Genomic DNA, 55,163 nt, shown 5'->3' on the forward strand with positions numbered 1-55,163 from the left:
ACAGGAGGAGTCCTCTCCTCCTCGGCTGCTCTCAGTCTCTCAGGACGCTCCAGAGTGACGGCTGGTGACGAGGCGGCGGGGATACAGAAACAGACGCCTTGTTGTCCCTTCAGAGACCTGGGAGACCGTACCCAGGGCGTCTTAACACAGGCCCATCTATACATCTATAGAACGTGTCTCATAAATATGGCCATAACCTCAAAGTGATGTGACATCCACCCTGCAGCTCTGTGAGGCAACTGTCGCGCTCCATCTTCACCACGACTCATGAGGACGGGATGGAGAACGCAAAGACACAACAGCATTGCTTCCTTTTTTGTTTCTTCTCATTAGTTCTTTTTTCACTATAATGTCTCACTGACTATGAGATGAGTGACCAGCTGAGGGACAATCAATCAATCAATCAATCACTCATCGTCTTTCATTTAAAACCCCAAAACAAGACCGGAGAGCAGTGTCATGCCTGGATGGTTCAACATGTTCTGAGTCTCTCTCTCTCTCTCTCTCTCTCTCTCTCTCTCTCTCTCCCTGTGCAAGATGGCGCCGTGCCAACGGCTGCCTGTCGCAGTAGCTGCCCATTTGCTTTTTATTTTATTGTCTTTTTCTCCACTTTTCCTCTCTTTTTCTTTTCCTTTCTTTCACGTTGGTCTAAGTTACGGTCGGACAATGGACTATAACTACTGTTTTCGCAACTTTTCCCGTAGTTTTAGTTCACTTTGTCGTTTGTATCGGAGAGCCACTACAAACAATGACGGGGACCGTGGTCTACTCGCTCAGCTGATCGCTGTGCAGGCCGCAGCTTCTGCCTGGAGACAGACCTGAGATCCCGCTGGAACTACGGAGGAGGGCTCGGGCTGCAGGGCGGGGCCAAGAGGAGGGCTAAAGCGAGGAGATACAAACCCTCGGTACCGGCGATCATAACGGGGAACGTGAGGTCTTTGGCCAATAAGACGGATGAGCTCGGCGCTGGTAATGACTGAGAGGATCTTCCGTGAGAGCAGTCTCTTGTGTTTCACTGAGACGTGGCGCTGACTATCCGGATCACAGCGCGTCTTTGCCCGGCTTCAGGACTGTTCGGGCTGACAGAGACGCTACACAGAGCGGTAAGAAGAGGGGGGGCGGGATCGCTGTTTATGTGAATGAACGGTGGTGCCATCCGGACCATGTGTGCGTGAAGGAGCGCTTCTGTAGCCCGAACATTGAACTGTTGGCCGTGGGGATGCGCCCGTACTATTTGCCGAGAGAGTTCACGTCCGCCATTGTGGTTGTCGTGTACGTGCCGCCATCAGCTGACGCTGAGGAAGCTGTGGACACCATCCACTCCACTGTGTCTGCTCTGCTGAATCATCAGCCTGGAGCATTCATGGCTATCACTGGTGACTTTAACCACACCACATTGGAAAAGCTCTGCCAACCTTCCATCAATACATAGACTGCCCAACAAGGAACAATAAAACTCTGGACTTGCTGTATGCTAATACTAAGGACGCATACAGTGCCACTGCCCTTCCCCCCCTCGGCAGGTCTGATCATGACCTGGTCCGGCTGACACCAGGTCTGTTCCTCTGGTGAAGAGGCTGTGACCACCAGGACTGTGAGGAGGTGGTCTCTGGAGGCTAACGACGCTCTACAGGACTGCTTCGATTCAACGGACTGGGATGTGTTGTGTGGACCGCACGGGGAGGACATCAACAGGATGACCGACTGCATCACGGAATACATCAAGTTCTGTGAACACACCACCATCCCATCACGGACTGTGCGCTGCTTCCCCAACAACAAGCCCTGGATCACCAGGGACCTGAAGGCGCTTCTTAACATGAAGAAAGCTGCTTTCAGGTCTGGAGACAGGGATGAGCTGAGGAGAGTCCAGCGCAACCTGAAGGTGAAGCTCAGGGAGGGCAAGGACTCCTACAGGAGGAAGCTGGAGGCCAAACTCCAGCTGAACAACACAAGGGAGGTGTGGTCTGGGATGAAGCAGATAACTTCTTAGCTTGGTGACCTCCGCTCGACCGACCACCTGCGCCCTTGACCCCGTCCCGTCTCCCATTCTCCAGGCTATTGCTCCTGATCTTCTGTCCTTTCTCACCCATCTTATTAACGGCTCCCTCTCAACTGGTTGTTTCCCCAACTCTCTGAAGGAGGCGAGAGTCAACCCTCTCCTGAAGAAACCCACGCTCGACCCGTCTGAAGTCAGCAACTACAGACCGGTCTCTCTTCTTCCTTTTCTCTCCAAAACTCTGGAGCGAGCTCTCTGGAGCCAAGTGTCCTCCTATCTCCACAGTAACAACCTTCTTGACCCTCACCAGTCTGGAGACAAGGCCACTCGACAGAGACTGGCCTCCTTGCTGAGCAGCTTCACACTGCTAGAGCAGCCTCTCTCTCCTCTGTCCTTATCCTTCACTCTGCTAGAGCATCCTCTCTCTCCTCTGTCCTTATCCTTCACACTGCTAGAGCAGCCTCTCTCTCCTCTGTCCTTATCCTTCACTCTGCTAGAGCATCCTCTCTCCTCTGTCCTTATCCTTCACTCTGCTAGAGCAGCCTCTCTCCTCTGTCCTTATCCTTCACTCTGCTAGAGCATCCTCTCTCCTCTGTCCTTATCCTTCACACTGCTAGAGCAGCCTCTCTCTCCTCTGTCCTTATCCTTCACTCTGCTAGAGCATCCTCTCTCCTCTGTCCTTATCCTTCACTCTGCTAGAGCATCCTCTCTCCTCTGTCCTTATCCTTCACTCTGCTAGAGCAGCCTCTCTCCTCTGTCCTTATCCTTCACTCTGCTAGAGCAGCCTCTCTCCTCTGTCCTTATCCTTCACTCTGCTAGAGCATCCTCTCTCTCCTCTGTCCTTATCCTTCACTCTGCTAGAGCAGCCTCTCTCCTCTGTCCTTATCCTTCACTCTGCTAGAGCAGCCTCTCTCCTCTGTCCTTATCCTTCACTCTGCTAGAGCATCCTCTCTCTCCTCTGTCCTTATCCTTCACTCTGCTAGAGCAGCCTCTCTCCTCTGTCCTTATCCTTCACTCTGCTAGAGCATCCTCTCTCCTCTGTCCTTATCCTTCACTCTGCTAGAGCAGCCTCTCTCTCCTCTGTCCTTATCCTTCACACTGCTAGAGCAGCCTCTCTCCTCTGTCCTTATCCTTCACTCTGCTAGAGCATCCTCTCTCCTCTGTCCTTATCCTTCACTCTGCTAGAGCATCCTCTCTCCTCTGTCCTTATCCTTCACTCTGCTAGAGCAGCCTCTCTCCTCTGTCCTTATCCTTCACTCTGCTAGAGCATCCTCTCTCTCCTCTGTCCTTATCCTTCACTCTGCTAGAGCAGCCTCTCTCTCCTCTGTCCTTATCCTTCACTCTGCTAGAGCATCCTCTCTCTCCTCTGTCCTTATCCTTCACTCTGCTAGAGCATCCTCTCTCTCCTCTGTCCTTATCCTTCACTCTGCTAGAGCAGCCTCTCTCTCCTCTGTCCTTATCCTTCTCGACCTTTCTGCAGCATTTGACACCGTGAACCACCAGATCCTGATCTCTTCTCTTCAGGACCTGGGATCTCAGGCACTGCACTCGCTCTTTTCTCTTCCTACCTTAAAGACCGCACCTACCGGGTAACTTGGAGAGGATCTGTGTCTGATCCTTGTCCTCTCACTATGGGGTTCCTCAAGGCTCCGTCCTGGGTCCCCTCCTCTTCCTCTCACTATGGGGTTCCTCAAGGCTCCGTCCTGGGTCCCCTCCTCTTCCTCTCACTACTGGGGTTCCTCAAGGCTCCGTCCTGGGTCCCCTCCTCTTCTCTCTGTACACAAATTCTCTCGGCTCTGTCATTCGTTCGCATGGCTTCTCCTACCATAGCTATGCCGATGACACCCAACTGATCTTCTCGTTTCCACCGGCCGAAACACGGGTGGCGGCGCGAATCTCTGCCTGTCTGACCGACATCTCAGTGGATGTCTGCTCACCATCTGAAAATCAACCCTGACAAGACCGAGCTACTATTCCTTCCAGGGAAAGGCTCCCCCACCCATGACCTGACTACCACCTTCACCAGCTCTGTGTTGGCCCCTACCCTGACTGCCAGGAACCTCGGGTGACACTAGACAGTCAACTCTCCCTGACGGCCAACATCACTGTGACGACGCGTTCCTGTCGGTACATGCTGCACAACATCAGGAGAATACGGCCTCTTCTTACTCAGAAGGCGGCACAGGTTCTGATCCAGGCTCTGGTCATCTCACGCCTAGACTACTGCAACTCCCTCCTGGCTGGTCTACCTGCTAAGGCCATCCGACCTCTGCAGCTCATCCAGAATGCAGCAGCTCGACTGGTCTTCAGTCTCCCGAAATTCACCCACACCACTCCGCTCCTTCGATCTCTTCACTGGTTACCGGTGGCTGCTCGCATCCGCTTCAAAACACTGGTTCTGGCGTACCGTGCTCTGAACGGATCGGGCCCCGTCTACATCCGGGATATGGTCACACCGTACACCCCGGCACGTTCGCTCCGCTCGGCAACAGCCAATCGACTTGTGACTCCTGCACCTCGAGCTAATCACTCGAAATCCAGACTGTTTACTGTCCTGCTCCTCAGTGGTGGAACGAGCTCCCCACTGACATCAGGACAGCAGGAAGTCTCTACATCTTCCGTCGGAGACTGAAAACACACCTTTTCCGACTATATCTGGATTAAAACACAGATTTGCACTTCAGTGGCACTTAAATAGCACTTACTTATGGTACTTTTGTAGTTCGACTATGTTGAGGAAATGTTACTTCCTGTATTCTTGTTGTTCTTAGTTTGTACTCTAGGTTGAAATGCACTTATTGTAAGTCGCTTTGGATAAAAGCATCTGCTAAATGACATGTAATGTAATAACTGGCTTCAAGGTGGGAGGGAGACAGCCAGGGGGCTCCCTGGAGAGGGCCAACCAGCTGAACTGTTTCTTCAACAGGTTCAGTTCACAGCCCTCTCCTGTCTCCTCCACACATCACACCTCCCAAACACCTCCCCCTCTGTCCCCCCTGCTGAGCTGCACATCCACCGAGCCCTCAATAACAATGGGCTCCTCCACCCTCCCCCCTCTCTCTGTGACGACTGACCAGGTGAGAAGACAGCTGGAGAAACTACTCCAGCGCAGAGCTGAAGGTCCTGATGGCATCAGCCCCAGGGTCCTAAAGACCTGCGCCACCCAGCTGTCTGGTGTCCTGCAGCACCTCTTCAACCTCAGCCTGAGGCTGGGGGAAGTCCCGGTGCTGTGGAAGACGTCGTGCCTGGTCCCTGTCCCAAAGAAGTCAGCACCATCTGGCCTCAATGACTACCGACCGGTCGCCCTCACCTCCCATGTGATGAAGGTGCTGGAGAGGCTGGTCTTGGCCCACCTCCGGCCGCAGGTGAAATCGTCGTTGGACCCTCTGCAATTTGCTTCCCAGCCTCATGTGGGAGTGGACGACGCCATCATCTACCTGCTGCAACGAGCTCAGTCGCACCTGGATGGAACCGGTGTCTCTGTGAGAGTCACTTCCTTTGACTTCTCCAGTGCATTTAACACCATCCAGCCACTGCTGCTGAGTGAGAAGCTGCGGGTGGTCGGTGTGGACGCGTCCACCATCTCCTGGATCACTGACTACCTCACAGACCACAGTTTGTCAGAATGGGGCGTGTGCTGAACGGGGGTCAGTGATGCTGGAGCCCACAGGGAACTGTTCTGTCTCCCTTCCTCTTCACCCTGTACACCAGTGACTTCCAGTACAACACGGAGTCATGCCATCTGCAGAAGTACTCTGATGATTCTGCAGTGGTCGGGTGTATTAGGGATGGACGGGAGGAGGAGTACAGGGCAGTGGTGAGCGACTTTGTAAAGTGGGCCGATGAGAACCACCTGCGGCTGAACGTGGCCAAGACCAGAGAGATGGTGGTGGACTTCAGGAGGAAGGCGACTGCTCCTACACCTCTGAGTGTCCTGGGAGTGGACGTGGACATGGTGGAGGAGGACCAGTACCTGGGCGTCTCCATCGACTGAACTGGAAGGCCAACATCAACGCTGTACAAGAAGGGGATGAGTCGACTCTTTTTCCTGAGGAAGCTTCGATCCTTCAACGTGTGCAGCAAGATGCTGGAGTTATTCTACCAGTCGGTTGTGGCCAGTGTGCTGCACTTTGCCATTGTCTGCTGGGGGAGCAGCATCGGAGCCGGTGACACCAGCCGTCTAACAGACTGGTTAGGAAGGCTGGCTCCATCATCGGCTGCCAGCTGGAGCACCTGGAACAGGTGGTGGAGAGGAGGATGTTGAAGAAACTTGTGTCCATATTGGACCACCCGGACCACCCTCTCCACCACCTCCTACAGGGACAGAGGAGTACTTTCTCCAGACGTCTCCTCACGCTCCGCTGCCACAAGGACAGATACAGGAGAACCTGCCGACGGCTATGAGGCTCTACAACAGATCACCTCTTGCCAGATCATAGTGCAATAACTACAATAATAACTTCATATCCACACTATGTTGATCTGCACTTCACACATTTCATTTATTTACACTACACACATACACACACACTTCATTTACACTACACACATACACACACATTTCATTTGCACTACACACATACACACACTTTGCATTTTGCACACTGTCTATATTTGGTGTTTTTATATTTAGTTTAATTGTCATTAGTATTGTGTATTGTGTATGCATATATGTTGTATATATACATATATATTTTATTTTATATTTTGCTTTGTATGCTTCTATATCTTTCATCCCTGTTTTTATATTTTATTTTATATTTTATTTAGTATTCTTGTGTGTTTGGTTTATTGGTGCTGCTACTGCTACGACAAATTTCCCCTTAGGGATTAATAAAGTATCTATCTATCTCTCTCTCTCTCTCTCTTTTTGTATTTGACTTGATTTGTCATTGGTGTTGTGTGTTGTGTATGCATGTGTGTTGTATATGTACATATATATTTTGTTTTGTATTTTACTTTGTATACTTCTATATATTTCATCCCTGTTTTTTATATTTTGTGTTTTGTTTTTTATTCTTGTGTGTTTGGTTTATTGGTGCTGCTACTGTCACGACAAATTTCCCCTTGGGGATTAATAAAGTATCTATCTATCTATCTATCTATCTCTCTCTCTCTCTGTCTCTCTCCTCTCTCTCTCTCTCTGTCTCTCTCTCTCTCTGTCTCTCTCTCTCTCTGTCTCATTAGGTGAGAAGAGAGGTATATCTCTCTGCCTGTCACCTCATATAGAAAACATCCTTGGAAAGAAAAGGCATTTTTTGAGGAGCTGCCCTTTGAAGAAGATACGGCGTTTCCCACCTGCGCCCTGCAGCTAAATATTGAAAATATTAAACGTATTACATTATTTATTTTCTTATATAAGGTGATATTGAGCAGAGCCATAGCGGGAGATTCAAAGTGTTGCCTAGCAACAGCAGCAAGTGCTCACTGTCTGTAAAAAAAACACTTTTGATCTGCTGGAGGTGTGATAGGAAAGGTCAGAGGATAATCAAAATCACTAGTATTTATTATCAAAGTGTCATGGTTATTAATGCCAAACGTAATAACACACAGTGATGGTAGAGTTAAAGTCGGGGGTCCCTAAATAAGCTAAGGCTCAACACTCTAAGTCACCGGCCGACTCATCCTCTGTTTTTCTGCTAAGGCTCAACACTCTAAGTCACCGGCCGACTCATCCTCTGTTCTTCTGCTAAGGCTCAACACTCTAAGTCACAGGCCGACTCATCCTCTGTTCTAATGCTAAGGCTCAACACTCTAAGTCACAGGCCGACTCATCCTCTGTTCTTCTGCTAAGGCTCAACACTCTAAGTCACCGGCCGACTCATCCTCTGTTCTTCTGCTAAGGCTCAACACTCTAAATCACAGGCCGACTCATCCTCTGTTCTTCTGCTAAGGCTCAACACTCTAAGTCACCGGCCGACTCATCCTCTGTTCTTATGCTAAGGCTCAACACTCTAAGTCACAGGCCGACTCATCCTCTGTTCTTCTGCTAAGGCTCAACACTCTAAGTCACCGGCCGACTCATCCTCTGTTCTTATGCTAAGGCTCAACACTCTAAGTCACAGGCCGACTCATCCTCTGTTCTTATGCTAAGGCTCAACACTCTAAGTCACCGGCCGACTCATCCTCTGTTCTTATGCTAAGGCTCAACACTCTAAGTCACAGGCCGACTCATCCTCTGTTCTTATGCTAAGGCTCAACACTCTAAGTCACAGGCCGACTCATCCTCTGTTCTTCTGCTAAGGCTCAACACTCTAAATCACAGGCCGACTCATCCTCTGTTCTTCTGCTAAGGCTCAACACTCTAAGTCACAGGCCGACTCATCCTCTGTTCTTCTGCTAAGGCTCAACACTCTAAGTCACAGGCCGACTCATCCTCTGTTCTTATGCTAAGGCTCGACACTCTAAGTCACAGGCCGACTCATCCTCTGTTCTTCTGATAAGGCTCGACACTCTAAGTCACCGGCCGACTCATCCTCTGTTCTTATGCTAAGGCTCAACACTCTAAGTCACCGGCCGACTCATCCTCTGTTCTTCTGATAAGGCTCAACACTCTAAGTCACCGGCCGACTCATCCTCTGTTCTTATGCTAAGGCTCAACACTCTAAGTCACAGGCCGACTCATCCTCTGGTCTTATGCTAAGGCTCAACACTCTAAGTCACAGGCCGACTCATCCTCTGTTCTTCTGCTAAGGCTCAACTCTCTAAATCACAGGCCGACTCATCCTCTGTTCTTCTGCTAAGGCTCAACACTCTAAGTCACAGGCCGACTCATCCTCTGTTCTTATGCTAAGGCTCAACACTCTAAGTCACAGGCCGACTCCATCCACCGCCTTCCCCCAGCATGAGGCTCGGCTATAAGTGAAGGTAACATGAAGTATACGACGCAATTACCTCCCTCCCAGGCGAGCTAAATACATTCTTTGCTCGGTTCGACGTGAACGGCAGCCCGCCGAAGGCAGCGCTGCCCGAGGAGACCAGCCTGCTGATCATCTCAGAGGATGACGTGCGCAGAGCCTTCAAGCGGGTGGACATCCGGAAGGCGGCAGGTCCCGACCACATCCCGGGGCGCGCCCTCAGAGCATGTGCAGACCAGTTGGCAGGAGTCTTCGCAGACATCTTCAACCTCTCCCTGTCCCAGGCTGTTGTTCCTGAGAGCTTCAAGATGTCCACCATTGTGCCTGTCCCCAAACACCCCAAGGTAACCTGCCTGAATGACTGGAGACCCGTAGCCCTCACCTCGATTGTCAGTAAATGCTTCGAGAGGTTGGTCAAGGACTTCATTTGTTCCATGTTGCCTGCCATGCTGGACCCATGGCAATTTGCATATCGTCAAAACAGATCCACCGACGACGCAATTGCCATGGCACTTCACACCGCCCTTTCCCACCTGGAGGGGAGGAACTGTTGTGTGCGAATGCTGGTTGTGGACTACAGCTCAGCGTTCAACACTATTGTTCCCGCCAAGCTCGACACCAAGCTCAGAGGTCTAGGCCTGCACTCTACCATGTGCAGCTGGATACTGGACTTCCTGTCGGGCCGCCGCCAGGTGGTGAGGATGGGCAGTACCACCTCAGAGCCGCTGACCCTCAACACGGGAGCCCCTCAGGGATGCGTGTTGAGCCCTCTCCTCTACTCCCTGTACACCCACGACTGCACGGCCATGCACAGCTCCAACGTCATCATCAAGTTTGCTGACGACACAACAGTGTTGGGGCTGATCACCGACGACGACGAGACAGCCTACAGGGAGGAGGTTGGATCACTGGTACAGTGGTGCCAGGAGAACAGCCTCGTCCTCAACGTCAAGAAGACCAAGGAGCTGATCGTGGACTACAGGAAGCGGAGAGGAGAGCACACCCCCATCTCCATAGACGGAGTTGCAGTAGAGAGGATCAGCAGCTTCAAGTTCCTCGGCGTGCACATCTCCGAGGACCTCACATGGACCACGCACACCACTCACGTGGTGAAAAGGGCCCAACAACGCCTGTATTTCCTTAGGCGACTGAGGAAATTCAACATGGCCCCGCATCCTCAGAACATTCTACTCCAGTACCATCGAGAGTGTGCTGACAGGTTGCTACACAGTCTGGTACGGCAACTGCACCGCCCTGGGCGTAGGGCACTACAGAGGGTGGTGCGGTCGGCACAGTACATCGTTGGAGGTGAGCTTCCTCCATCCTGGACATATACACCAAGCGGTGCGTGGCCAGGGCCAAACGGATGATGAAAGACAATAACCACCCCGGCCACAAACTGTTCACCCTTCTACCGTCAGGCAGGCGATACCGCAGTATCAAGTGCCGCACAAACAGACTGAGGACAGCTTCTTCAGTCAGGCCATCAGGCTGCTGAACAAGGACTGAGACCCTCATTAACACTACACACCAGAACATATTCTGTGAATATCTATGGCCATGGTGTATATTTTATTACATTGTTTATATATATATATATTGTATATATATATTGTATGTATATACATATATATATATATATTGTCTTAAAAAAGTGTATATTTTATTACATTGTTTTATATATATATATTGTCATGATGTATATTCTATTACATTGTTTTATATATATATTGTTAATACTTTCTTCTTTTTTTCTGTGTGGATATTGTATAGTTTATTCTCATTCTTATTCTTTTTTTAGTCTGCTACTGCTGTCGGGTGTTTTGCACATAAGAATTTCACTAACCGATTATACTTGTATAAAAGGGGATGTGACAATAAAAACTTGAAACTTGAAACTTGAAACAGAGGACCACAGGAGTCCTGGAATAAGACCGAGCCTCAGCAGACAACCACCAAAGCTCTGTCTCTACGCCGGATAGGATTGGATCTCAGCATGCAAAACATGCAGCCGGTCGCCATGGAGACTGACATGTATCACTGTGGCTGCCTGGGCACCCATTGGCCGACACAGTGGAGCCTCAGCGACTCAGTCGCTGGACAACATTAAAGTGGAAACCACTCGGGGGTTAATGGGGGATACCTTGAACCAGAGAGCAATACGGGCAAGAGACAGAGGGTGAACAGTGAATATATTATATACTGTTTACTGTAGAATCAGAATCACCTTCAGGGGTAATTTAGGGCAAGTTAACTAGTTCTAGAAATACTCTTGCTTGTGCCAAGATATCATAAAACTGCAGAAAATGCTGTAATTCATTATAATATAGTGTGATAAGTTACACATATGTAAAGTGTCTACAGTATGCCCAAACATTCGTTTTTGTCTTATCTTTATACAACTATATCTACTGTGTATACAAATCCTAATTTAAATTATTTTAAGAACATGTTGAAAGTTGGAGTGCAGCAAAGTGATTTGTTCAGGTGGGTCAAGGAATAAACTTCCAGGAATTGGTCTGATGCATTCTGGAGCCGCTCGTGATCCAATATGAATTCCTCCTCTTGTTTACCTCTCCAGTTCTTCTCCAAACGACTAACTCCCACAGCGTGGTCATTGCAGTAAACACATTGATGACACCATCAACTGCAGATTTCCTGACGTAGATAAACAAATGTTTTTCTTTTTCTGTCATTTAGTCACATCATAAAAACAGCTGTTTGGATCTGGGCCGCCCACCGGGGGTTACTATTGCATAATGTCTTGTGCTGGCTGACTTGTTAATCCCCAAAAGAGATGTGAACCTGAATGCTATCTTCATTTGGATTTGCCCATCTTGCCTTTATCTGAAAGCAAGATGAACCATCAGGGACAACACGTATTATGAGCCTTTTGAATGGAATACTTGAAGTCTCTGTCTCTAAATACTGAGATATTATGTGGTCTATTTTCCGTCAGGAACATTTGAGCGGTCAGACGCACGGCATTAGAAGGAGGGGTACACGTTTTCTTTTTTAAGGAATGGCTTGTTGTTCCACGGCTGGCTGCATTAGTGGTTTCACTCAGCGCTCCAGAAAGCTGCATTAGTGGTTCAGACGAGAGGCGTGAAGCCAGTGCCAGACGACTCCATCCCTGATGAGGTCTCACTCTCCTTGTACTGGACAGCTGGGAACACAACATAGGACCTGCTGTCTTCAGTCAGGAACACGTTGTGACGGAGGAGCGGGGGCGGGGTCAGCACCATAGAGCCTTGAAAACCCGTTGGGCAGACAGGAGGAAGCAGACAGGAAACGAGCCGTGCCGCCCCCGCGTCCAGACATGTGTTCTCTACCTCGCACCACTGACACGTAACTAACGGCAACGGACAGTCGTAGTCGTCGTGGTGACGACTCAGCTCCTCTCAGTTTGCTGGATGAATAACTTTACAACAGATTAACCGCCGCTGAGCGTCCAACAGAGAGCCGCTTCACGTGTCTGAACTACAAATAAAAACATGACTGATCATTTAGACATTGTGTTTTAAAATGTCATATTACAGAACAATATATGTTGTACACATTACTAAAGTTTTATTTATTCTGGTTGTTTTTAATCAATATTGTGTTTTTGGTGCTTATGGAAATTACAGATGAAAAACAGCAACTTCCAGAAACAATGCATCTGGGAGACAAAACACGTCTTTTTAATATATTCATTCAAATAAAGTTTCTCATGAGAACGGTCTAAGCTACAACGTCTGACTTCCAGTGCTGTCCTCCAACAGCCCATAATATGCTGCAGCGGGAACAGGTGCATGCACCTGGCTTCAGGTAACTCACCACTGGAAGTCTCCATGAATGTTTTCTTGGCAGAGTGTCATTCGAGTCACTGAAATGTGAGTCAAACTATTGAGAGCATCGGCCAGAAGACAGGAGTTGTTTCTGGGAGGCATGCAGTGAAGAGTCTTCTGAAACATCACCTGATAAATGAAACTGCTGCCCAAGGACATTTGTTTGGAAGAGAGATTATAATCCTGTCACCTGAACGTTTGAGCAACTCGTTTAATGGCTGAGGGATTACCAGAAGAGCAGCAATGTGTTGAGTGGCAACATAATGATTGGGATCAGTTGTTTGTGGGAACAGCTGCCACCTTTCCCCATCTAGTTGTACTTTTACTTGTTTGCCTCATTTAGCTTTTATAAATCCAGCCTATAAAAATATTGTTAAATGCTGTTTTCAGTCATATCAAATCATTTATCCAGACATCCGGCTGGTCATTTTATTTTAGAATCAGCATCAGAGAAATGGAGGTCCAACTAACGGATGTGGATATGAGGTATGTCATTGATTTAGGGTGAGCCTGTCGAGCCACTCGGTATGAACAACAATCAAAAGAGCTTTTTGGATTGACGCTGTTCATGTCAGTCATTTTAGGTTAAGACAAGTCTTGTTAAAAACATATGGACAACGAAGCACTTCAACAATAAAGAGGTTGAATGATGTTCAGAGAGAAGACGATGGGCAGACCAGCGGTTATGGTCAGTTTAAGTAGATTCTGAATGGTGAGAACACACCAGTGAGAGCAGTGCGGTCGGAAGTAAAAGTCTCTCAGAGAGTTGAATATTCTGATCAATGTTTGTATTACATAATGTCTTGAAAGCCCCGACTGTTCAAATACTTTAATAGTTTGTTATGACAGAGTTACGGAACCTTGTGTTCTCGTGATTCTTTCCCTCGCGATGGGGGTGTTACCCAGGAAATGTCTTTGAGTGTTGAGTGTGACATCAGTACCGCTCCATACATTCAGCTCTACATCCATCATACATGTGAATAAAAACACCCATTAAATAAGACACAAGTCGTTTTCATGCTTATCATCTGAAAATAATAAACAGCCTGACCTGGAAAACAAAAGGTGTTTGAGGGAACGGAGCCAGCACCAACTGGACTCCCTCCTGCTGGAGGTCACTTCAAGGTCACCAGGTCAGAATGTCACGGCGTTGCTCTTCAATGTCTCTGCAACAGGAAGTGGCAACACTTTATTCATCTGTGCAACATCATTTCAAGGAAAGATGCCAGTCATGGTTAATGTCTTTACTGCTCTACAATCACATGAATAGGACACACTAGATCATCTTTCACACTTCTGACTGCTTTTCAGCCCGCTGTGTATTCTGATCAATGCTAATCTGAAAATGGTCTTTGGTTTAAAGTGCATTCTCCGCAATGATCTCTTTATGCCTTTCAAATTGCAATGTTGCTGCTGTCTCTGTGATTAATGAGCACATCGTATCCTTTGATAAGAGCTGATAATCACAGGCTTGATGACTGAGCCACCGGTCCACCTTCCTGACTTGTCATGAACAGAGTGCAGAACATCTGATCATTGTTCTATTATACATCTCATCTTGGTAGATTAGAGATTGGAGGGTCAATAATGACATCATGGAGGGGGGATGGGTCCATCAACAGCGCTGGGTGATGGCCACATCCAGACGATGCCAAATGACGGAATTGTTTGATTTTCTGTTCTGGACTGTTCATGAGAAATCTTCACCCCTACTGCCCATAAAATATCACCTTTCCCCCAGAAAGAGAAGAGCAGGCAAAGAAGCATGACGCATCCACATGCTGCCAACATGAGCCACTGGACTGGAGCGAGTACCTGTCCTCAGAGCTCTCTTAGAAGCCCAATATGTTTACACTTTAATGTTGAGGATATAACATTAAGCTCACATTATTTAATTGGAAATGTATTGTGAATCTTATTATTGTCAATAAAGTTCCAATAAATCCTCATATGTGTTTTTCGTGCTGTTTATGATGGAAGTGTCTATAACACCAACAAAGTCTTGACTCGAAGGCAGATGTCACACACTTAATATGAAACTTTAACTGCCAGCTTAAGTGGCTGCAAATAAAGCAAAACAACATGAACTCTGCCAAAACGCAGACTGCTGTGGAGGATCTGACTCAGAGGGCGAAGAGGAGGGTGCCAAAGAGAGCCTGAAGTAGTCAGACATCATCGGAACTACAGTTTCCACACGAGAGCGAGTCAGACACCCGGAGGAGGACGAAGAGGAGGCTGAAGGCGACTCGTTGTCCTGGACTTGTAGAGACATGACTCTCCAGCCTACAAGGTATACACATTTCATTTGTTGTCTATTGGGAAATATTTCCCATTAGCATTGATGCATGAGCTCCTCTTTAACATCGAACATGTATAACTTACAGTTGTGTTGTGCTTCATAATCGTTTTGTGTGAATACCTATGTAGAGAAACCTTTTAAATGTAATGGTGGGTTCAAATGTACCCTACATCAAGATGTGTTAGGTTATAGAATACATTAAAAAACCATGAAATAAAGCAGAACTCAGCAGGAAATAAAAACCCTACCAGTATAAATATATGCTGTGGTCCATGTTAATAGTCACCTCTGGTTTTTGCAATATAAACTCTAGTTAAATCTTTTGTTTGTACGATCAGAATATTCAAAACACGATTTCTAAATGTGTTGATTGAATGGGAATCCTGTTTCAGTTGTGGCACAAGAAGATCAGAAAGCCAGATACTTACGATCCATCTTTGGTCAAATATGGGAAGTAAGCCATGAGCGTGAGCTCACAGCTCCACTGACAGCAGCAATGATGGAGACATAAACTGATGAGTTCCAGCTGCACTGATTGTTATTGATTCACAATACTTTTTTAAAAACTCTCATTTGAGTATCATTTAGAAATGTTGTTGACTTTGACTTTACGCTTCAGTACAAAACAGAAACTCGGACCAAGATGAGATCTCATGCTGTGCAGAGCAAAATGAATTATGGGGCAATTAGGAGCGAGCAGAGCCACGCATGTTGCTCCTCATTGGAACAGGTTGACCCTGTCGTACAATACTCAGCAAACAAACTGTCGGAGTCATTCATTTATGTATCCGTGCAATAGATAAGCTAATTCAGGCTGAACAGGGAAACAGAAGCTGGAGAGAACACTGATAAAAGGAGAGAGAAATTAACTCGAGACAATGAGACCAACACGTGTTCTATTTGATAGCTTACTATTTTTCAAAAAATAAATAAAATAAAAATCCTTCCCGATAGCTTTGATGTAGATTGTCTTGATTTGATGGTCATTAACCTTGGAATGCGTTTCATACGTCCTTGTGTCACGAGGTGCTCGATGTGTTCCACAGCGGCCCACAGCAGAACCAGTCCAACGGAGCGGTTTGCCCCGACCTGCTGGACTGGGAGTGGCTCCACGCCGGGCAGCCGGTGTACATCGTGCTCATCACGGTGCTGGGAGCCGTGCTCAACGTGTTTGTGCTCCTGGTCTTCTGGCTCCACAAGAAGGCCTGCACGGTGGCCGAGGTCTACCTGAGCAACCTGGCGGCCGCCGACCTCGTCCTGGTGTCGTGTTTGCCGTTCTGGGCGGTCAACATCTCCAACGGGTTCAATTGGCCGTTTGGCCTGTTCATGTGTAAAGTCGTCAACCTGGGCATTAAGATGAACACCTACTGCACCATCAACTTCCTGGTTCTGATCAGCATGGACCGCTACGTGGCGCTGGTGCACACCTTGTCCCATGGCAGAATGCGCCGGACTAAATATGCCAAGCTGGGCTGTCTGCTGATGTGGAGCTTCGGCTTTCTCCTGAGCGTCCCCACAATCGTCTTCAGGGATGTGGAATACTTCCCCGAGTACGGCGTGACTGCGTGCTTCCTGGAGTACCCCAACCTCGCCGCTGCGCTGTTCTTCGATGTGATGTTGATCGTTTTTAGCTTCATTGTCCCCATTTCCATTATCTCATTCTGCACTGTCAAGATTATTCAGGCGTTGAAGGTCCAGGTGATCGGGAGGTTCAATGCTGAGAGAACGGAGCAGAAGGCCACCCATCTGATGCTGGCGGTGCTTCTGGCGTTCCTGATCTGCTGGGTGCCGTTCCACGCGGTCACCATCCTGGACGTGCTCTCACGAGCCGACATCCTGAGAGGGTGTGCCCTCGAGTCGGTCCTAGAAATCTGCAATCAGATCTTCACCTACTTGGCCATGTTCAACAGTGTTCTCAACCCCATCGTCTACGTTATTGTAGGAAAGAACTTTCGGAAAAAGGTTTTTGAAATCTTCAAGGAGTGGAATATGAAGAAAACAGTGACATCTGAGTCCTTGCGTTCATCAAACCTGTCCTCCACACTGAAGACGTTGGCATAAGGTAGGCTCCAGAAGCTGTTCCCGTTCTCAGGCGACTCTGTAGCCTCGTGGTGGTCTGGTGTAAAGTCCTTGATGATAAGCTGATTCTTTATTAGATCTGGAGCAGATGTAATTGTATTGCAGGCCTCATGGGACCAAGTCACCCTTCCTCAAATCACTCTTTGACGACATTGATCGTCTTAAAAAGATGAACATGCTTTAATTCATTTTAAATGATGTGGTTATATGTTTACGGCCTTACAAGGCTTGATTATTTGTTCCCTTTCAAACGGTTTTACCACATGCAATAAACAACAGCTGGCCTCTTGTTTCAAACATTTGCAAACATAAATATATTAGTTGTACAGGTGGTGTGATATAAATCAGCCCAGTTGCTGTAAATTACTTATTTGAATACTGTTATATATTCTGTATTACATTGCTTATCACTTATATTGTAAAGAGTACCAGTACATGTCTTTCAAATAAAAGGTCAAATCACACAGATGTATGTTTGTTGTGGATATTGTGAATATCCTCAAAGTATTTAAATGTTCCGTCCTCCATCCTGTGGACGTCCTGTAACATGAATCTGGGTGTTTTCTGGTGTTTTTGACTCACAGTCTGCAGAGTTAAAAACAGGATTCTGTCAGAATGTTTCCAGTGGGGACATCAACATGCTCCTTCTCGTTGGCGTCTCCCCACTCTCCCTTCATGGCCAGCCCCATGTTGACGTGTGGTCTGCGGCGCAGGGTGAACTCTCATGTATCCACAATGAAGGCATGTTGTGCCAAACAGGAGATCTGTGTGAGGAGTCAGGCCGTACCACCACTGCCAGGGCTCCACATTTTTATGGATCAAAAAAGCATGCAGGCAGACAAAGTCACCTCAAAGGGTCAAACGCATGCCAACAATACACCGTTTGACCTTGATCCATGTATTTGTGTCTGCCTGTCAGGAGGACGGTTCCTATCTTGCTAAATTCCACATTCTCAGAGGAATGAAGACCATAATTATATGTGTGTGGAAGGGCGGAGGACATGTGAATGCAGTAGGATAACGTAGTGTCAGTAGTGCAGCATGGACGTGTTCCTTGTGAAGCCGGTACACAAAACATCAACAAATGAAATCAGTTGGTCTGCAGTTGTCATTGCGTGTGTGTATGATGAAAGGGTTTTGTTTTTGTAAATCTGGAATGGTTCAACGTGCTGGTTCTCTCACAGACGTGTTGCTAAGACTCCCCACTGTGACGACGGCATGCGGCTGTGTGCTCTGACTGATAAACCAACACCAGCACTCCATGAAATCAATGATCCTTCTCACCTTGGGAATCCAGACAGGATGTGAAGCTTAAGAGGCAGAGACAATACACCTGTGTTGACACAGTTAAAAGGTTCCACTGGTTTATGGATTCATTTTGAACACACCACCATTTAAAATCGCCGTTCCTCTGCCGCCGCGTTCACACCGATCCTCATGACTGATGGAGATTTCCGCAAGAGCTGAGCTCGTCTGCAACCACACCGATGTGTGGGACTGGGTCTACACCATGCAACCGGCCTACATGTCCATCATCTGCCTCCTTGGAGTGATCGGCAACTCCGGTGTGCTGTGTGTGTTCTGCCTCCAGAAGCGGCGCCGCTCCGTGGCCGACATCTACCTGAGCAACCTGGCGGCGGCCGACCTGCTCATGGTCTCCTGCCTGCCCTTCTGGGTGGAAGCCATCGTCAACAAGTTCCACTGGAGGTTTGGGGAGACCATGTGCCAGCTGATCAGCATTGTTATCGGGATCAATTATTATTGCAGTGTGCTGTTTCTGACGCTCGTGAGCGTGGACAGATACCTGGCCCTCACTCGACCTCTGACCCAGGGCAGGAGGAGACGGGCCGTCTGGGCGCGGGGGATTTGCTTCAGTATCTGGATTGCCGGGCTCCTGTTCAGCTTCCCTGCTGTCCTCTTCCGCTCCGTTCAGTTCTTCCCCGATCTGGGCATCGAGGCGTGCTACCTAGCGTACCCCCATGCCGGCTGGAGGCTGCGCTACAACATGACTGTCAGCACAGTCGGCTTCCTTATCCCGGTCCCCATCGTGTCCTTCTGTAGTTACCACATCACCAAAGCCCTCCGGAGCAGCCGGAGGATGAGAAGCGGCGTGGAGAGGAAGGCGGCGCGCCGCGTCCTCCTCGTCCTGGCCGTGTTCGTCCTCTGCTGGCTGCCCTACCAGGTCCTCATCTTTCTGGACACTTTGGATCATTATGAAGTCTTCTCTGGATGTACGTGGACTTACGTCTTGGACATTGGAAACCAGTTGACTACTTACCTCGGCTATAGCAACTGCTCATTGAATCCTTTCCTGTATGTGATTGTGGGGAAGCACTTCAAGCAGAAGGCGAGGGAAGTGTTTACCCTGGTGCTGCGCAGGAGGACGAGGCCGTGGGCGAGGCCCGTTCATTCCAACGCCAATCTCAACTCAACGAAACAAACAGAGAGCACTCAGATGTAAACCAACAACACATAGAGGAGAGTAACAGCTGTTCAAGAAATTACTTTATATAACACATGCTAAGTCACACTATACAATCTTAAGAAACGCTAGCTTTTTTAAATGATCGAACTGAAAACCCAGCCTAGAGTTGCCAACTTGTTCACAATGAAAAGAAACTAGCAGCCCTAAATTCAGACGTTGCTAAATCTGTCAGAAAGTTGCCAAGTTGCATGCCAGACGTCCATCCTTCCAAAGAGACTCTCCGGATTATCATTGTGAATGTAAAAATGTGATGTTACCAATGAACATGGCTATTGTTACTCACGGCTGTCAATCTAGCAGCTTTTGGAAGACGGCGTTTGGCCCCATCGTCCTCCTCCTTTAACCTGATAACACGCAATGCAGTAGTTTGACATTTTGGGAAATGCACTTATATGCTTTCTTAGAGTTAGATAAGAAAGTTTGTACCACTTTCATGACTGTAAGCTACCAGCATCTCTAAAGATGACTAATTAACATGTATCTTGTGTGTTTGGTAATCAACCTCCAAAACTAACATTGTTCAATATTTGCCATTATAATGTACTCCGTATTGTTTGTTAATCCTAAATTTGATGTGATTAGAATGATTGTTTTGTAACAGTGGTTTCCATTCAGGACATTTTCACTTGTGTTGTACTTGCTAAACAAAGCCATTGGCTCTCTTAATAAAGTTTCATTTGAGGGTGTGATCCGAGGGTTTGCCTTTTTGTTTCTATAGCAACGATCAGGAAGGAGTTGTTTTTCTGAGTAAACAAGGGATCCATCATGTTTGTGTGTCATCATATAATTACTAATTGTAGAGTCAAATATAACTTTTGCTTGCACAATCAATACTCAAATGGAGTCAACATTCTTTTCAAGATAATTCAACTATGAATGTGTTTTTTGTCCTGAATAAAATGTTATCTATTACTGTAAGAAGCATCGTCTTTGTTTTACAAGACAGGATTGTTGCTTCAATGACAATGAGCCTCGTTCCCTTTCAGAATCTCTTCATGAACTGAAGAATTCAAGGTGTCTGTCATCACTTTGACCATATCAGGGATTCTGCAGCTCAGAGTCATTTTTAGATAACACTACCCACTGCATACTGACCTCAAAATGTTTTCATATGTTTTGTTTGGAAAAAAATGACCGTCAGATTGAACAAATCCAACCCCATAACCTGGTTGTCGGTCTGGGGCCTCTGGGGCTGTTTGTTAGCATATTATGGCCCTTTCTGCACGTTAGGGCCCGATTGGACCCTTTGGACCCGGTTTCCGGGCCCGTAACGGCCAGCCGACCTAATTTTGACTCTTTCATAAGCAAGTTGATATATTAAACTACTTGAAGAAGGGTGTGGAAGAATACAACTATGTCCATAATCCCCCGTAACAGATCTGTCCTCTACTCAGTGAACACACAGGAGCCGTGGTCCAGACGTGTCAGTTATCATTTTGAAAACAATGGTGATAAATCTACGTTTCAAGTTAAAAAAAGACTTTGGACATATAATGACAAAGCAATGCTATCATTCTTGATGTGTTCTTAATAGTCTGGAGTTTTGCTGGGGAAGTTGAAGACCTTTAGGCACTCAAGTTTCAGCACGTTTCAAATTTGGACTCTTTCATAAACAAGTTGATATATTGCACTTCTTGGCGAAGGGTGTGGAAGAATGCAACTATATACAAAATCCCCCGGAGCAGATCTCTCCTCTAAGTTGCTGTGTACTCTTACCAGGAACTCCGTGGACACATGAGCCTGTTCCAGACGCGTCGGTGATCATTTGGACCAGAAGAGGAACATTTCCACCAGACGGACGGTAAGAACTTCTCACTTTAGTTGTTCTTCTTTTATTTGAGCGTTTAAATACGAACCAGGTGCTATTCAGAAAGAAGCTCGGTCTGGTAGTCGGGTTAAACTATGGGAAATTAATCGACTTGTTAAAGGTACTCAAATTCCTGCCTTAATATGTTCCTTAATATAGCAGCAGACCAGTATTTGATATACAGATATGTTGTATTAATGCAATTGAGAGCAGAGAATCGAGTCCCCACTCCTGAGTGAGATGCACTGAGCGTTGATGACGGAGCCCCTCCAGTCAAATGTGTATATACAGGACTGTCTCAGAAAATTAGAATATTGTGATAAAGTTCTTTATTTTCTGTAATGCAATTAAAAAACAAAAATGTCAAGCATTCTGGATTCATTACAAATCAACTGAAATATTGCAAGCCTTTTATTCTTTTAATATTGCTGATTATGGCTTACAGCTTAAGAAAACTCTAAAATCCTATCTCATAAAATTTTAATATTTCCTCAGACCAAGTAAAAAAAAGATTTATAACAGCTGAGTGTTTGTCAAGGCTCAGGAAACCCTTGCAGGTGTTTCGAGTTAATTAGACAATTCAAGTGATTTGTTTAATACCCTACTAGTATACTTTTTCATGATATTCTAATATTTAGAGATAGGATATTTGAGTTTTCTTAAGCTGTAAGCCATAATCAGCAATAAATCAGAATTAAAGGCTTGCAATATTTCAGTTGATTTGTAATGAATCCAGAATGCATGACATTTTTGTTTTATTAATTGCATTACAGAAAATAAAGAACTTCATCACAATATTCTAATTTTCTGAGACAGTCCTGTATATAGTCTCTGCACTCCGCTCATCAACGGTTAGTTTTTTAATACTTTGAATGTATCGAGAGATTTTTTAGACACTCAAAGACGCTCAAATGCAAAATATTAAAAATAATCAATAAATAGATAACGGCGTTTTGTTGTCCCCATGTTGAGGCAATCCTCCAATCATAGATATGCTTTGAATTTGTGAATAAACATGTCATCATGTTCAACCTTTATCTTTTTATATAATTGTGCGTAACATAAACGTAATATGTATTTGCTATCACTGATGCAAGAGTAAGATCTCATGTTTTTTTCCGATAACAGTCTTATACTGAGACGGTTATTTCTCACGATGTCGTTTCCTAGCCCATGGACCCGATGGCGCTGGTGTCGGTGACGCCATCGTGGGCCGATAACAGCAGTGGGTCCCGGCCGGCCGCTCCATCGGAGTTCCCGATCTCTGCAGAATGGGAACTGGTCCGGTCCATCGTTCCCCCGTACATCTTCACCGTGTCCCTGTCGGGTCTTCTCCTGAACAGCTTTGTGCTGGCCGTGTTCTTCGCTCACAAGGACCGACTGAGCGTAGCGGAGATCTACCTGAGCAGCCTGGCGCTGGCCGACTTCGTTCTCCTGTGTGGCCTCCCTTTCTGGGCCATGAACATCCTCAACGACTTTAACTGGCCTTACGGAGACGCCTTGTGCAAACTGGTCAACGCCGTCATCATCATCAACTTCTACAGCAGCATCTACACCCTGGTCATGATCAGTGTTGACCGCTACCTGGCACTCGTGAAGCCCATGAAGGCCCGGTGGCTGAGGCGGACGCTCTATGCCAAGGTCGTCTGCTGCCTCCTGTGGACGTTCGCGGTCCTCCTGAGCACGCCAACAATGGTTCACAGGAAGGTGAAGTTCATCGAGGAGTTGGAGACGATGTCCTGCATATTGGATTACAGTCACGACAGCTCCTGGAAGTTGGCTCATCAGATTCTGATGAATGTTCTGGGCTTTTTACTTCCTCTCCTGGTTATTGTTTTCAGCAGTGGAAACATCATCAATGTTTTAATTCAGAGGAGGAAGAGTGCTTCTTTTCATGAAACGAATGACACCAAGACCACAGCCCTGGTGTATGCTGTCACTCTCCTCTTCTTCCTGTGTTGGGCTCCCTTCCAGGTCTTCACCTTCCTCGACGTCCTGTGCGACGTCCGAGCGCTGGACGAGACGCTGTGGTTCCACACTCTGGATATCGGAGGCCAGGTCTCCGTGTATCTGGCCTTCCTCAACAGCGCCCTGAACCCACTGCTGTACGTCTTCTCAGGGCAGTACTTTAGGAGGAAGGTTAGCGCCATCTACACGAGGAATCGATATAATCGCAGAGGATCAGATATGACCACACACCAGCGCTCTGTTGTGTCCACTTACATGAACAGAACCGAGCAGATCAAGGCTGTGGTCATCCTCCATGCAAAGGACCAGGTGTGAATCTGTTGTGGAAAAAACAATGCAAAATACAGGATATGAGTCTCAAGTCGCTTGTTCATGAGACTTAACACAATAATAATGCTGTTATATGGTTTTAACAGCACCATCAGAGGATGTTTGCGAAATAATTGACTCAACCAATAACAATGGCTGAAATCTGTGGAAAGCAGATTTTATGTTCAGTCTCCATGAAGACAGTCTCTGTCCGTAGGGATGCATCAGAATATGTTTAATCGAACTGACTCTACAAAGTATGTTATACTATGCAAGCTAACATGAGAGAATATGTTATTGTTTTTTGTAGAATTACATTCATAATTCACTTTTTATGGTATATATTGACATTTAAACAACATATTTATTCAGCTATGACAGACACAACCAGTTCCTCTTTAAGATAAACACTCTTTACTTTCTTACTTACTTACTTTTGTGTCTTATTTATAATGAACTCGATTGAACACCTGAAACAATTAAATATACAATTAAATCTTGAATGCAAAACATGATATCTCATGTGGGCGCGGCTTCTCGTGCAGCATCAACCGCACACTCTCTGACCACATGCTACAGAAATTGGACACTGTGGAAGGACATGTACGTCTAGTATGAGCCATGATGGTATCATCTTTGTCCTGCTCGTTATTCGGTTTCTGGAAGTTTCCCCAGAACACATTTTGTTTTGCTCCGCGAGACGGCGAGCCGAGAAGTGTTCACGCGACACTAGAGACAGAGTGACATGCTGCTGGAGAGACGACCAACAACAGACGTTTAGTTGAATGAAAGAACAAAGACGTCTCTAAGAAGAGGACCTGACATCCTGCTGCTGTCATCTGGCGATAGAGAACATTACAGGGGGCGGGCAGAGATCTTTTTTTTTCAACTCAAAATTGTCTGTGAGCCATATGCCGTCAAGAAGAAGAACCGGATATGGCTCGAGCCAGAGGGTCCCGACCGCTGCTCTAGGGAAACTATTGAATTATAACCCTCACCTTTGTGGTGCTTGTCCAAGCATGTCTTTTAAGTTTCCATACTGTATTATTAGAATGTCTTAATTTACACGTTTTTTACCAATATCTCACAAAAATAATGAAGTTAAAAATTCAGCAGTATAAAGATATAAACATGAATACATCTCTGAGGTATTCGTAACTCATGATGTGTCGGCTATGTGGTCCGTTTGTTCCAAATTGACTTTAATTTCCAGAAGCCTAATTATCAAAATCTAATAACATGAACAATTACAGTGAATTACTGTGAGGCCTTGTTTTAATCTGGTTTATGCATTGTTGTAATTATCCCATTCCTAGCTTGTTATGCTTCATTCTACATTCTCTGAAACAACTCAAAAGTATATTAGTGATATATATATACGTATATGTATATACGTATATATATACATATACATGTATAGAAATATATACATATACATATATATATACATATACATGTATAGAAATATATACATATACATATATAGAAATATATACATATACATATATATATACATATACATATATATACATATATATATATAGGGAAGAATGCTCCATGTTGTGCTGCATGTGTTTTCACTCAGAAACACACAGCTCTCTCTCTCTCTGAGGTTCTCCAGGTTCTATCTGTGTTCATGTTGTGTTTTGTCAGCACAGATTCACTCTAACTGGATTGGATGGCCCATCTTACTTTTCTCGTTGGCATGACGGGGACATTTCCCTCCTTCAGACACAAAAAGAAATTAATTATATTTATAAATTATACACATTTTAAATATTTGTGATTTGGAGATACCCAGTAATATTTGTAAAATGGAATATCTGCACAAAGTATTAGTTTTTGCTGCACTTCCTGCATGTCTCGGCTGAGCTGGGGCCGAATCGTTTTGGCCCAGTAGAGACGGGTCTGAGAAGCAGTTTAGCCGATTAATGAGTGATGTACACTTCAGCCAATCAGCGTCCTAAAATAGATTCAGCTTTTGTTCACGGCCAGCGGGAGGTGAAGCGAGAGCTTCTCTTCCCAGAAGAGCCGACCCGCTAACATCCGGTGGACGGATCCAGCATGGACAGTTCTGGGAGTAAGGGACGTGAAGCAGGTCAGAACAAATGAAGAACAGGGGAGAGCAGTGGACCGCCTCGGGCCTCGCCGGCTTGACGACGAGGACACGGCAGGAGGAGTTTTCATGACGCTGCAGCTTTCCTCCACCGAACATTGGAAGTTCACCAAAAAGGTGAACAAATAGAAAGAGAATGTCCTTCTTCATCATCACAATGTACAATTTGACAGGAAATTTGAGTCAGTGAAAAAAAAAAGTACTAATAATCTGACAAATGCATATCAACATATTTGAGGAACAACAGGACAAAAGGAAGAACAATGCCAGAGAGCCAAATGGGCTGGAGGTCATGTCAGGAAGTAAAGATCATGTTAGCAATGAATGTCCAGGCGGCCGTGATATGAAGCCAACATGTTTACCGACACATACAGATCTCTGCTGTGGACAATGTGACCCATTCACAAGAAAATCAAGTGTTGAAATTAGAATCCAGGCGTTTGACTCCCGGTGACTCGTCGGTGAGGGCGCCGCCCAAACTTCAACCTCCCAGCTAACATCAGTATCATCCTTCATCCCCTCCCCCTTGATATCCTGCAGGGAGTCTGCAGCTCTTGAAAAGTCTTAAACGTGAATTCAGTTTCCTCCAAATAAGGACATTACGTCAAACTGACTCACGTTTGTGACGCAGACGTTCTTCTTTCTACTAATCAAGTCGATCTCTGAGAAACATTGGTTACGATACCAGATGTCTCAAGGATAACAAAAGATAAGAAAAGGTTTGTGGTGACTGTCGGGATTTCAAACTATGTTATATGATCATTTTCTAAATCATTTTTGATTTGTATTTTTTAAATAAGTAGTTGGGGATAAAAGAAGATCATAAACATGGAGCTCTGTTCTGTCATCACTCTCCTGTCTGATTGTCACATCTCGGTTTTGATTTAATAATGTTCTTCATCTATTTTGATCCCTGCCTCTTGTGTCCTGTGCTCACTTTACTTCCTGCCTTTGGATATTTCCCCCTCTTGTGATTGGCTGCCCCGCCCCTGACTGACTCCTCCTGTTTGGATTTACTTTTGATTTTGTTCCACATTGTTTGTCAAGTGTTGTTTTGAGCCGCTTCTTGAATATTGAAATCGCGTGGCTCATCGCTCTGTTTCTCTGGGTGTCTGGTTGGGTCCTCGTGGGCGTGGCCCCGTTCCCTTCAGGATTTTCATCGTTGCCGATGTTGTCACGGTTACGGCTCAGCCGGCTCACTGAGGAGAGCCATGGGGGGCAATAGATAGATGACTGAAATTAAAATGTAGCACTTTTTAAATGCAAAAAGAAAGAGCATCTCTGAGATCATTTTTATAAAGAATTAGACAGATACATAAACTTGACTGCAAACAGACAGACAGGATGTGTATTCAGTGCTCCTGGAAGAAAGGAGGAGCGGCCACTGCAGTGCCTCCTCCTGTCAGAGAGAGAGAGAGAAGGAGGTCCTGAGCCGCTGAAGGGCAGCTCACATCTGGATTTCCTCAGCAACAATGGCTCCGACAAGGTATATTCTTTATATTACTATGTGCTTTATAATGTTGACTGATGACAGTATACAGACTCTTTAGAATATGTTCTTATTTTCATGATATAAAGTCCAAATGGTTCTCACAGCACACGTTGTCAGAGATGAAGCAACATTATTTAGACAGTTAGTAAAGTCACATGACAAGTATTTCAAACTGTGGAACTGTTTGTGCTATTCTGATGAATATAGAAAAAAGAGTAGAATAATAATGAGGGGTAGAAAGTTACAACGTATGTTACCTCAGCACATTGTGAGGTATTGAAGTGTATTTTAATGTAATGTATACTTACACTCTTCTGACTTTGCATATTCAGAAATATATGATCATGTATGCAATACTTCATGTGAATCTGAGGAGAACTGTTGTGCCAGATGACATCATTGTAGAGCATCACATTCAGCCCAATGATGCATCCCCCGTGTACCCAGCTTCTCTGGAAACTTCTTTTATTTGGGCTAACAACTATTTCTCTTGGTTCCATGTTACTCAGTGTTCAATATTTCTGAGCATGACCTCAATATGACTCAGCACTTCCCAGTGGTTCCCAATCTTCCACATAATGCTGATGGCAGTCAACACAAAGTCACCTTCAAGTGGTCGGTTCTCCTCCTCCACAGCGACCCTGCTAACCTCACGTCTGAAGACCAGAACAGCACGAGCCCCGGGTGTCTTCCTTGGCTGAGCGGGTGGCACGAGGACGTGCTGCCGGTGTACATCCTGCTCATCGCTGTGCTGGGCGTGGTGCTGAATGGGTTTGTGATGATGGTGTTCCTCCTCCACAAGAAGGCCTGCACCGTGGCCGAGATCTACCTGAGCAACATGGCCGCTGCGGACTTCGTCCTCACGGCCTGTCTGCCCTTCTGGGCCGTCTACGCAGCCAACCGGTTCAACTGGACCTTGGCTAAGCCTCTGTGCTCGCTGGTCACCCTCTGCATCAGCATGAACGCCCACTGCAGCATCTACTTCCTGGTTCTGATCAGCATCGATCGCTATGTGGCGCTGGTGCACCCGCTGTCCCATGAGGGAATACGCAGGCCCAAGTATGCCAAAGTGGGCTGTGTGCTGGTGTGGAGCATCGGCCTGATCCTCAGTGTGCCCACGCTCGTCTACAGGGACGTGAGATATTCAAATGCCTCCAAAACTCACCTCTGCCACCTCCATTACCCGAGTGCCGCTGCGCTGCGTCTGTGTGAGGGCATGCAGACCACGTTCGGCTTCATCGTCCCCATTCTCATTATTTCCATGTGCACTTTCAGGATCGTCCGAGCTCTGAAGAACAGGTTGAATGTTGGGTTGAACTCCAGGAAGGCGGAGCACAGGGCCACCAGCCTGGTGCTGGCGGTGCTCCTGGCCTTTGTGGTCTGCTGGGTGCCGTTCCACCTGCTCAAGAGCCTGAACATGTTGGTTTATGCCGAGGTCCTGACCGGCTGCACCCTCCTCAGCGTCCTACACACCTGCAGCAGCATATTCATGTATTTAGCTTTCTTCAACAGTGTTCTCAACCCCATCCTCTACGTTATTGTAGGAAATAACTTTCGCAAAAAAGTTCGGGAGCTCTTCACTCGGTCGAGCGTCAACAGAACAACAACCCCCAACACCACGTTCACACAATCAAATACATCCAGGAGTTTTTAAACTATGAATGCTTCAAGTTAATCTGTTTTTTCTTCTTTTTTTACAATTTCACATCATTAAACTGAGCTATAACGGGAGTTATTTGATTGTTTCTCAACATACTCTGACGTCAAGTGTTCGATGACAACATGTGACTCACTTTACCGTATTCTCCATCGTAACACTTCTGCCATATAACTGTTGTTTCATTAGAAATGCTTTCAGAAATAATTCAATAACACTGCTACATAATTAAGCAGCACTACTAGATGTTTTTATTCCAGAAGTAATGGTCACAAACCACGATACCGGAGTGCAAGTGATGTACAGAAGAGCTGGAAACAGACTCTGTGTCTCTGTCACGGTTTAACAGTCTTGATGAGACACGTTCTTGATGAGTTGTTTCCTCTCTTTTCTGTTTGCATGTCTAGATCGATGTGTGAATCTGTCTGTATGATTTCATATTTATTTCAAAAAAATAATATATAATGTTGTAATATGTTAATGTTAAACATTTTAAAAACTGCCATAAATTATAGGCATGTATTTTCCTGTCTGTTTCTGACGCTGATAACTCATGTATCCCTGCTCTGACTCCAGAAAGCTAACATGAGAGGATGAGCTGTGTGTCCAGTTGCTTTGAATAAACATCAGAGAACTCTGAGCTTCAGTTGGAAACTATTTGCAGCATCAATGCAAAGTTACACCTTGAGTGGAAATATGCAAAGTCTTAATCTTATGCTCATCTATGAATACATTTCCACATATTTCATTTGCTTTTCTCTTCAACGTGACACAAATATCATTATTATAAATATTTAAATATATAATGTAAGTATGAAACCGGAATGTTATATATCTGTTCTTATTTTTGAAGATGCCTTTTCTTGGTTATAATAACATTGTTGCCTCTAAATTCATGGACCAGTGTGGAAGACATAGTGACATGAGACACCCGCGCGTAAACCAAGGCACCGAGGTCTGAACCCGGCGATGAGAAAACTGCGCGGATACAAACTGTTTGGAACTGTAAATCATGCCCGTGTCCTCTGGGATGCTCATGCAAAACCCAAAGGGCTGTTAGGAGGGCATTTGAACATTCGCAGTCTTCTGCCTAAAATGGACCAAATTAAACATTTATTAGAGGACTCAAACTTGGACTTCCTATGCCTTTCAGAATCATGGCTCCATAAGAACTCGGCCCCTGATGCTTTGAATGTCAATGGTTACAATACATTCAGAAAAGACAGAACAGCTGGCAAAGGTGGAGGTGTAATGCTCTATGTTAAAGAGCATCTAAATTGCAGTCAGATTGAATGGTCAAATGATATTAATTTATCAATCCAGAGCACCATTAGTAGTTTTCTTAAGAAAGCCAAAACTAAACCGAGTCAGAAGAACACACTTCCATGGCTAAATGATGATATTTGGAAGTTAATGAAAGAGCGGGATTACAAACTAAAAGTAGCTCTTAAATCTAAATTGTCAACGGATAGGCAGATATTCACAAAGTTGAGAAACCAAGTGACGAAAGAACTTAGAAAAGCAAAGGAAGATTTTTGTATTAAGATTATTACTGAAGCACAGGGTAATTCCAAATTAATATGGGAAAATGTACAGAAGATGTCAGGTAAACAAAACAGTAGTTCAATGAAACAGCTTAAAGTTAAGGTAAATGGTTGCCTTACACAAGATGCAACAATCATGTGTACAGCTTTTAACTCCTATTTTAATGACTCGGTGGAGGCCCTGGCCCCGAGGTCCAGCATCGGCTCAGTTGACCTGCCGCCTGGAGCTGGGGGTGAACCTCGCTTCTCCTTCCTAGAGGTCTCTAATGTTACAGTCAATCGCCTCATGGGCTCTCTCAGGAACTCCAGGGCAAAAGACGTGTATGGTTTAGACAACATGTTCCTTAAGAAACATAAAGACCCACTCGCGCTCCCGATCACCAGTATAATCAATAACACCATTAGGCAGTGTGTGTTCCCTAAAGGATGGAAATCAGCCATAATAACACCTATCTTTAAATCAGGTGATAAAACCGATATTACCAACGATCGGCCCATCAGCATCCTCCCAGCTATCTCTAAAATAGCTGAGAAATCCCTAGCAGAGCAACTAATTGAACACCTTAACAACTCGCCTCACAAGCTACATCCCATGCAGTTTGGTTTCCGAGCCAAGCATCCACTGACACAGCCAACTGCTTTCTCCTTGAGAATATAAAGCTTAAAATGGATAAAGGGGGAGTAGTTGGAGCAGTATTTCTTGACCTCAGGAAGGCTTTTGACACAGTTAATCACTATATCCTTTTTAGGAAAATGTCAGATTTCAACCTCTCAGCTGAATCTCTAGCATTAATGAAGTCCTACCTGGAGGGAAGAACCCAGTGTGTTAGAGTGAGGCTGTATCGCCTGTGCTGGGATATGAAGTCGGTGTCCCTCAGGGTTCGATTTTGGGACCATTATTATTCAGCCTGTATATAAATGACCTCCCCAGTGTCTGTAAGGGATGTAGTATCCAAATGTACGCTGATGACACAGTGATCTATGTCCATGCAAAAAGCAAAGTTCAGGCTGCACTTCAACTAACTGATACCATGGTCCATGTCTCTGAATGGCTCTCAGATTCCTGTCTACAACTAAATGTCAAAAAGACAGTCTGCATGTTTTTCACTAAAACGGCATGTAACTCACCTGAGCCAGATGTCTATGTCTCTGGTGAGCGGCTCCAGATAGTGCCTGAATATAAATACCTAGGTATCTACCTCGACTCAAACCTTTCTTTTAAGAAGCAGGTAAAAAACGTGGCAAAGGTTGTCAGATTTCATTTAATAAATTTCAAATACATAAGAAATAACTTAAACATAGATACTGCAAAACTGTACTTTAACGCAATCATCATTCCATATCTGACCTACTGCTTTACCAGCTGGGCTCAAGCCAGCAGCACCACTCTGAAACCAATTCAAATCCTGCATCAGCAAGCTCTAAAAAATACTGGATCAGAAGCCCAGGAGTTATCACCACTGTGCCATTTTAACTAAATACAGTCTCCTGAACTGGGATAACCTCATCAAACTCGCCAATATGTGTCTCGTTTTTAAAGTTTTTAATGATATGGCTCCTCCCCCACTTGGTGAATTTATTAAACAAAAAACAGAGTAGCAGACAAACTAGATCTGTGGAGAGAGGCGACTGCGTCATCCCATTTAGGAGGAGTTCTTTTAGTCAGTCTGCCTTTTCAGTGAAAGCAGGACAGCTCTGGAACACCTCTGAATATACGCACGAGCAGAACTTTTTACTCATTTAAACACGGCTTTTTACCAGTCAGATGTGTGAGCATGAACTGTGACTCCCTCCTCAGTGATGGTGTTAATAATTATTGTTTTTATGTCTTTTTTTAATTTTGTAATTTAATTTTATGTTTTAATGATTTTATGAAGAGGCCAGTATTTTATCGTAACCTGTATGTTTACTGCTTTTCTCTTATGTTACCGTGTTAACCTCTTTCTCCTTTAGGCTGTAACATCTGGCCACAGGGACCAAAGCTGACATTTAGCCTGAGCTAACGTGAACACATTTACCCATGGGTTGATTAATGTGTACGGTCCCTGGACAAATAAATAAATGAATGAAAATGAAATGAAATCTAGTGGTGGGTTGCAGATTGCAACCAAATAAATACGCCTCCGCTCAGGAAAGGTATCTTTAGGAGGAGCTACTCTTATCAACAGTCTGTTCTTCTTCATGAGGAATGCATTCCTTTAAAAACAGATAGAAAAGAAACACCAACAGGATGAACATGTTATGTTGACCATGAGGCTGTGGGTGTGATAAACGCAGCTGGTGTTGATGATCAATCAGCCCCAGCTGTAATGAATCTGTCCGTGTGTGTGTGCTTGTGTGTGTGTGTGCGTGTGCGTGCGTGAGTGTGCGTGAGTGTGTGTGCGTGTGTGCGTGAGTGTGTGTGCGTGTGTGTGAGTGTGTGTGCGTGTGTGCGTGAGTGTGTGTGCGTGAGTGTGTGTGCGTGTGTGCGTGAGTGTGTGAGTGTGTGTGCGTGTGTGCGTGTGTATATCTCTTCCCTATAAAGTGCAGTAGGAACCGAGATGCGGGAGGAGGAGCTTGGTGTTATATGTCCTCCCTCTCTTGCCTGGCTTCATTCTTTCATTTCCTACCCTCCTTTCCTCATTTCCTACCTTCCTTGCCTCTTTTCCTTCCTTCCTTTCTTCCTTCCTTCTTTTCCTTCCCTTCCTTTCCTCTGTGTGTATCAGTGGACACAGAGACACACCCACATTTCTCTGTCTCTCCTCCCACAGCGTATTGCATGTGTTACACGTGTTGCCGTGGTTACAGGGTGTGTGCTCCTGGAGCCGCCCTGATTGGCTCATTTGAATCAGCTGTGTGTTCATGAGGGAGCCAGATAGCAGCGTTTTTGATGGAAAACAACTAAAGTGGAATTTTCACATGAAAGCATCATTTTAATGGGAAAGGGGTCTGCATGATGAGATGGTCAAGGCTTTAGTGAACGTCTACGGGTCCTTAAATATGTGTTTGGGTTTGGATATGACAGCTTAACCGCAGTTTACTACGTGTTGTTGTTTCTTTCGAAAAGCCTCTACGAGCTCCACGAGCTCCACGAGCTCCACGAGCTCCACGAGCTCCACGAGCTCCACGAGCTCCACGAGCTGCTGCTGCAAGCCACACCCAATAAAAGGTTTAAACCAACAATCCGTGTTGCTGCCTCAGTATTCAGTCCGATACTCACGGGATAACAGAAAGCTGTTACAGACCATAACTACATATTGTTTCCAGAGCATCAACAGGAATATTTACAACAAGGGTCAGGATACAAGTCATGAAGATCTCACTGGAAACCAATCTAAGATGTTAATACAATAAATAATATACATGAGTCATCCTCCTGTCCTCAGAGAGCTTTTGTTCTTCCTTTGTTTGGAGAAGCTTGTGGCGGTGGATGAACGACTGACAGCCGGTTGAATGAGGTGGAGCTTTCTGTTCTTGCTGGTTGAACAGGTGTGTTGAGAATATTTTGAAGTTAAATAAACTTGAGTTCACCCAAATGTTGCCAAGAGTCCCTCATTGCTCAGAGTAACTGTCACCCACAAGAGAGGTCAAGGCTGAACTCGGACGTGCATGTGAAACTACAAAGTTACAGGTAAAGTCTGCGTCATGGTTTTCTCCTTGATGAATAATAACTCACTAAATGATTCCATGTGGTCAGTTACAACTGGGGAAACTCTGCAACAATGAGTCAGACTTTGCAGGAAACAGTAATATGACTGTTATCTGAATATTTCCACTAACGTTGATGTGTTCCCAGATCTTAGAAGACTAACTCAGTGAATTCAATGTTTTATTGGCAATGTGCAGATGAGTCAAAGAAGGACGTATCTGTCCAGGCCTTGGGTCTCGATGTGAAAGGTGTGTGGCTCAAGAGGGAGCGGCTCAGTCTGATGCTTCTTCATTTCTTCAGGTCTACAAGAGACTCCACATGGAGCCAGCATGACCCGCTGGTGGCTGAGTTGTACTGCGGGAAAGGACCAGCTTTTGAGAAGGACTTTTATTTAGTTTCTGCAATAATAAATTGATAGAATACTCTGTTAATGCTCTCAGGGTCAGAGAACAATCCTTTTCCTTCAAGCCATCATTGACTTTGTTTACATCTTTATCACAGCCGTGTGTCTGTATTTGTTGAAATGTGTTGATGTTGAAATGAAACTGTTGAGATGCAATGCAACTTCTCATTTCTGGTGTTTTTTAATGCTCTTCTAAAAGAACTTCATGTGCAGTGATCTGTTCATCGTTAACTCAGGAAGGACCGGGTGTGTTCCACGGACCGGAACGCCATCATTGTTTTCCAAAAGACTGAGAATGAACTGGAAAGGAACCCTGGGCTTCCCTCTCCTGTCAGTGGACAGCTTGCTGAGGTCAACGTCTTCTTGGTGCAACATAATCTACAGCCAGACGCATCAGAGCTGACGCTGCTGCTGGCCTCAGGAGCTCTGAGAGGGAACCGACTCCTCCAGAGCAACGAACCACAGGAGACGCAAAGACAAGCTCGTCATGAAATCACTCAGGACACAGACCAATGGTCTTTATGACGGATTGAGTACTTTACATTATGTTATTACATTATTATATTGACACTTATGCGTCAATTCATGAATAGGTTTTGACCGTTCAGCTAAACTAGAGTTGGACCTCCCCCAAAAGGTCACAAGATGAATCGAAGGGGTTGTAGTGGGATATGAAAGAAAAAATAATAATTCTGTTCAACAACTTTTTTAAATTATGGTTTAAAGTTTTCTTTTTTATGAAACATTGGACCATTTTTCTGATTTGAAGTTTAAATAAAAGCATATTGAAGGTTTAAAGGTGGAACAGCTGATAAAACAGTACAATTTGTCTTTAATCCTAAAAACTTTCAGATAAAGTTAAATCTTTGGGAATGTTGACGTTTAGAACTGCAGAAGTAGAATGAAGTAGAGTGAAGTAGAGTGAAGTAGAATGAAGTAGAGTGAAGTAGAGTGAAGTAGAGTGAAGTAGAATGAAGTAGAGTGAAGTAGAGTGAAGTAGAATGAAGAAGAGTGAAGTAGAGTGAAGTAGAGTGACGTAGAATGAAGTAGAGTGAAGTAGAATGAAGTAGAGTGAAGTAGAATGAAGTAGAGTGAAGTAGAGTGAAGTAGAATGAAGTAGAGTGCAGTAGAGTGAAGTAGAATGAAGTAGAGTGCAGTAGAGTGAAGTAGAGTGAAGTATAGTGAAGTAGAATGAAGTAGAGTGAAGTAGAGTGAAGTAGAATGAAGTAGAGTGAAGTAGAATGAAGTAGAGTGAAGTAGAATGAAGTAGAATGAAGTAGAGTGAAGTAGAGTGAAGTAGAATGAAGTAGAGTGAAGTAGAATGAAGTAGAGTGAAGTAGAATGAAGTAGAATGAAGTAGAGTGAAGTAGAATGAAGTAGAGTGAAGTAGAATGAAGTAGAATGAAGTAGAGTGAAGTAGAATGAAGTAGAGTGAAGTAGAATGAAGTAGAATGAAGTACAATGAAGTAGAGTGAAGTAGAATGAAGTAGAATGAAGTAGAATGAAGTCGAGTGAAGTAGAGTGAAGTAGAGTGACCACACAATGAAGCGCTGGATGCTGTTTCCATGACGATAATGAGAGAACCTGTTTCACCAGAAGCTTTTTGAAGTCAGGGCTGATCTCTGCTCAACAAAACACAGAGCGCTTCATTTCCATCGGCACTGTCCTCATCTAGAATGTTCCCCTCTGTCCTCATCTGGAACGTTCCCCTCTGTCCTCATCTAGAATGTTCCCCTCTGTCCTCATCTGGAATGTTCCCCTCTGTCCTCATCTGGAATGTTCCCCTCTGTCCTCATCTATAATGTTCCCCTTGTCCTCATCTAGAATGTTCCCCTCTGTCCTCATCTGGAACGTTCCCCTCTGTCCTCATCTAGAATGTTCCCCTCTGTCCTCATCTGGAACGTTCCCCTCTGTCCTCATCTAGAACGTTCCCCTCTGTCCTCATCTAGAATGTTCCCCTCTGTCCTCATCTGGAACGTTCCCCTCTGTCCTCATCTAGAACGTTCCCCTCTGTCCTCATCTAGAATGTTCCCCTCTGTCCTCATCTAGAATGTTCCCCTCTGTCCTCATCTGGAACGCTGTCCTCATCTGGAACGCTGTCCTCATCTGGAATGTTCCCCTCTGTCCTCATCTAGAATGTTCCCCTCTGTCCTCATCTGGAACGTTCCCCTCTGTCCTCATCTGGAACGTTCCCCTCTGTCCTCATCTAGAATGTTCCCCTCTGTCCTCATCTGGAACGCTGTCCTCATCTGGAACGCTGTCCTCATCTGGAACGTTCCCCTCTGTCCTCATCTAGAACGTTCCCCTCTGTCCTCATCTGGAACGTTCCCCTCTGTCCTCATCTAGAATGTTCCCCTCTGTCCTCATCTAGAACGTTCCCCTCTGTCCTCATCAAGAATGTTCCCCTCTGTCCTCATCTAGAATGTTCCCCTCTGTCCTCATCTAGAATGTTCCCCTCTCTCCTCATCTATGAAGAAACACACTCCTCAATGTCAGTTTAAGGGTTTAATGACAGAGATGAAGACACCCTGAAACAGACAGTGCAGCAAGATGAGCTGACAACGTATTACAATTATGCATGTCATAAATAACGTAATACACATCTACAAATAACGATATACGGTATATGCACATTAACTAATAACGTAAACAGTTCTCACATGAATGAGTGGATGAACATCTCGCCTCGAGGTGGAATGAATGAATGACGAGACTCAAATGGACGCTGACATTAACGGCAGGCAGCGTGACATATTCGGTCAGGTAATTAGACGCTGCCCTCTAGTGGCCGGCGGTACACTCTACATCCCCAGACCGGAAAGCTATAGGCGGAATAGATTAACGGTCTGAATCCGTATCCAGCTGCCGGACTCGGGCTCGTAACGTGAAGGCGGCCTCCTCGCCCGGCCCGGCCGAGTAGGCTGGGGCAGCGTCGGTGGCGACTGCGGCACCGGGAGCGGTGCGCCCAGGACGGCACCCGCAGGAACGGTGAGGTCAGCGGTCGCCTCATCAACAGGCGCCGGTGGGGAAGCGCCCACAGCCCAGTCGCGGGGCCCGTCGGCCGGCGGCTGAGCAACCCCCTGGGGCGCAGCCCAGCCCGGGTGGATGGGTGGGGGCCGATGTTCCTGGGCAGTGGGCGGCGGCGGCGGCGGCGCGGCCGACTGCTGATGGGCGTGGGGTGTGGCCGGCGTGTAGGCACGGAGGAAACGGCGGTTGCGCAGTGTCAAACGTCCCGAACCGTCAACCCTGACCCGATACTGGTCGTGGCTCAGTGACTCCACCACAATCCCTGACCTGTCCCATTTGTGGGGGCTCGGGCCTTGCTGGTTCTGGAGGAATACTCTTTCGCCGAGTGCCAATGGCGGGCGGTCTTGAGTGAGTCCCCAGAGACTCGGTGGTGCGGGACATCTGGTCCAGAGGCGTCCTCCTTAGCCGCCCATGCATCGCGCCATAGCAGGCGGATATGCGGGCTCGAGAACTTCACGAGGCGGTTCACGAAGGAGAGCGAGCCACGAAGGCGGCGAAGATGATCTGCGCTGGCGAGAGGTTGCAGTCGGGGTCAGGCGTGTTGCGCAGCTGCAGCATAGCACGCAGGAAGCGGTCCTGATCAAGGCTGCCCGGCGGGCGGTGTTGGACATCAGGAGGCGCTTAGCAGTCTTAACCGCCACTTCTGCCCTCCCGTTAGACTGCGGAAAGCTAACAGAAGACACACGGTGTCTGACGTGCCATAAGCGGAGGAAGTCCTCAGTGTGGCTCGCCTTGAATTCCGGACCACCGTCGCTCGAGAGCTCCTCCGGTACGCCGAAGGTGGCGAAGAACGAACGGAGGTGTTGGACCAGGCCAGCTGAGCCCGCCAGGGCAGTACCTGCCGTAGAGCTCAGGACCTCTACCCAGCCCGAGAGCCGATCCCCGACAACTAGGTAGTGGCGGCCCCCATAGTCGAAGAAGTCAGCAAACACTGCCTCGAATGGCGTGGACGGGGGTGAGGAGGGCAGGGGGGGTGTAGCCGCCTGCGACGGAGCATTGCGGTTGCAGTCTGCACACCCGTCCCTGGTGGCTTGAATGTCCCCGGACATCCCGGGCCAGTAAACTATAGCTCGGGCATGCTGCCCCATCGCAGAGGTCCCCTGATGAGCTGCATGGAGATGCCGAAGGACTCTCTCACGGAGGGTTGGGGGCACCACGACGCGGTCCCGGTAGTGCAGGATGCCGTCCTGCGCGTGACGGACTCACAGACCGATGACAGACTCGCCAGAGCAGGGTCGTTAACGTCAATCCCACCCTCCTGCTCGATGAGTTGGAGGAGGTGGCTGAGGCATTCGTCAGCCGCTGTCTCCCGTGCGAGGAGGGGCCAAGAGATGGCTCCGAGCTCCTGTGCGTCGTCGCGGATGGAGGCCATGAGGGCTGACTCCACGGCGTCAGGCCAGCTCTGCAGCCCCAGTGAGAGGCTGTTCGCCGAGCCCGAGGGGGAAGGATGCCTTGACGTAGCATCAGCGGCATAGTTGCTCTTGCCAGGCAGGTGCACGATGTCGAAGCGCCATGGGAGGGTGCGCTGCTTGAGTCTAAACAGACGCGAGTTCGATATTTCATCCAGAATACGGTCGCCAAAGATTTTCACTAACGGCTTATGGTCGGTGACCACGACGAGGTTGTCGGACCCCTGGGTAAAGTACTGCGTCTGTTCCAGACCCCAGGCCACGGCTAGGGCCTCTCCTTCCACGGCCGCATAGCGCTGCTCCGCAGGGGATAGGAAACGCGACCCAGCGGTGATCCTCCATCCTCCTGGACAGCAGTCCGGAATGCCCGAGGCACAGTGGCAATGTTGCTGGAGCAGGAAGTAGCCAATGCCACGCGTGGACCAGTCAGGGCGGAGGCAGGTGCGCTTCTGCATGTCGTGATCTCCACGCCCTCACGGATGGCCTCCATTATGGCTTGCTTGGACGTCTGGAAAGCCTCCTCCAGAACGGGGGACCATAGGAACGCACAGCGTGGGCTGAGGAACGGCTTGAATGGAGCCATCGTGTCACGCAACTGGGCGTAGTTAGCCACCTGGTTGACAAGGCCGAACCAGCTCCTGATGTCCGTTGTGGAGCCTGGGGTGGGGAAGTCCCGGATAGCGTCCAAGTATTTTGGGAGCGGTTCGATGGTAGATTCCGACACCCTGAATCCAGCGAAATCGACGCACCTTTCTGCGAACTGAAGCTTGTCCGGGTTCAACACGATGCCCGACCGGCCGATACGCGTCAGGAAGTCGATGGTCCTCCACCAGTGTTGCTCCAGGTCGGTGTCATAGTGGATGGTGTCATCCACACAACGTTCCTTGCGTTCAAAGTCCGAGAGGATGGCGTCAAACCGACGGTTGTAGCCATCCCCTGATGACAGGAAACCTTGTGGTGCCCTGGTGTAGCGCCACCGGCCGAAGGGTGTGATGAAGGTGGTGAGGTGGCGATCCGACTCCCGCAGGGGAACACTGTGGTAGCCGTTCCAGGCGTCCGTGACGGTCTTCCAGGTGCCCTTCGGGACACGGCGTGCGAGGTGGAACGGGGACTCAGTGGCGAAGGTCTCACGTAGGCAGAACTTGTTGAGGGGGGAGAGGTCCACGGTCCTGCGGGGGGAACCGTCGTGCTTCCGAGTGACTACCATACGATGGCACCACGTAACTGGCTCGCCATATGGCACGCGTTCAATGACTCCAAGGGCTTCGTCCCGCAGGAGGTCATCGTGGACCCTCCGCTGCCAGTGTAGAGGCACGGTGGCCGCGGTGTGGCATGCCTTAGGCGTGGCTGCGGGGTCCACGTGCATCTCGATGGGCGGTCCCTCCATGCTTGGTAGTGCCCGATGGGGGCACGTGTTGAACGTCGACGAGGCATATCTCCCGAGTAGCCAACCTTTCATCCGGTTGTTGTTCTCCGGCGTACAAGGGAACGGCAGTGCTGCGGGGCGCGCCGGGGGGGCCGTGCGCTGAGGACATGAGCACTGGGCGTCCTGGGGGCCACCTGGCCCTACGCAGCCGCCGTTGGTTGACCTCGTCGCATTGACGGACAAAGGCTGGTCTGCCGTGTCAGGGCTACGCCTGTCCTTGGGCCCCCCTGCGACGTCGTCCGACGGGAAGTTCACGGGCAAGAGGCCGAGGTTGAGCAACGACTCGTAGGAGAGGTACATGGCCTGGACTGAGCTGCTCACATATACCATGGAACGGCAGGATGTAACACGCCCCCCGCTGCAGGTCGTCGAGAGCCTAGCGAAGAACGCTCCCTCGATGGCTATAGGGGAGCGGTTGGCGGCCGACAGGCTGAGGCTGACGGGTCGCAGGTCGTCCCGCTCGAAACCGCAGGCCAGGAACTCCTCCAGAGACCAGAGGTCCGACTGCGCGCCAGTGTCTGCGACGGCGGATATCCGAGCTCCATCGGCCGAGCCCCGGTTGCCGGTGCCATCCCTCAGCCCGGCTGGCATGTCCACCGAGATGGTAATTAATGCTCGGGGGTGGTCTCTCAGCCTGGCTCGTCTCCATTCGCCCTTGGAGAAGATGTGGTGCTCGAGTCTGATAAGTGCAGGCCTGTTGACACATCCATGCGGGGTAGGGGCGGCGTCGGCGATGGCTCCCGCGACGTAGGCCAGGGCGGGCTCCAGCTTGCACCGATGAGACCTGGGAGATCAGCTCCGACTCCATGGCGGCCTGTTGACCGTCGGGTGACGGCTGCTGGCGCCTCTGTCGTCGGCGGGCCCTGTAGCAGCCGATGCACACCTGGTGAGGCTTAGGATTCCACCCGCGGCCCCTCCGTGAAGACGTTAAAGACGCTCTTACATTCTGGGCACGAGGCTCGTTTAGCCCTATCCGCAGGGCCCGGGGCGGGGCTCGTCCGTGGAGTCGTCTTCAGGCGCTGGAATGACGACATGGCTGACAGAGAGGACGACGGGAGAGCGTTACGGGCCATCTCTTTGTTCTCGACGAGTGCAATAACGTCGTTAACTGGTTTGACCAGGATGTCAGGTGTCCCAAGCGTCTCGCGGCGTATGTCCGGGTCATAGATGCCACTTAGCAGAACATCACGGATAATGTGGTCGGTATAGTCCACGTCCCTACCACACTCGCATACCGCATTATATGCGCATGTCTCTGCTTTACCCCGCACTCTGGCAGCGAATGCGGAATGTCTCGTCGCGTTCCTGGCGTAGCTGAAGTACCTCGCTGCGCAGGACACATGTAGCGACAGGGATGACAGCTAGGGATCGCATGACGGTGATTAGGTCTGGCAGGGGTCCGGAGGCGGCATCGGGGACGGCTTTCAACAGGCTGTCTCCAAGTAAAGGCCCAGCGCACTGAAACAGCTGGAAGGGGGCCTGGGCATCCCCTATGCCTGAACCGGCGCGGAATACGTTCCAACGGCGGATGAACACGTTCCATTCCTCTATTGACACGCCCACATCAACTTTGGGCCGATCGAGTCTCGGGCCTCGAGGGGTTGGGGCCTGGGCCGGCGCGGCCATGACAGGCGCTGCGTGCTGGTGGCTAAATCCATGAATTGTCAATAGAGCAGCGACAAGTGCTTCAGACAAGTCTCCGGATTTAAACTCGCGGCGGGGCAGGGCATCCAACAACGACCATGGTGTCTTCATGAAGAAACACACTCCTCAATGTCAGTTTAAGGGTTTAATGACAGAGATGAAGACACCCTGAAACAGACAGTGCAGCAAGATGAGCTGACAACGTATTACAATTATGCATGTCATAAATAACGTAATACACATCTACAAATAACGATATACGGTATATGCACATTAACTAATAACGTAAACAGTTCTCACATGAATGAGTGGATGAACATCTCGCCTCGAGGTGGAATGAATGAATGACGAGACTCAAATGGACGCTGACATTAACGGAAGGCAGCGTGACATATCCGGTCAGGTAATTAGACGCTGCCCTCTAGTGGCCGGCGGTACACTCTACAATCTAGAATGTTCCCCTCTGTCCTCATCTAGAATGTTCCCCTCTGTCCTCATCTGGAATGTTCCCCTCTGTCCTCATCTGGAACGCTGTCCTCATCTGGAATGTTCCCCTCTGTCCTCATCTAGAATGTTCCCCTCTGTCCTCATCTGGAACGTTCCCCTCTGTCCTCATCTAGAACGTTCCCCTCTGTCCTCATCTAGAATGTTCCCCTCTGTCCTCATCTAGAACGTTCCCCTCTGTCCTCATCTAGAATGTTCCCCTCTGTCCTCATCTAGAACGTTCCCCTCTGTCCTCATCTAGAACGTTCCCCTCTGTCCTCATCTGGAACGCTGTCCTCATCTGGAACGCTCCCCGCTGTCCTCATCTAGAACGTTCCCCTCTGTCCTCATCTAGAACGTTCCCCTCTGTCCTCATCTAGAACGTTCCCCTCTGTCCTCATCTAGAACGTTCCCCTCTGTCCTCATCTGGAACGCTGTCCTCATCTGGAACGCTGTCCTCATCTGGAACGTTCCCCTCTGTCCTCATCTAGAACGTTCCCCTCTGTCCTCATCTAGAACGTTCCCCTCTGTCCTCATCTAGAACGTTCCCCTCTGTCCTCATCTGGAACGTTCCCCTCTGTCCTCATCTGGAACGTTCCCCTCTGTCCTCATCTGGAACGTTCCCCTCTGTCCTCATCTAGAATGTTCCCCTCTGTCCTCATCTAGAACGTTCCCCTCTGTCCTCATCTAGAATGTTCCCCTCTGTCCTCATCTAGAATGTTCCCCTCTGTCCTCATCTAGAATGTTCCCCTCTGTCCTCATCTAGAATGTTCCCCTCTGTCCTCATCTGGAACGCTGTCCTCATCTGGAATGTTCCCCTCTGTCCTCATCTAGAATGTTCCCCTCTGTCCTCATCTGGAACGTTCCCCTCTGTCCTCATCTAGAACGTTCCCCTCTGTCCTCATCTAGAATGTTCCCCTCTGTCCTCATCTAGAACGTTCCCCTCTGTCCTCATCTAGAACGTTCCCCTCTGTCCTCATCTGGAACGCTGTCCTCATCTGGAACGCTCCCCGCTGTCCTCCACCAGACGGACAGCAGCTCCTCTGGCTCCTGCGCAGTGGAGACCTCAGTCGAAGAGAGGATGCATCCAGCTGTGGGTTCTCTTTTGTTCATGGTGGTCTCTGTGCGCAGCCTGGATGCTGATGAGCAAAGGGAGCAGCGTGGCGGTCTCCCTCTTCAGCCTGTCCCTCTCCACCATGTCTCTCCCTGTGTTGAGCTGGCCCTGCAGAGGCCTGTGGGGGACCTCGTCTGCAGTGTCGTGGCCGTGGTCATGCAGCTGATGCACAACAGCTTCTACGTGGGCTCAGGCCTCCTTTGCTGCATCTCTGTGGACCGCTATCTGGCCGTGGTTTACCCTCTCCGCTTCCACCGGTCCGAGAGGTGCGGACAGCTGCCTTTGTGTGTATTGCAGTTTGGAGTTTGGAGATTGCCGTCCACATACTCTTGCTTCACCACACGGGGGCGCTGCAAGCCTTCCCCTCCAGAGACTTGTGTGGCGAGCGGATGCCCATGGCGCGAGAAGACGCCAACCTCGCCCTGACCAGTGTTGGGCAAGTTACTGAAAATTAGTAATTAGTTATAGTTACTAGTTACTTCTTTTAAAAGTAATTGAATTACTTTACTAGTTACTGTATATCAAAAGTAATTAGTTACTCGGGAAAGTAACTTTTAAGTTACTTTTATGTCTGCTTTTTTAATGTAATGAACAGTACTGAACAGTCAAACACAATAAACATATGTTGTAGACCTATTTATTGCAATCAACAGGGCAACAGGCCTTCAAATCAAGCAGGAGTACAAAAGTCCCTTTTTTAGTTAACTTAATACAAAATAACTGTCTCAGTGATTTAACAGTGTTTGTTAGCACAAAAGTCCCAATGAAATAAAAGTGATTGGCCTACAGTATTAACACTAATTAAAAGAAAACAAAGGTGCCTTGAGGTGCTGCATATAATTGAGGGGGGGGGTGCTAGTGAGGCGTGTACGTGCTGATCTGGAGTCAGTTTGATAGGATTTGGGTATAAATAAATTATTTCATTTAAAATATGGATTTTTATTTAAAGATATTCATGTAATTTGCATGCAAAATAGGTCTACCCGAACCAGCGGACACAAAATTCAACCAGCGGCAAAAACCGCGGTCCTGGCAACACTGGAAGTGGCTGTCAATCACAGTGTGGCACCGTGATGCTGGTCGAGGGGGCGTGCCTGTGATTGGCGGAGGAGAGGGGAGGCGTGCCTGTGATTGGCGGAGTAGAGGGGAGGCGGGGTTAACCTGTCGGAAAACGGAAGTTACGGGTGGTTGACGGGAACCGTTGTTGTTGATGACGTTCGAGCTGCTGAGCCGAGAGGAGCAGCTGTCTGTGTTGGTGGATGCCCAATAAAGGGAGGAATAATAACGTCGTCCCGTCTCCGTGTCATCAGTCCATAACGTCCGAGACGTTCCATCATTGCGCCACCAAGGTCCTGCGATGTCAGATCAGAAGCAGCTAAAGTAGCCTAGCTTGTCTTCTTGTCTGCAAGTGTTCATTTTTCACAAAAGAGAGTAACGCGAGTAACGAACTCATTTAAATTTCAGTAACTGTAACTGCGTTAGTTGATTTAAAAAATACTTCGTTACACGCTCATTACCGCTAAAAGTAGTGGAATTACAGTAACGCGTTACAGTAACGCGTTACTCCCAACACTGGCCCTGACACAGTCACTCTGGGCTTCTTGGTTCCCACCTTCATCCTGACCTTTTGTTTCCAGCAGATCATGCAGTCGCTCCGCCAGAGCAGCAGCATCCTGACGGAGGAGCGCAGGAAGGTGGGGCTGCTGTTACTCCTCCTGACCGACACCGTGGCCTTTCTGCCCTCCCACACTGTCCTGCTGCTCAGGGCCGTGGAGCCAGGCTCCTGCGCCTGGGCCGGCTCAGAGACGCGTACCTGGTCACAGTCGCCACGACCACGATCACCAGCACTCTGGATCCCATCATATCCTGTTTAATCAGCGAGAGCGCGAAGAAAGAGATTAAGAAAGCTCTCGACAACTGTTGGGGAGTTTATATGAGGAGGAAAGGGTCAGAGGGCACTGTTGGAATCCAGTTTGTTTCCTAACAACATATTTATGTATTAGTCACATTTGTAACTCAAATGAAATAATGAAATTGATTTGATGATTCATTAAGTTGAGCCGCAGAAATTGTTAATTGCCTCCTCATAATTGTCTTTTGTATACACACATTGAACAAGCTATTGGTGTTTTTAGTTTTAAAAATCTTCTTTGTGCTTCCAAAAACAGAGTCGGCTGTGTGCTCCGCCACGACAGATACGTGACCACAGAGAGGACAGCTGGGACTTCGGAAGATGTAATGTCTCTTTGTTGAAGACTGAACGTTAGCATTTTATTTTAAGGACTTTTTGGGGGGGAATTTCTGCCTTAAAAACATATATATATACAGGACTGTCTCAGAAAATTAGAATATTGTGATAAAGTTCTTTATTTTCTGTAATGCAATTAAAAAAACAAAAATGTCATGCATTCTGGATTCATTACAAATCAACTGAAATATTGCAAGCCTTTTATTCTTTTAATATTGCTGATTATGGCTTACAGCTTAAGAAAACTCTAAAATCCTATCTCATAAAATTTTAATATGTCCTCAGACCAAGTAAAAAAAAAGATTTATAACAGCTGAGTGTTTGTCAAGGCTCAGGAAACCCTTGCAGGTGTTTCGAGTTAATTAGACAATTCAAGTGATTTGTTTAATACCCTACTAGTATACTTTTTCATGATATTCTAATATTTAGAGATAGGATATTTGAGTTTTCTTAAGCTGTAAGCCATAATCAGCAATATTAAAAGAATAAAAGGCTTGCAATATTTCAGTTGATTTGTAATGAATCCAGAATGCATGACATTTTTGTTTTTTTAATTGCATTACAGAAAATAAAGAACTTTATCACAATATTCTAATTTTCTGAGACAGTCCTGTATATATATATATATATATATATACTTTTCAACATATCTGTCTCTATGGTTTAGGAGCATGTAGACTTAGCAATAGCCATAACAACATAACTACGTTATGGAAACATTCAGTCAAGCAGATATGTATTCCTTTATCAGACAATAATCAGCTTCACCTTTACCTGAGTCCGTGTCTATATTGACACACCAAACATAAAGTAATTGTGGTCTCATATAGAGTAACGACCCACATTGAATGGGCTTTGTGGGCCTGCAGCACCGGTGGTTTGTTCTGGCCTGTCACCCAGTGCATGACATGCGGTCGTCAGGGACGACGAGGAGGCAGCCGCCCACTTCCTGTTCCTCTCAGCTGATGAAGCAGACGAGACCACTGGGCGAATCCCTCCGCGTCCGTTTCAATGAGTTCATTGAGATAATGAAAGATCTTCTGGACAAACACACCGAGTCCAAAGTAAGTAGACCGTAATATGACTTCAATTGACTTCATTGTTTTTCCTCCAAATACCTGATGAGTTAGAGTCAGTTTCGGGTTGATACCAGAGCTCAGGGTTTCTTTATCATTCAGAAGTCTTTCAGCAACAAAGTGGACATACTAATGTGCTCCCTGATAACTGACTGATCCACATGACTTCGGCTCCACCGTGTGGGTCATGTGGGGATGCAGGATGAATTGTGTAATAACCACCCGACAAAGAAGGGCCACTTCCGAGGTTCTCGAAAGCAGACGACTCCGAGTCGACCAAAACAAACGAGGCTTCGACTTCCTCCACCCTGCAAGATGATTTTACAAACGTACTGATATGTACTTAAACAATGAGGTCAAGCAATCTGTGGTTAATTTGCTGAGACAAGTAAAACTCCCTGAATCTCAGGAGATTATCTGTGACTTCTAAAGGCCCTTTTGGATCAGACTCCACGCCGTTTGCTGTTGGTTATCATCAACTCGAAGTCGCCACAGGTAGACATTATGCAGGTGTTTACACAGTATTCTCTGATGGATAAACTGAATTTGAATAAATTGTGTTTTTCCCGGCTAATTTCTTCCCTCGTTTCTTTACAAGGTGTGAGCTACACCTGCGATGGAGAACCTCACCCTGGGCGCAAATGATTCAGAGTGTTCCTCTGTGGACAGTTCCTCCAGGAGGAGGCCCTTTCTGTTCTTCTACCTGTCATCATCACTGCCATCCCTTCCAACGCCTTCTTCCTGCACGTGTCCTGGCAGCACATCAGACAGAGGAACGGGCTCGGCGTGTATCTATTCAATCTCGCCCTGAGCGACCTGACCTTCACCATCGGCTTCTCCCTGTGACTGGACTACCTGTGGGGGGCGTTTGGGTCCATGGGGGCTCCCTCTGTGTGCTTTCGGTCTACTCGCTCTTCACTAATTTCTACACCAGTGACGTTCTCCTCTGCTGCATTGCTATGGACCGCTACTTGTCAGTGGTTCACCCATTAATGTATACTTCCCTGAGGAAGGTGGACACCGCGTCAGCGGTCAGCGTTGCCATTTGGGTGATGGTGGTCATGACCATCACATGGGAGCAGGCACGTGCACAGACATTTTGGGGGGCAGGTGCTCAAACCAAAAAAAAGGGCACCCGATGCCACAAAAAGAATTCTGCCAGAGTTGAAGCATTAGCATCAATACACTGATGATGCTGTCCTCGACCTGCGTTTCCTCTGGGCAGCATCAGACCACTAGCTTACATTTTCTTTATGAATAAAGATGAATTATTATATATAGCAACAGTACAAGCGTTCTGATTGGCTAATGGGTCGTCATGCCAGCCACGTATTGCCCTCCTCGCTGGTCTGATACGGATCCGTATCGCCCTCTTACGTCATTTTCAAAATGAGCGATATTGATAGACATCAACAGACATCCCTCTGAACAATACCAGAGAGGCCTTATGATTTTTTTTTCAGTCTGACCACGCAAATCCTAGACTAGCCCCTGTTAAATAGAACGGAATAAGAATGCACTCTCTCTCTCTCTCCTCTCTCTGTTATCTAAACATAACTAACGTCAGTAAACAGCTGCAAGGCTTTGAAATCACGGATTTCGTGAGTTTTTGTTTGTTTATTTTTTTAGGAAACGTCGGATCAGTTGTGACGTCATGTTTTCAGCAGCGCTAATGTGGTTGATTTATCACAAAACAACGTCAGGGGACGAACAGCGTCATGACCTGTTGGTCTGATGCTGCGGGTCAGAGGAGAAGGAGGTGCACCCGTTTGGTGGCGCGAGGAGACCTGCGCGGAGGAGGAAGTGGAGGAGGAGGAGGAGGAGGAGGGAGGGGGGGGGCACGTGAGCTCGTGAGCGCCGCGGAGCATGTCGGGGCGAAGTTCTCAGATAAATGCCCCGTCGGATATTAAAACACATTTGCGGGGACTTGATGACAGAAAGAGTAACTTTTATTCTTAAATACTGATGAATAAAAAAATTGTCTCCAGCAAAAAGGGCACTTTACTCATCCAGGGCAAAAGGGCTGGTGCTTGAGCACCACTAGGGCTCTACCTGTGCACGTGCCTGCGTGGGAGGACTCGTACCAAGAAATGAGCACGGCCTCAGTGTGCCAAGATATCTTCTTCCCGATGTCGGACACCTTGGCTCGGGCGAACGTCGCACGCTTCATCCTGGGCTTCGTTGTTCCCTCTCTCCTCATGCTGTTCTCCAACTGGGGGATCTGTCAGGCCGTGAGGTCCAACCAGACCACGGAGGAGCAGGAACGGAGACGCCTTTCCAAGCTGCTGACTCTCTTGCTGCTCTCCCTCTTGTTCTTCTTCGGACCGGTCCACGTCATGATGCTCCTCCGCACACTAGTGGAGGACTGCAGGAATCTGGCATGGCTCCTTTATCCTTACAAGATCAGCATCGCCATGTCAGCCCTCAACTGCATTGCAGACCCTCTCCTCTACTGCTTCATGACCCGGACCGGGAGGGAAAATGTCAATCAGGTTGTCCTCTTCTTCCAGGTGAAGAAGAGGAGCAGGTATGAAGATGTAGTTTAGATTTAAATTAATCACGGGACTAAATAATGTCACGACCTTGTAATAAACTTAACAGTTAAGAAAAGAGGACCTTGTCATAAGTACCATCATCTCATCATATTCCACATCGGGATGTATTTAGGCCTAACTACTCACACATGGTGATCTTAAATGCTGTGAATTCGCAAATGACTGAAGAAGCATTTCCCCCTGAATGACAGTGAACGTTACACGTGCTGGTCGCTGCGAGGCGGCTGAGAGGATATCTGAAGCTCTCTAGTGGTCAATCCTGTGTACTGCAGCCTCTTCCACAGTTTAGATTTGGACAGTTGATGATTTCAAATAGAAATCCCTTGTTTTATTGCATAACCTGTAGTTTTGTATTACACCAATCAAACACAGAAATACATGGTCCTCTTTTATCTTTACTCTAACAACATGACGCAACATTATACACTCTGTCACATTCATTGAATGTATTTTAACTCTAAATCTGTCCTTCTGTACACATGACATCTATTGCATCTGTCCATCCTGGAGAGGGATCCTCCTCTGTTGCTCTCCTCCAGGTTTCTTCCCTTTTTTTCCCCCTGAAGGGTTATTTGGGAGTTTTTCCTGGTCCGATGTGAGGTTTTGGGGCAGGGATGTCTATGTGTACAGATTGTAAAGCACTCCGAGACAAATTTGTAATTTGTGAAATTGGGCTATACAAATAAACTGAATTGAAAGATCTCAGAGTTGGTCTGTCGTGTTTGTTTTTCTTGCATAACAGTAACCATACACACTGCTGCAGCTCACTCTCCCCTCTCTCTCTCTCTCACACACACACACACACACACGTAAAGTTCTTGAAGCAGTATTGTTTTAGAGTTATTGAGTTCCCCAACGTGATGATATTTCTACTTTACATTGTGCTCGAAAGCTCAGTTGCTCTGGAGATGTCAGTTCACATGTAATCTCATCTGTTTCTCTTTCTGTTTGTGGGCCGTTGGCAGGTAATGCGGGGCCGGGATGGAGGCCGAGACAGAATGAAGATGACGAGCACACATGTTTGGTTGGATCTGGGGCACCTCGGTGGACATCAGGTTGTTCCGGGCACACCAACGGACACTGCTCACTCAACAGTTGTCAACCATTCAATCGGAAATGTGACGTCAACCACAACTCCCGGCCTGAGCTGTATGTCACGTGACGGCTTGATGACGTCACGTTGCACCTCTCTTCACGTCAGTCTCTCAGAGACGAGTCCAGCAGATTTCACATCCCCATTGCACCCGGGGCTCCGTGTGATTGACCCTCCAACCGTTCCTCCTCTTCATCCTCCTCTTCATCCTCACTGTCGCTCTCAGCTCTTTCACACTTTCCTGACAACAACTCTATAGCAACAACTTCCAAAAAGCTTCAATGTAGGTAAATAACAATGATATAAAGGCTGGTGGACATTCAGCAGAACGCTGCAGTGATGTTTGTGTTGCTATTTAAATGAATTCAATGGAATTACAAATGTTTACATTTCTACGCACAATTTAAATACTGTGATGTTCACGGTAAGAACAGCGCCACCTGGCGGGCAGAGATATGCATGACATCATATAAGGGATACGTGTGTGGCAGCATGTGGATCACACTGCTGGTATTCTGTTGGTGAAATCATTGTTACTCCATCGTATGTCATTTATAACAGGGTTGAATTGTGGTGGAGATATTTTTGCATTGTTAAACTAAATGGAAAAATGATGAAGTATTTCAGCCAATGATTCAGGTCAGCACTCGTTAATTAGGAAATTTAATTTGTCTATCATGCAACTATTCTGCTCTTCTTCTTTTGTCCTTTGACATTATTTTTGTGTTTTAGGGATTCCCTTAAATAGCAACGATACATCCTCCATTTTGAATGTTGTAGAAACCACATGCACTCTAAAAAGCCCAACTTCAAATTTGTTGTCCTAACACATTTTTTTAAGTTGAGTCAACAAATGCCTTTGAAAAAAGTTGAACGAACTCAAAATGTCAATTTCATTAATAAAGAGTGGAATCCACTTAAAATGTTAAGTTGAGAAAACTTAATATTGTGGTTTGGGCATCTGCTGAGGTAACTAAGGCCACTGCGCATGTATGTCAGTAAACACACACACATATATATATATATATATATATATATATACAAATACATATATAAATACATATATATATCTGTAAATACATATATATACTACTTTAATCTTATATTTTAAATAATAAAATAATATAACAATATTTTCTTTAGCCCCTGTTTAAAATACATTGGTTTTTGATACCATTGTTTCTTTATTATATTTAGATATGGATTAGATTTGGAAGGATAGTGTCCATTGTTTATTGGCAGATTTGCTCCAGTTCAGGTTTTTGTCACTTATTGAATTAAAGGGAGCCTGTACCGTGAGAGCAAATGTTTCCCTGTATTTTGCTCAATTTATTTATTTTATTTAACAGACTGATTGAAATACTATAATACTAATGTGTAGGAGGTGACTCTTGTATGAAAGTGGTATATTTTAGTTTTTAAAATCTGCATAAAAATGTCTTTTGACTTTTAAATTGTATTGTTACAGAATGGGAAGAAAAAAAATGAAAATTTAAAAGAGGCGGTGAATATTTATTATAGTCTCTGTATGCTTGTTTTTGTGTAGAATACAGACTGGGAGGAATCTTACGTGAAAGGAGTTGAACTGGGAATACTGCAGAGTGGGTGGAGCGGGGGTGTGGTTCAGTGAACGGTGTCTGATTGTCATCAGCTGGACTGATTGGTAATCGGATTGGTAATCAGTCCAGCTGATGACGATCTGTGTTGGTTATCTGAGTCTGTCTCCATAAAGGAGCTGGACAGACAGGAGATGAGAGGAGCGTGGAAAGCAGAGACACAGTCTGCTGTCGGAATAAACCTTATTACCGAATATCCCTCTGGCTACTTGTTGCTTATTGGTGCTTTAGGGGGGGGGGGAACCTACTTGTGACGGCTACACACGTGTCACAACCATGTTCCAAAGCTTGTTTCAAGGCCTTGATTTTGGATTCACAAAACAGACCCTCTGCTGTCTATGTTCAAGTGTTGACACCTGGAATTCATATTGTTATGCAAACAAATGTTTAGTTATTGTTAATAAACATTTTGTGTTTGAAGAAGTTTGTTTTCTTTAACTGTTGACTTCCAAAGAAAACGGTGTACATTTTTTATTAATTTAAATGAAGGCAACGTTGCAAAGAATGTTGAGTGTACTCAAATAATGGGCAGTGAAATTTAGTAACAAAACATTTAAAGTTAAAAATAAGTTCTCTCAACAAAACATTTTAAGTTAAAAGTAAGTTCTCTCAACAAAACATTTCTCAACAAAAAATGTTAAGTGCTGTTGATGTATGTTTTTAATCTACAAGAACACACAATTTAAAGTTTCTCCAATTTAATATTTTAAGTGTTCTGAACTTAAGTACATGAGTAGATGTAACTATCAAATGCAATATTTTTAAGTAGTGTTAACTTAAATACATAAGTCCGTCTGAATAGTAATGTTACGTTTGTGTGACGGTCCCCGTGTCTAATCACTAATCATGTCCTTAGGTGAGTGATTGCCGGATGCAGAACACCTGGTCCGAGAGCAGGAGGGCATAAAGGCCTTGATCCACACTGTGCGGGGGGGGTTGTTCTCCTCACAGGTGGAGTGGTCGTGGTCGTGGTCGTGGTCGTGGTCGTGGTTTACTTTGCTGCTGGTCCCGTGGCTGTTGGTTTCCTTTGTTGTTGGTTTCCTTGGGTTTGGCTGACAACACTTACACTCCATTACCCACCCATGCACATGGACACTACTGATGTTACTGACGGCCACACTTCACTACGTTGTGTTCCGCTATTACGTTAAATAAACACTTTTTCCTTAATTTAATGCTGTGTCCGCGCCATATTTGCCATGCCCTAAGAGCCGGGTTGTGACAAATTGGGGGCTCGTCCAGCTTTTTCCCGTGTGCAGTAGGTGACTTGGGAACGTGTAGCGGTGGCCTGTTGAATTTGTTTGCTTGCAGCATTTGCGGCAACGACACGGTAAAAAGTGTTCTTACGGTGGATTTACGTCGTAACCTAGCGGTACGTGGCGCATATATGCAAATATTTGGTTGAGCACTTTCCAGGGCATTCATTTGTTGTTTGTGCCGCTCGTGGGATTTGAGGTTTTGGGTTTGAGCTACTCCGTAAATTACGATATTTATTGTAGTCTTTGCTCTTCAGTATTTGAGGAGGTTTGTTACATTTATGCTGCGGTGGGTCCGGATCACGATTGCAGGTTGCTCTGTGCGTAAGTGGTGTGGAGTTTCCCCTGGTAGGCGTAGCGACGTTCCCTGTTGGGTTCGTTGAGCGGTGTTTGTTGTTGTGCTGTGGCGAACGTGGTTGAAGCTTGCTTGGGAGCATGGCCGTGGTGTCTGTGGAGTTGCTATCTTGCTAGTCGCTCTGCTAAACCAGCGGTCTTCAGTGCATAAATACCCACCACAAGTAGCTGCATGAAGACTAGGGACAAGCTTAGATAGTAGGGAGATTCTACACCAGGTTGAGGGTTATTCCTCATTGCACGAGAGTGTTCACTTTGTAGGGTCTGTCTGGGTCTGCCGTGGTGGTAAACGTGGCTTTTGTTGGTCGTCTTGGTAAATAGTTGAGATGTCGGAGGCTGAGGCATTCGTTGATTCTCCATCTCAGGAGTCCCTGGATGTGTGCACAAGAGAGCAGCTGCTTTGGATCGCAAATCATTACAAGGTGGTGGTTGAAGGGGACAAACGTGTCAAAGAGAATATCAAAGATGCTATAATGTCAAAATTGATTGAGAGAGGAATTCTGTCTGAGGGTGAAGATTCGGGCCCTGTTTCTACTGCTGTGTCTTTTCGAACTCATGGACTAACGTTTGAGCAACAAAAGGAGATTTTGCTGTTACAGATGGAACATGAAAGGAGTAAACTGGAATTGGAGAATAGTAAGCAGATAGAAATGGAGAGAAGCCGCCAAGAGCTGGAGAGATATCGTTTGTCTCTGATCGCAGATGGCAAGTTGTCCTGGGACGGCCGGGCCCACTGGGGCCACTGGGCCCACCAAGACCGGGGCCCAGGCCTGGGGAAGCACGTGGATGTGAGTAATTTGCGCTGGTTGCCACCGTTTAATGAGAGGGATCCTGACACGTTTTTTTTTCTATTTGAACGGGTAGCTAAGGCTAGAGACTGGCTCGATGAGGACTGTGCACTGATGCTTCAGTGTGTCCTGTCAGGGAAAGCACAGGAAGCGTATTCCACTTTGAGTCTGGAGGACAGTTCGAGCTATACTAAGATAAAGGCTGCGGTGCTCAAAATCTATGAGCTGGTGCCAGAGGCCTATCGCCAACGTTTTAGATCCTTGGAGAGGAAAGTAGATCAGACGTATGTGGAGTTGGTGAGAGACCTATCGATTCACTTTAGCGGTGGTTTACTGCCCTCGACGTAGCTACGTTTGAAGATCTGTGCGAGTTGATGGTTTTGGAGCAGTTTAAAATGTCCTTCCAGATCGTGTTGCAACGTATATTATCGAGAGGAGAAGCGTGACTGCTGCTGATGCGGCCGTGTCAGCAGATGAGTATATGTTGCTTCATAAAAGCAGTTTTAGAGAGTGTCGCAATGTTTTGGGTGTACGGGGAAATGGTTCTGAGGCAACTGTGCAGGAGATGCGTTCAATGAAGGTGGGAGGGTTTAGATCTGGG

The 55,163-nt window shown here is 46.8% G+C and overlaps 4 protein-coding genes and 1 long non-coding RNA gene across 6 annotated transcripts; 4 read left to right on the forward strand and 1 right to left on the reverse strand.

The window, feature by feature from the left end:
• The first annotated feature begins 14,923 nt into the window (after positions 1 to 14,923).
• On the forward strand, positions 14,924 to 17,528 carry bdkrb2 (bradykinin receptor B2). The gene is made up of 2 exons (XM_056426648.1): positions 14,924 to 14,976; positions 16,032 to 17,528. The coding sequence occupies exons 1-2, from the start codon at positions 14,957 to 14,959 to the stop codon at positions 17,044 to 17,046; spliced, it is 1,035 nt and encodes a 344-aa protein (XP_056282623.1). The 5' UTR covers positions 14,924 to 14,956; the 3' UTR covers positions 17,047 to 17,528.
• A 980-nt stretch (positions 17,529 to 18,508) lies between these two features.
• LOC130201714 (uncharacterized) lies at positions 18,509 to 29,544 on the forward strand. Its single transcript, XM_056426805.1, has 4 exons — positions 18,509 to 19,521; positions 21,299 to 21,350; positions 22,527 to 23,633; positions 27,789 to 29,544. The coding sequence occupies exons 1-4, from the start codon at positions 18,509 to 18,511 to the stop codon at positions 28,893 to 28,895; spliced, it is 3,279 nt and encodes a 1,092-aa protein (XP_056282780.1). The 3' UTR covers positions 28,896 to 29,544.
• LOC130202036 (B1 bradykinin receptor-like) lies at positions 21,265 to 24,721 on the forward strand. Of its 2 annotated transcripts, none has more exons than XM_056427321.1 (2): positions 21,265 to 21,350; positions 22,485 to 24,721. In XM_056427321.1, the coding sequence occupies exon 2, from the start codon at positions 22,530 to 22,532 to the stop codon at positions 23,637 to 23,639; it is 1,110 nt and encodes a 369-aa protein (XP_056283296.1). In that variant the 5' UTR covers positions 21,265 to 21,350; positions 22,485 to 22,529; the 3' UTR covers positions 23,640 to 24,721. The 2 variants fall into 2 exon arrangements, with proteins under 2 accessions (XP_056283296.1, XP_056283297.1); XM_056427322.1 differs by having other exon boundaries at positions 21,310 to 21,350; positions 22,527 to 24,721.
• A 12,567-nt stretch (positions 29,545 to 42,111) lies between the features above and the next one.
• Positions 42,112 to 42,415, reverse strand: LOC130201945 (uncharacterized). The gene is made up of 2 exons (XR_008833273.1): positions 42,280 to 42,415; positions 42,112 to 42,147 (listed from the first exon to the last, which is right to left on the reverse strand). It is a non-coding gene; the product is annotated as an uncharacterized LOC130201945 (long non-coding RNA).
• Positions 42,416 to 48,860: 6,445 nt separating this feature from the next.
• Positions 48,861 to 50,147, forward strand: LOC130201816 (psychosine receptor-like). The gene has a single exon (XM_056426946.1). It carries the CDS (start codon positions 48,991 to 48,993, stop codon positions 49,444 to 49,446), a length of 456 nt encoding a protein of 151 aa, XP_056282921.1. The 5' UTR covers positions 48,861 to 48,990; the 3' UTR covers positions 49,447 to 50,147.
• Positions 50,148 to 55,163: the final 5,016 nt, after the last annotated feature.

This window comes from Pseudoliparis swirei, chromosome 11, assembly GCF_029220125.1.
Source record: "Pseudoliparis swirei isolate HS2019 ecotype Mariana Trench chromosome 11, NWPU_hadal_v1, whole genome shotgun sequence".
Lineage (NCBI taxonomy): Eukaryota > Metazoa > Chordata > Actinopteri > Perciformes > Liparidae > Pseudoliparis > Pseudoliparis swirei.

Bases quoted from the DNA above. Each gene is read 5' to 3' on its own strand.
- bdkrb2 (XM_056426648.1), top strand. From the start codon at position 14,957: ATGACTCTCCAGCCTACAAG. The intron at 14,977-16,031 runs GTATACACATTT...TGTGTTCCACAG, and splicing joins ATGACTCTCCAGCCTACAAG to CGGCCCACAGCAGAACCAGT.
- LOC130201816 (XM_056426946.1), top strand. From the start codon at position 48,991: ATGAGCACGGCCTCAGTGTGCCAAGATATCTTCTTCCCGATGTCGGAC.
- LOC130201714 (XM_056426805.1), top strand. From the start codon at position 18,509: ATGGAGATTTCCGCAAGAGCTGAGCTCGTCTGCAACCACACCGATGTG. The intron at 21,351-22,526 runs GTAAGAACTTCT...GTCGTTTCCTAG, and splicing joins ACATTTCCACCAGACGGACG to CCCATGGACCCGATGGCGCT. The intron at 23,634-27,788 runs GTGTGAATCTGT...AATATGACTCAG, and splicing joins TCCTCCATGCAAAGGACCAG to CACTTCCCAGTGGTTCCCAA.
- LOC130202036 (XM_056427321.1), top strand. From the start codon at position 22,530: ATGGACCCGATGGCGCTGGTGTCGGTGACGCCATCGTGGGCCGATAAC.